The following is a 72,089-nucleotide window of genomic DNA, read 5'->3' on the forward strand; positions in this document are numbered from 1 at the left end:
CAAAAATGGAGGGCAAAAATTCTGAAGCTGTTGGCAGGGTAATACGAAAACTGTCAGCAATATCAATTAGAGTTCCTCTGGCTGATGATGTTAAGGTATAAATTAATAGCTAATTTTCTACTCCTTTTTTTATCAAATATGAAATCCTGGCCTGTTGTTTCCAAATTAGCAGTATACGAAAATTTTGTAGCTTATGCATAAACGGAACCCGGCCTTGGATTTATCGTATATCTAATTGTGTAGGGAGATGTTTTCTTGGTCAATGATGCCATGAGCAAGGCTACTAAAGTCATGGAAAATGTGGAAGAAACATTACTCAAGAAATTTGATTATCAGGTCAATATTGTAATTGTATGTTGAGAATCATAAGCACAGATAGTATGGTTGTAAGAACAGAACTGAATATAAGATAGTCAGTTGTCTAACTTGTGTTACTGGTTTGACTCATCACATCAGGTTGAGAGAACATGTTATCTGTTAACAGAGCTTTTAATCATAGTAAAGCAGCAAAAGGAATATTTGGTGGAACTGGAAAACAGTGTGTCACTGATTGCTTCACTAAAGGTGAGAAATTCTTCCACTCAAATCACCTTGGTACATCTTCTAACCTCACTTTTTACATCCAAACAGGTAGTAGTACATGTTAGTTTCAGGACCTAAACATATGTTTTTTTCCATATATGTGTGTGTTCTGATATTAAAGTCTATTTCTATGTCAAAACCAGGCAGAGGAGAAAAGCTTAAGGATTCAACTCATCCAGTTAAAAGAGCAGTAGAGAAGAGCTAAAGTCCATTCCTATGTTATATACAAGAAATCAAGAACTATGTACTGGATCCATTATCATCTTTTTGTGACTTACCAGAGGATATGATCATCGAATATAAATTCATTTCGACACTAGAAATATCCCTATTATTCACTAGGTTGTCGTGTTATTCAGTTTTCAGGTTTTATACTATTTGAATGTTGGTTCATGGCAGTTCAAAACATGCATTATCAACAAGCAGATATGTTATGTATTTATAGAAGTACTAGTTTTAACAAAATACTAGCTAAATTACATTGACAATGAAAGCAAGAAACTCCTATACCAATGCCCACGACAATGAAAAGATATTCAAAATGGATCAAACATGTTTCAACATTCTGTGACAGACTTCGGTCCATCAAAATCAGCCAGTAATTTGTTGACACCCCCAAAATCTCCATTTCCAGGCACCTTTCTTTTCGGCTTGGCTTCTAATAACATTGATACCACATCTCTCATTGGCGGACGATCAGCAGGATTTCGACTAGTACAAAGCAAGGCAACCTTTAGTACCAACATCATTTCCTCTCTAACAGGTGCACAAGAAGCACCTGCATTCTTATCAAGCACATCTCTCAGTCCTTCTTTTGTTTTGATCTTTGTTCTAATCCAATCCACAATGCTATTCCCATCTCCAAATTCCGCATTTACCGATCTTTTTCCACTTAAAATCTCCATCAAAACCACCCCATAGCTGTATATGTCACTCTTCTCATCAACTTGTAAAGTGTAGGCATATTCTGCAGATGAAGTAAATTGTCAATCAGTTAAAGCTACTTTTGGAACAAGATATATTACTTACTCTAACTTGAAATGTTTGTTACAGAATAACAGGGATAAGATCATAATGGGGACCCAAGAAATGATAAAAAGGCAAATGCAAAGAAAAAGGGCACATCACGCGTAATAGTATTGTGCCATAATAGCTAGAAACTGGAAAAAAAGAAAAAGATGATGAGTTTGGTCCATTCCCTACTCATAATCATAACTAATAAATCGGTCCAATACCATTTTTCCACTCACATTTTTTTTACTGCAACAAAATCTTTCGATTAAATTTAACCATCAAAAGTCACGAAACCACTTGTGATCATAATCGAACTTTCAACATCTTGTTACAAACCCAAAAATACTTGGATTATGAGATAAATTATTTAGAACATGATGCCATAGACTACATACAGAGCTAGAATCAAAAGTTATATATTGATGATCAATATAACGTGACAACTATCACGTTTTGCATCATCCAGGAAAACGGATTAAACGACCAAAGACATCCAAGTAAAAACAAAATAATAATATGATATAATTTGAAAATTGGGCGCCATATGGGAACAACATGAAAGCAAACGCACAGATTTAAACGAAAGATCATACCTGGCGCAATGTAGCCATATGAACCAGCAATCACTGACATAGACTCGTCGCACTGGATCAACTTGGCCACTCCAAAATCCGCTACTCTAGCTTCCATCTGACCGTCCAATAAAATGTTACTAGGCTTGAGGTCGCGATGAACAATTACTGGATCACAGTCATGGTGAAGGTAGCAAATTCCTTGAGCTACACCCATTGCAATCTTGTAGCGGGTTAGCCAATCCGCTACAAGATTATCACCTTTATTATTACTATGTAACAAATCGTCTAAATTTCCATTAGGCATGTACTCATATAACAGCATTGTGCACTCGCTGTTACTACAACATCCTAATAATCTGACAATATTCCTGTGCCTCACGTTTCCTAACACTTCCACCTCAGCTAGAACGCCTCTTCGTCGTCTGATTGTCTCTTTATGCTTTCCCCACAGCTTCTTCACTGCTATGATCTCGCCACCTGGCATTTCAGCCTTGTAAACAGTTCCAGTAGCCCCCATTCCTAGAATCTTATCTGTCATAGACAACGAATCCAAAACATCATCTGCCGTGAAATTTAAACGCTGGAAAGCTGTTAATTTCCAAGGCCCGATTTCCCTGTCACCTGATGCAAATCCGCGGTGATATCTAGCATGGTAGTACCTAATTCCTGCAATTAACGCGAAAAGTGCAATGCCAAATGCTGTTGCCATAATCCACACAATTGCGCCAGCAGTTCTTCTCGGCTGCTTGCGCTGTACATCTACATCTCTTGGAGAAAGATCAGTTGAACGGCAAGGATTCTTCAGTATACCTCCACAAAGACCTTCATTGCCAATAAACGACGACGGATGGAAAACTGAAAGTACGTTACCTGACGATGGTACGGGACCAGTGAGCTGATTATAAGACACATTGAAACTTTCCAGCGTACTACAATTATCAAAATTTGAAGGAATTGTTCCCGCCAGCAAATTATGTGATAAATCAACATCAGTAATCGACGGAAGAGTTGAAATTTCCCAAGGAATGATTCCTGTCAGGGAATTTCGACGTAAATTCAATACAATAAGCTTCTGACAGTGACTAATGTCCCAAGGAATGTTACCACTCAATGCATTTCCTTCTAATTCAATCCTGTACAGTTTTTCACATCCAATAAAGTCGGGTAATTTTCCAATCAAATTTGAGTGACTAGCCGAGAATATCTGCAAGCTTTGAGAGCTCCAAATATTAACTGGTAACTCGGCTTGAAAAAAATTGTTGGATATGTTCAAGTACTCTAGCTTTGGCGCATTGATAAGATCTCCGGGAAATGATCCACTGAAATTATTTTTGCTAACGTCCATATACGTTATATTAGGCGAGTGCCCAAAGCCTAATGGTAATGAGCCATTGAGATTGTTGTCTTGTATCCGAAACCTTGCTAATGATGTGCAATTTACTATTGACAAAGGCAATTGACCAGAGAATTTGTTCGAAAATAGTAGGAGCTTCGCAAGTTTATTGCCATCGCAAACATGTGGAGGTATAGGACCGGATAGCAAATTTGAAGAGGCGTCTAGCTTTTGTAACATTCCGTTTGAGCCGAGCTTTTGAGGCAAGATTCCAGTGAGAGAATTGTTCCATATAGATAGGAATTCTAGGCTAGGAAGATCAGCAATGCCATCGGGTACTTCTCCAGTTAACTCGTTTGTCATTAAATTCAGCGTGTTTAGTTGCTTTAGTAATGAGAGTTCATTTGGAATGATACCGGTAAGCTGATTAAACGACAAATCTAGAAACTTCAGTGATGTTAATTGAGATAGAGTTGAAGGAATGTTGCCTGAAATGCCGTTATTGAAGAGTAACAGAGACTCGAGCTTTGTCAAGTTACCGAGCTCTAGTGGAATTACACCTGAAAGATTTGAAAATGAGATATCGAGGTAGGTTAGATTTGATAACTGAGAAAATTGTGCTGGAATTTCTCCGCTGAAGTGATTGTATCCAATTTCAGTTCTCTGGAGTTGCTTTAGAAGGCCTAATTCAGATGGAATTGGACCAGTGAGTAAGTTTCCAGCGAGGTCTAGGTACTTTAGGACTGGAAAATTTCCGTAACTTGCTGGAATCTCGCCAGAGAAGTAGCTGCCACCAAGGTTGAGGTGCTCGAGAAACTGGAGGCTAGTTAACTCTTTAGGTAAAGAACCATTAAAATCATTGCTGTATGCGTCTAAAATGGACAAGTACTTGAGTTTTGAAATGGCAGAGGGGAACTCAGAACTGAACGCGTTGCGACTAATGTCAAGGCTTATAAGAGAAGGTAACTCGAAAATGGCTGGCGGAAGAGAGCCTTGAAAAGCGTTACTGCTAAGATTTAAGTAACGGAGGTGGCCTAAATGGCGAATATTGGAAGGAAAAGTACCCGAAAGGTTGCGATTGGAGAGGTCAATTGACACAACACGATTGTGTTGGTCACATTTGATCCCGGACCAGTTGCACCAAACAGGATTAGAAGAAGGATCCCAATCGCGTAGATGATGTAAAGGATCGACAAGCGATGATTTAAGCGAGAGCAAGGAGAGGAGTTGGAGTGGCAGAGTTGTGGTGCCTGAAATGCCTCCAAGAAAGAAAAGAAAGAAAAAGAAATGAGGTTGTTTCATGGTTTTGAAATGTTTGAATTGTGTGTGTTGGTTCTGGTGTTAAGAAGAAGCTAGAAGAGTAAATTTAAGGAAGATAAATGCTTTTGTGGAGTGCAGTTTGGTGCAGGGAGGGTGGTGTATTTCTCATGATTGGTTTTCTTTTCTTTGTTTGTTTTGAGTGATGGTGTGGGGAAAAAAGAGAGGGAGATAAATTGAAAGAGAAAAGAGGTTACAAGTAAAGAAACTGCTATTATATAGCTACAGTTTCAATGTTTCATCAGCTGCTACCCCTTTTTTCTGTTTTGTCAACAATTTAGTGAAACTGAACTTTATATTTCTTTCATCAAGAGTATGTTTGTATGTATTGCTTTGTCTGCTCTCAATACCATGCTTGTATGATTTCTTTTTATTCACTTCTACTTTTTCATCATTCCTTTAACTTTGCAAATTAACCATTCTGGCTGTTCAGTAGTGGTTAATGGATTTATCTAATGGTATCTATCACCATCTCAGGATCCAAGAAAGTGATTTCCATTCATCAATTAATTCCCACCATTAATAAGTATTTAATATGTAATTTTGTGTTTGTATCATCTAGTAAAGAAATTGGTCCCTCCTACTTGTTTTCAGAACTAACCTAAATGTGAGTCTGTGACAATTGCTATCTTATGAACATGGACCACAGCCCTCCCTCTCCTCGAAAGAACTTGCAGAATTATTCAAGTAAAGAAGTTGATCTACTTGGTACTCACAATACAATACGTATATTGAGCAGACACTTAACCATCGCAACAATCACGACCCTTCATGATATTAGCAATCTAAAATGTAACTAAAGCATTTCAACCCCAGTGAGGTTCCCGTTGCCTTGGTTAATGTTGTTTAGCTCTTCCTAATGTTTGCAAACCACGTCTCTTTCAATTGTTGATTTGATGATGGTTCGAAGCTCAAAGTCCTCGGATATCCTAATTGTCCCACTGTACTGTTGGACCAGTAGAATCTCTTTTGTCAGTTCCAAAATTCTCAGATCATCAGCTAAATGATGCTTACTCTTTTAAATTCTTTAGCTTAAAGTATTCTTACGATAGAAATATGTTGAAAACTTGAGGTATAAGCCCAGCTTTACCACTCCTATATATCTTTAAAACAATCGAAAATTCGAAATTATAGCGCTCTTCCATGTAACATCGACACTTCTAGTCAAGTACTTGGGGAGGAGCATCAATCAAAACATAATAAGACTAATATATCAGGATGCTCCGTACAATTGATGTTACATCTCTCTTGTACGGCACATCTTACATACATATGCATACTGAACAACTTTGTTGCGTCTTAAGGTATAAACTTCTAAGATAGAATCAGAAAAAGATATGTATTGAAAAATAAATAAAGGATGCGTAACCGCCAAAGTTGTATTCCAGTTGGAAACAAGAACAAACTAGCTTTTAGTGTCGTCACGATATACTTTGCGTTTTGTAGTATATTAAGCAGCACAAACTGAATACATAAATGTGCGAACCAGATTTCCAGAAAGATTAACAAACACTTTTAGTTACTTGGGTGCTAGAACAGTCCCTAATTTCCCGTTGCCAAAAAATTATGTGTCCGTTTGAATCATGAAATTATTACGTGGTTAATATAAACGCTTACAAAATCTCATTAACATTCTCGTTAACCGGTTCGAAGTTTTATGATCCAATGGAGGACATGTATATTTAATTGTGAAGTTGTAAGTTGTAGTTTGTTGTGAATTTTTGTTTTGAAGAACAGTTTTTTTTAACTAAAAAACTGATGGAGCTGAAGTTTATACTACATATCACTAAGGGGAAGTGTTGTTGAACACTGTCGTTCCCTAAAAAAAAGTACTGGTGAAAAAAAGTGATGTCCCGAAAATTTAGATGACTGTTTGATAATTTTTTTTAATTTATGCATATTTTGATATATAATATATAAAAATAATATTTTTGAGAAGGTCTGATGGTAAAATTAATAGCTACTTCCTAAAAAAGCTAAAAAGAATGGGGACATAATTTTTGATAACCGCAGCTTTTAAACCAAAACAGTTTCTCCTCGCCGCAGTTTTTAAAATCTACAGTAAAACCGAAAAAAGGAAGTAACAAAATGGAAAGAGAGAACATTCTGTAATAACTGAACCTTCTTTTACGGCACAACCAAAGTGGGCTGGGTCCACGGGCGGGATAGTGGGGCCGATTATCACCCCCTTCTCATTGCACCTAGCCCATGTACAGTATAAAACATAGTTTCAAATTTGGTATACTTAATTTTTGATTTAGTACTAGGCCCTCGCGCATGCCTCTTTCATCGAACACGCATGAGTCCATTAAACGCCGACTACAATCGCACGCCTGCTGTTCGTGCTTGGATATACAAATTCATATGAATAATTCTAGAGTTCTCAAGTTGGCATTCAAAATCAATTTAGAATGTCATCGTGCCGTGATATGAAAGAATACAAATCAATCAATAGTAATAGATTTCATGTATTTACATAAATTTAATTAATAAACATATTTTAAATTATCAAGTCATCAATATCTTGATAAAAAAATTTGATATTTAATTTAATACATGTAACACAACTCAAAAGTCAAAACAAATAGCAAACAAATACCCTCTTACATTATGCAAGCTGCAAAGTGCCCGTGTTTAATATTAGTGCAAACAATTGATTTTTAACTTTGATACGCAGTGTCCGAGCCGGACAATTATAGATACTATGGCTAAAAGAGAAGAAAAAAATTATAGCTAACATATCTTTTTGAATTTTTTTTATGTACAAAAAAATTTTATTGAACATGAAACATAAGAACACAGTCGGGATGAACCCCAAAACTGACAACTACAACCTGATTGTGAAACAAAAACCGATCTAAACAAATAGCCGTTTTGTTTTCAGATTGCTTAACAGATAGAATATAAATATTCTTGATAATAAAAATGATTACAAAAGTTTCTCCAGCAATCCAATCGACACCACTATCATTGAAAATAGTAGAACCACATTTGACTTGCGTACGTAAAAAACCGGTGATAGACCAGTGTTCATATCCATCAGTTGCACCAACTGAGGTTGGGGGTACAAATGCCCCATATATTGACCAATCCTTTGTTGTGCGAGGTGAGCTCTCACGATAAGTACCACAATTCCAGATTTGAAATGGGTTGCACAGATCTCCCAATACACCGTATCATGACAACGAATCAAAAATGCAACAATACATACACCCAAAAATTGGGGACAATCAACAACCCAAAAAGATGGGTACCGTAACAAGATCACACCCAAAAAGATTTAGATCTCGATTTTATTGAAAACTATTATAATAGAAATTAAAGATTTAGAAATAGAGGAAACGGGATGAGATGATGGATGGGACGGATGTGAATTTGATGGAAGGAGGAGATGGTGAAGGATGTATGATAGTTATGAATGACGGTCGACTCTCATTAGGGTTTTGAGAGAAAAGAAATTGAAGGTTAAACGTTATCTTTTTGAATTTTTTGTTCTAAAGGCGACTAAAAACAATTTTTAACAAATTTTTATATGTTTTTTTTCCTAAATATTGAGTAATTATACTAAAATTTTCTATTTCGGTGAGGTTGTCGATCCCGTTAGCCCTTGCATAACTTTTTTCTTGCCAATTGTTTATTTCAAATATCGAATTCTCGCATTAAATTTCTTGTCGTATAAGCCGAAAATCTTAATATATACACACGTTACTTACGGATAGCCGGACAGGAGAATCTATGTACCTGCAACCTGAAAACAATTTTATTGCAAAAAGTCATTATTCACAATTATATCATACATATTATTTAGAGTTGTTCACAAAACGAGCCGAGCCGAGTTTTGATCGAACCGAGCCGAGCTTTCATTTTTTTTCTGACGAGCCGAGCCGAGTCCAGCTTTCTTAACGAACAAAAACCCGTGTTCGAGCTCGAGCTCGTTAACGAACGAGCCGAACACGGGTTTTTATCGAACAAAATCGAGCTGAGTCGAACCGAGCCGCACACGAGCCGAACACGAGCTTTCTCCATCAAAATGAGCTGAGTCGAGCCGAGCTGTAACGCCCTCCAGACCCGGGGTATAAGTCTGGGGGTTACTAGCTAATCACAAAACCTATAATATCTGATTAACAATTAATAAAGAAATGAAATTAAACCCCTTTAAAACTAACCAGGATCTTTTTAGGTTGAAGTATGATAACAAGAACCACTATCTATTTTATTACAAACCATTTTCAAATTCTCACAAACTCCCTTTATTACAAACCATTGTCTATTTCATTTTAAACTAAGTTCAACTTTTATTCAAACACACACTATCTATCAACACTCCACCTGCTTGGTCAACTCAAAGCTTTCTTCCTGGATTGGGATCAACACCTTGGGTATGAGAGGATCCCGAGGCTTGACCCGCTTCTTTACCACTCGAGCCCTGATGGGTTTCATATTCCTTCTTAACTGAAAACAATAAGGTGAATAACAACAAAAAGGGTGAGCCAAAAATTTGCTCAACAAGTCCACAAAATATAAGCAGTGTTAAAGCATTTTAAATGAATCCGTAATTTCGGGTATATCTGCAAAGATATAACCTCACGAGAATAGAAAGAAGGTCATTACTGGCGAGTACAAATGAACTAAACTGGACAAAAGTTCGCATCTATATTCTGCTGATCAGTCAGAATATAATGCAGATCTATATCTCACTATATAGATCCAGTCGGGTACCCAGGCACTACGGCCCGTGTCGAGGCACCAGTCAAATCCCGGTCCTCAGGATTAAGACACACTCAATCCCAAAAATATCATTATCTAGTCCATCGCTTAGCAACCGGAACAATCGGTATGCTTGATATATTCCAAACACCAGGACATATCAATCTCAATGCATTATCAACGGGATATGAATCAGAAATCCAAAGAAATGGAGAAATCAAGGATCGATATGAAATATGAACAGAGGAATAGCAAGTGTATATCAGTGATTAAGAACAAGAATTAAAAGAGTGCAAATGTAATAAGCATTTGAATAAATATCATTATTCTGAAAGTAGAATAGGGGAAAAACTTGTCTTCTGCGCGACTCACTGCAATTAGATCACTTTCGTCTATCACCTTTGACTAATACCGACTCAACCTGCCTGGCTGGCTTAGCTTCTGTTAGGAAAATAGACTGGTTAAGTCATTTCGTACTTCAATTGCATCTTGAATCGACTTCACACCGTTCCTAAAATCTACCCATGCGCTTATGACTGACTCATGTATTATTTATTAGCAAATAAGACTCAATTAACCACGTACTACACATAAGCACATAATCATTTTTATAGTTAAAATAATTTTTAGAACCAAAATCGACTCGTTGATCGCTCAACTGATCGTTATCTGACTCGTTTCTCATTTTTCCGGAATTTTTCGGACTCATCTTGGCACGCATTGCGACTTATAATCAAACAAGTAACAAAATCAACTAATTTCTAGAAGAAATTAAGCTTTGATATTATTTTTAATGAAAAGAATTCATTTTTCTGAGTCAACAGGCTTTCGTTTCACTCGAATCAGACTAACGGTTGAATTATTATCAATTAAACACTAATAATTCCAATTTTTATTCACTATAAATAATTATTACTGATTTTTAAAACTCAAAAATAATTTTTAAATCATTATTTAAGAAAAATCAGAAGTAAGAATAATTTTTCTATAATTTTTGGAATTAAAATGAATTTATTATGATTTATTGAAAATTATTTGATTAATTATCAAAGTAATTAATCATTTTTAAATAATTAATAAATAGTTAATAAATAATATATACATAATAAATAATTAAGAAAATAATTCAATCTGATTTTTAGAAAATAATTCAGAATTATTTATAATATAAATCAATTAATTAAATAATTAATTAATCAATTTATAAAATAAATAAATCTGATTTTCAAAATAAAAATAAAATTAAAATTAATAATCCAGAAACATATGTCAGAAAACAATCCCTGACAAAATAAGATCAAACCCGGGTTGCAAATCGGGTTGCAACCGGGTCACCAAGAACATCCCGGGTCGGGGATGAACTCACCGGAAAATTTCCAGATTCCGGTGGGTTTCCCGGACTCCGGCGTCCCAATTCCTGGCCAAACAAACACCGTTTGGTACCGTTTTTGATCCCAAAACATTCCAAATTACTCCCCCAATCTGTTTCAGGCCAAAATCGACCAGAAACATCCCTGCAACAATTTCTCCGATCAAAACCGACTTCAATTCCGGCCAAAAACCCATCTTTCGATTTTGTAAATCAAACTCAACGTTCTATAGTGGAAATTAAAGCTATGAACACACACAATCAAAGCCCTAAATTTTCAGGAACCAAAAATTCACAGAAATTATCGAGTTGTGTTTTGAAAATCTGACATAAACCCTAGAAATCGTGAATCACTATACAAACATCGTTCGTTCAATTAAACACCATGAATCATCTGTAAATCATCTAACAAAGCTATATCAATCATCAAATCATCAAAATAACTCTAGAATCAAAAAGTCCTAATTCGAGCATAAACCCTAGAAATCGAAAATCAAAATCAAGGCATTAAAACATGAAATTGATGCAAGAAACAGAAAGAACGGATCAAAACCTTCGATTTGAGTACTTGAATCACACGATTTGATGCAGAAATCAGCTGGAAATCAAGGTTTGATTCTCGACCCGATTCTGGAAATCCCGACCCGGTTTCAAAGAAATTTCTGATTTTAATTATTAATTATGATTAATTAAATAAAAATTAGGCTATTTATAGTAGTAAAATTAATACTCCTAATTAAAATTAAGGCCTTAATTCTACACTTTTTAAAATTAAGAAGCCCCTAATTTTGTAATTTTTGGGTATTAAAATTTAATTTATAAATATTTTATATATACAATATATATGCCAAAATTTTCCAAAAATTGTGAATATTACAAAAATGCAAGGAAATAATATAAATGAAAGTCCTATAATTTTATAAAAATAAAAATGTGATTTTTGTGGGGGTTTTAACACCCAATGGGACCCGAAAAAATCATTTTTCGTAAAACGAGAAAATTTATAAAATATCCAGATGTTCAGAATATTGCGATTGTAAAAGCCGTTTAATGAAAAATAAGGCCCATTATTTTATTTGAAATACTGGCTTTAAAATCATTGTCTGGGTCGTAAAATGTTTGAAATGAAAGCAATGAATGCAAAATAAAACATCTGAAAAATACCTTAAAAATACAGAAATGACACAGAATGCACATAACAAGTAACAATTAGATTTCAACAGATAATCACACGTAAATGACATATTAATACACATATTTTATTATCAATATGATATAATACAACGTAAATTTCCTTGTCGTTACACGAGCCGAGTCGAGCCGAGCCGAGTCGAGCTGAATTAAAAAATTATGGTCAAGACACCGGTTGAATGTTCAAATAACGAACCAAATACTTTTATCCTTTTCTAAAAATTTTGTCATTTCACTAAAATATATTGATTTTAACATCCGTATGGTTGGATCATTCATAAATATTTAAAAAAAAATTGAAACATTAATATGATACTAAACACTAGTTACAAGTACATGTCAAAACACCGGTTGACTGTTAAAATAATAAATTAAATACATTTATTTTTTTCTAAATTTTTTGTCATGTCACTAAAATATATAGATCTTAACATCCGTACGGTTGAATCATTCATTAATATTTTTAAAAAAATTGAAACATTAATATGAGATTAAACACTAGTTACAAGTAGTGTTCAAACAATTGGTTGATTGTCAAAATAACAAACAAAATAAATTTATTTTTTTCTAAATTTTTTATCATATCACTAACATATATAGATATTAACATCCGTACGGTTGGATCATTCATAAATATTTTTTAAAAAATTCAAACATTAATATGAGACTAAACACTAGTTACAAGTAGTGTTCAAACAATTGGTTGATTGTCAAAATAACAAACAAAATAAATTTATTTTTTTCTAAAATTTTTATCATGTCACTAAAATATATAGATATTAACATCCGTACAGTTGGATCATTCATAAATATTTTAAAAAATCGAATCACCAATAAGTAAATAAATACTAGTTACAAGTAGTAGTCAAAGTACTTGTTAATTATTAAAATATCAAATTAAAAAATTTATTTTTAATATCTGAATTTTTTTCAAAATATAATTTGACATTCGTATAATTCAATAATTTAAAAATATTTATAAAAAATCTGAATAAAATTCATAATAATTAAAATATAAAAAAAAAATTATTTTTTTTTTAGCCGAGCCGAGCTCGAGCCGAACATGTCAAAAGTTAGGCTCGAGCTCGTTTTTTAATGAACACATTTTTGTGTGCGAGCTCGAGTTCGAGCCCTTAACAAACCGAGCCTTTAACGAGCCGAGCTCGAACTTGTTCGCGAACAGGTCGTCAACAACTATCAACCATCAAACATTCAAAGTTCAAACTACTATGCATAGCGAAATATGAGTAATTATGTTGCTAGGTTTAGATGCACACTTGCCCAAGTCAACAGCCAAATGTTGTAGAAAAGATGTGGAAGATTAAAACATAATTAGCCATCAACATGTTGAAGTTGATGATTTATGCTATTCACCTTAGCTAACATGACCCATAGCCAATTCGTCCCAAGTTAAATTTGCTTCATTCCGCATCTACGGGAGTTCGAATCCTTGACATTTCATTAAAAGAGACAATATGCAGCACATTTTTCCTAATTAATCATAGCATTATATAAGCATATATAGCATTGTGAGAAGACATGAAAATATTCCAAAATTGATGTCCAAAAAGCAGGAGAGGTACAATCAAGGTTCAGGGTTGTTGAGAATCTGGGCACAAAATCTGAAACGCAAACAAAAAAAAGAAAAGAAAAGAAAATAGGGACATAAAGATAAAGGGAGAGTTGGGCCCAGAAAGGAATGATAGAAGCAGAGAATTAAGAGGCCCAAAAGAATGACAAGAAAGGCTGTCACATGGGCAGCCTCACCTCCACAGTCCACAGTTAATACAAAAACAAATGGAGGCACTCCTTTCATTTGACTTCAATTTGGACTTTTGATTATAACATTTTCTCCTCTCTCTTTTCTCGGTGGAGAACAAAATCATTATATTTTTTAGGTGGGTAGAAAAACTCTATAACCACGCATTTCAAACTATTTCAAATTGCTATTTTTTTGTACAAATTTAAATCTTCCTTCTTTTTTTAATACTTTACTTCACTAACAGATTTTCGGAACATCTAAATTTTTGAAATTTAAATCTTTAATTAATTAGTTAGTTAATTAAGCAAAAAATTAATTTAGTTAAAACAAAATTTGTATAATTTATACTAAACTGTAATAACCGGAATGTGATATAATTTGCTTCAATATTTTGGTTATTAAAAAAATAGTGTTATATACATACGAAACTACTAAATTGCTAAATTATTAAACAGTCTCCTTACGTTCTTAAATTACAACTTATTCTGCTAAACCACAAACATATCTTCTTCTTAATTATATTATTATTTTTATTATAAATCTACAATTATAATATTTCTATATAAATATGTTAAATTTAAAGTTATTATATAATAAATAAATTTTCAAGAAAATAATGCTATGGACAATATGTGACAATTTGTAGAGAAAGAAAATGAGATGGAATCCATTAGCAAGATCTTGATAATAATTACACATTTGAAAGTTTTCTCATCGGTGGGATTTTATGGGTCACAAAACAAAATAATACAACAAAAATGCTTAATGCACATAACACATCCGATAACTTTCTATATTACACGTCACATTATATCATTTACATTTTAGTGCACTTGAGTAACCTTTTGCTTTAAGTCTCTCTCACTCTCAGAGTGAAAAACACACCTTAACTAATATTAAAAGTACATGACAGAATTAACTGACTAGTTAACCAAATGATTTAGACCTAAAAAGTAGATGAAAGCAGGATAAAGACAATTAGAATTTTGCTAATGTTAATTGATATACTATGTAGAAAGGAGAATATATTAGTTGAAGGAGTCGATCAATTACTTCTATTAACTGGCTGTCTTAATTGTCAACCTTCTATAACACTGTAATATTGCCAGTAGAGGGGTTTCTTCTTGTGTTTCACCTTTCAGACTTTCCTTTCTATATTAATTGATATGAAGTTCATGGAATGTACATTTTTTGTTGCCAACGCAGAAGAGCTCAATCGCAAAATCGGAACACTTAGGATAAAACTGTCCCCCTAATCTGCTCAATCGCACAAATTGCTCGCACCGTTCTTTGCGGATAATTGTAAAATGCGAACCGAATACGAATTAAAATTACAGAAATCGTACATTCGTAAATTGACTGCGGATTTGATTTTTAAATAATCACAAAAATCGAACTGTAACCACAAACCGCTATATAATATATATATAACCCCGGATGGTTGTAGTAACCACCGGAGGCCCCGCATTGTTTCATTGCAGCAGACCTCCAGCAATGAGACATTGCGGGAGGTACGTACCATAATGAAACAATGCGGCAAAATTCATGTTTTTATTTAATTTCTAAAATAACAAAAAATCATATTTTAATAAATTATTTTTTTCGATAATAACGGAGTTAGAAAATATATAATTAATTTTAACAACCATTTATTCTATATTTTTTAATTTTATTACTACTTCCCATTTATTATCAATTGTATAATGAGTTCAAAATTTAAAAATAAATTAAATATATAATCGGAAAAATAATTAAAATATTAGTTTTAATAAAAAAAAATAAAAAACCTAAGATAGTAACTGAAATGTATGAATGGAGTACTGCAAGTATGATTGTTTATTGATCGAAAGGTGCCGTCTTCGCTAAAACTTTTTTGAGTAAATTCTAATCAAACCATTTTAATTTAAATTTTAAATATGTCAAAATTATGTATAATAACACATTTGTACTCCTTAACGAAGTTATGATGAATTAAATAATTTTTATAAACAATTTTTAATTTAAAAAAAACAAATGAGTACAAAATAATAATAAAAATCCCTCCCGCAACGCGTCGTTGCGTGAGGTGTTCGACCCACCCCAACATATATAAAATATTGTGGCGGGTGGTTAAAGAACCACCTACAGCAATGTTTCATTGCACTAGCCGCAATCAAATAATGATGTAGGTGGCAGAGGGTGTTTTTTTATTTGTAATAAAAAAATGTTTAGCATTCCGGGGGCTGAGTTGTTTTATATTTTTTTATATGTAACGAAAAATCGATAAAATTTCATTTTTTTTAGTTTTCCACATTTTCAATTTTTAGCATTATATTCATTTACTATAAATTAAAATTGATAAATTAAATTGGACAAGTACAAGAAAAATAAAAAAAACATAAAACTCACAATATTAAAAAAACATAAAACTCACAATATTCCGTTATAATAAAAATTCGAAAATACTATTTCGAACAAATAATTAAAAAATACTTTTTCACTCAAAAAATTCAATATTTAATTTAAATATTTTAGTTTAAAATATTAATTCAAAAATATCAAAATATAAATTCGAAAAAACATTTAAAAATTAATTTTTAACAAAAAAATAAATTAGAAAAAATAAAATGGGCAATAACCGTTACATTTAAAACAGCGTTCTCCAGCAATGTTTCATTGCACTAGCCGCAATGAAACAATGCTGTAGGTGGCAGAAAGTATTTTTTTTATTTGTTACGAAAAAATATTTAGCATTCTGGGGGCTGAGTTGTTTTATATTTTCTATAGATAACGAAAAATCGATAAAATTTCATTTTTTTTAGTTTTCCACATTTTCAATTTTAAGCATTATATTCGTTTACGATAAATTAAAAATTGATAAATTAAATTGGACAAGTATAAGAAAAATTAAAAAAAACATAAAACTCACAATATTAAAAAAAATATAAAACTCACAATATTCCGTTATAATAAAAATTCGAAAACACTATTTCGAACAAATAATTAAAAAATATTTTTTCACTCAAAAATTTAAATTCAATATTTAATTTAAATATTTTAGTTTAAAATATTAATTCTAAAATATCAAAATATAAGTTCGAAAAAATATTGAAAAATTAATTTTAACAAAAAAAATAAATTAGAAAAAATAAAACGGGCAATAACCGTTACATTTAAAACAGCGTAATCGAGCAATGTTTCATTGCAGTAGTCGCAATGAAACAATGTTGTAGGTGGCAGAAAATATTTTTTTTATTTGTTATGAAAAAATATTTAGCATTCGGGGGGCTGAGTTGTTTTATATTTTTTTTATAGGTAACGAAAAATCGATAAAATTTCATTTTTTTTAGTTTTCCACATTTTCAATTTTTAGCATTATATTCGTTTACTATAAATTAAAAATTGATAAATTAAATTGGACAAGTACAAGAAAAATAAAAAAAAACATAAAACTCACAATATTAAAAAAAAATATAAAACTCACAATATTCCGTTATAATAAAAATTCGAAAATACTATTTCGAACAAATAATTAAAAAATACTTTTTCACTCAAAAATTTAAATTCAATATTTAATTTAAATTTTTTAGTTTAAAATATTAATTCAAAAATATCAAAATATAAGTTCGAAAAAATATTGAAAAATTAATTTTAACAAAAAAATAAATTAGAAAAAAAAAACGGGCAATAACCGTTACATTTAAAACATCGTCAACCAGCAATGTTTCATTGCACTAGCCGCAATGAAACAATGCTCTAGGTGGCAGAAAGTATTTTTTTTATTTGTTACGAAATAATATTTAGCATTCCGGGGTTGAGTTGTTTTATATTTTTTTATAGGTAACGAAAAATCGATAAAATTTTATTTTTTTTAGTTTTCCACATTTTCAATTTTTAGCATTATATTCGTTTACTATAAATTAAAAATTGATAAATTAAATTGGACAAGTACAAGGAAAAAAAATAAAACATAAAACTCACAATATTAAAAAAATATAAAACTCACAATATTCCGTTATAATAAAAATTCGAAAATACTATTTCGAATAATTAATTAAAAAATACTTTTTTCACTCAAAAATTTAAATCCAATATTTAATTTAAATATTTTAGTTTAAAATTTTAATTCAAAAATATCAAAATATAAGTTCGAAAAAATATTTAAAATTTCATTTTTAACAAAAAAAATAAATTAGAAAAAATAAAGCGGGTAAGAACCGTTACATTTTAAATATCGTCCTCCAGCAATGTTTCATTGCTCTAACCGCAATGAAACAATGCTGTAGGTGACAGAAAGTATTTTTTTATTTGTTACGAAAAAATATTTAGCATTCCGGGGGCTGAGTTGTTTTATATTTTTTTATTAGGTAACGAAAAATCGATAAAATTTTATTTTTTTAGTTTTCCACATTTTCAATTTTTAGCATTATATTCGTTTACTATAAATTAAAAATTGATAAATTAAATTGGACAAGTACAAGAAAAATAAAAAAAAACATAAAATTCAGAATATTAAAAAAAAACATAAAACTCATAATATTCTGTTATAAAAAAAAATTCAAAAATAATATTTCGAACAAATAATTAAAAAAATTCTTTTTCACTCAAAAATTTAAATTCAATATTTAATTTAAATATTTTAGTTTAAAATATTAATTCAAAAATATCAAAATATAAGTTCGAAAAAATATTTAAAAATTCATTTTTAACAAAAAAAAATAAGTTAAAAAAAATAAAGCAGGCAAAAACCATCACATTTAAAACAGTTTCCTCCAACAATGTTTCATTACACTAGCTGCAATGAAACAATGTTGTAGGGCTGACTCAATACCTCAATGCGGTAGGTATTTGTTAGAACCACCTGGGGCTATGGAAGGGCATCATATATATATATATATATATCATCAAACGCAGAAACAATCATATATAAGAATTAAAAGATAAAGAGTTTTGGGTTTGGGGATGTAATATATATCATCAAATGCGGTAACAGCCATATATAATTTCCAGTAACCATTGTTAGTACATTTTATTTTTACAAATTTCTAATATTTGATAAGTTAATTGTAATGAACTATTTTTATTTATCATTTATCGTACAAGTCGATGGTTGAACCGCAAGTCGATCCGCACCAACCGCAACCGCGCGGTTGAAAAAATCGCGGTTAACCGCAACCGCAAATGCGACCGAGGTTGAAGATTTAAGAAAACCGCTATATGTGATTTGGTGCGATTTTGACCTCCAAACCGCACCAAACCTAACCGCGTACACCCTTACTCAGGGGAACAAATTAGGAGAACGGAAGATCAATAAAACTACGTATATCTTGCCCTCCCATAACTCATTATTAAGTACTCCCTCCGTTCCGTTGAATCGTATACGTTTTGATTTGGACACGGAGGTTAAAAAAAAGTGGAATGTTGTAGGAAAAAGTAAGAAAAATGTGTAAAGTTATGGGGTCAATAAGCTTACTAGTTTACCGGATACGAGAATTCTTGCACTGGGAATTTAATATTAAATGTATAAAGTTAGTGTAGTGGAACTATGGAAGAAAATAGTGGATGTAAGTGCATGTAGTTAATTTTATATTATAAAATTTTTACTATTTTTAATAAATTTTGAAATATAAAGAATTGAATGAGACATTTCAAAAAAGACAGTATACAGAAATGGAATGGGATAGAGGTAACAGTGCAGTAGATAAGCTCTGCTACTTAAATCTCACTTGATAGGCACTGAGAATGCCAGTTTTGAGTGGAACATATAATGGGTATGCTTTGCTTTGTAAGCAAAATAACTCAATAACTTCAATTCTTCACTCATTCAATTTCCAGGAGTGGACTAGTGGTGATTAAAACCCTATATGCCATCCAGCACTTGTAGATTTTAGATTCTCAATTAAAAAACAAGGCAATGCAGGAGATTATAATGCAAAAAATGAAAAATGATCATGCCATATTATGGATTCATCTTTTTATGGTTGGATACCCTTTTTTGTCAACATCTCAATTACATGTTTCATACTTCTTCTATTCTTTTTCCCCCACTTTTTTGTATGAATGAGGAAAGTTTACTTCGATAGCTTATAATTACTAGTTGGTCACTCTTAGAAACATTGGAAGACAACACATTTATAGAGTATAGACCCGTGGAGTTTCTTTTATCATCGTGTTTTTTACATGGTTCATTCTTTTACCATGTCTCTTACTTATTAATCGCTACAGCAATTTACCAAGTCTGTCGCCTTGATATGATATTAGAAAAGAAGGTTACATCACCCAAGAAATTCGAATACGTAAAAAATAATGAAACAGCCCATCTTTGTCCAATGCCTTTCGCTTTACAACTCGCAAATTGGAGCAAGGTCCGAGTCAGCAATACTACTACCCCTGATCCACTTCAGACTTCAGGGTATGACATTTTGAGTATCTTCAGCCCGCACTCTGGGGACATTTTTCAGGTTTCTATCGCTACGAAAAATAAATAAATAAAATTGAACTTCTGTAAGCTGTTCCGTTGAAATGGCAGCAATGCCATATTGATATGGTTCACACCTCATTCTTTTCAAGGAGCATCCCCTAAATTTGAAATCCTGTCCAGTATCCACAGGCCACGGAGAAGATACAAATTTGAAGATAAATTCTTTCAAATTTATCTTCCTAGATTACAGGAAAAAAACTGCAATAAGCTCAGTTTATGTTAGATAAGCCAATAGACAAATAGATGCACAGAACAACCAATTAACAGCAATTTAAAATTCTAACGCTGTGGTGAACTTAAAGTTGTAATTGCTATGCTAGACTTTAAAAAACCTTTGGAAAATTGCTTGTAAATCAACTTGAGAAAAAGGGTAGTAGAGCAGCATGTTTAAAAGATCATTGACAAGTCTAATGTAACATATAACATTGAAACAAACACAAAACTTAGTATCTTGCACTCAGAAATGCTTCAGGATTAGAGTCCTAGCCTTGCAAATAGAAACAGTACACTAGAAATCCAAAAGGATGATGATCTTAGTGACTTATAACACTCTATCTGAGTATTATTAGTGCCACATAAAACTCTATGAGCATTAACGGTAACGTCGAAGAGACAATGTGTTGTTTCTCTTCCAGGTAGCCCTTCTTGAAGGTCGAGCTTTGTGATTGCGGTGACCCTTTCCACGTAGACCCCTGTATTTCTTCCCAGCAGAGGTGAGTCCACGGAGCTCTCTGTGCTTGTGAACAGGGTTACAAATCCAGTTGATCCTTGGGTCATTGCGGATAGTAGTGTGGGCAGCATCAACCAAAATTACCTCAAAGTACTTGTAGGTTGAATCCTGAATAATAAATGTCAATTAGAAATAATCACAGTGTTGTGCAATTCAAACATATCCTTTCAAGAGATGCGTTGTAAGGTACACACAAGTGAAGCAAATTGTACTTAGAGGTGATACTAAAACATAGCATGGAAATCATTTTGCATGTGCATACCTCATTGACCCAGTAAGAATTGAGAACCTTCAAACCAGCAAGCTTCCTCCCTGCACGTTCCTCAGCAACTGATCGTTTGCTACGCTGAAACTTCAGCTGAGTCACACCCTGGTTTGTTGGCTTTCCATAAACAATACCCTTGGAAACAGGTCTCTTACGTCCACCACGTTTCACACGTACACGGTAGACCACATAACCCTGCAGCAGTCATCATACTATAAGCAATCTGCAAGATCACAAAAATCTGTACAAACGGAACAACACAACCCAACTACCTGACTCAACAGTTATCTACATATATTTTTATTAGCTTCATAACTTATCAACAAATGCTTTGATTAGTTAGGACAGCAACCTAATGATTTTATTTTGCATTAAAAAGTATTTAATTCCAACATAATTTACAAACTGAGATACACCTCATAAAATTTAAGGATAAGGTCCCTTGCAACTATTTGCTATGACATTATCAAAAAGACTAGAATATTATATATAATGTATCATGACATAAGTGCCCATTGATGTTCTTGGTTAAACACAATCCACAGACCACCACAGACCACATAAGGGGAAACTGACAGACTGGTGTGCTTTTCAGTATAACTTATCTAATTTAGATATTTATACCGCAAAACTCAAATCAAAGGGAAATAAGGAATTGTACAACTAATATCCTCCCCACACAATTAAACTATAGCTTGGAAAGAAAGTGATATGATTCTAACACCTGTGAAATTGTTAAGTTCAATATCACAGTTAACAGTTCATATAACCTTTGCACCTAGCTTAAAAAGAAAGTGAGATGATTCAAATAACTTTAAAATTGTATACTGCAATATCACAATTAACAGTACATATAACATCTGCAGCCAACAAAAAAATGAAACGGACATCCGGTACATATAACATAAAAATCCTCAAACTATATATCAGGCATAGAAGTGTACACTGAACAGATCAATATACAGTGGTCTCCAAAAGAGCAACTTCTTGAACAAGACAAACTTGTCAAGAGGCAACGCTTCATTAGCTGAAAGGGGACCATGGTTAGAGACAGATTAGGAAAATCTAATGGTGAGGTAAAAAAAGAACTACAAAAACTGCAAGTCAAAATTACAGTAGTAATATCATGTAGATTACATTTAAAAAATCTTTAGAAATTAACCCCTGATAGGGTATTAGAGGTAATAACTAAGCCGTGGGGAAAAGCAACAGAAAGGTGAACTTAGACCTTGTAAATCCATTCATGGCCATAGCTATCATTAAAATAGGTAAATACCATATATATACAAGGACATATTTAGTTAATAAGAAAAATATATGATACATATCACTAATAATTTGTTTGTTTAGACTAACATTTTTTTTCCAAAGAGTTCAAATGTAGTTCTTCAAAAACTAATTCCAACAGGGATTACTCAATTCATTCGATTTTTTTATTGTTTTGTTTATATCATCTACTTTAACAATTTTTGGCTTTTATTTCAGGGTGCAAATTGGACAAAACAAGAAAACCCCATCATCCAAACCAACCTTCATATTCATGAGAAAATTAATTAACATATTACTGCTGAATTACACATCTGAGGATTAATTCAAACCGCCCCTCCCCATCTTCAAATTTACAAATCTCCATCACTTGCCCTTCTCTATGCCATCCAATGACATTTAACAATTTTCATAAAACAAAACAAGACCTTGACTTAAGACAAAGTACAATAAAACCAGAGTTTTGTGTTCTTTTTTTCATTTCCAGGCACATTCCAAGACCACTGTTCTAAATACACAAACCATGGCATACACACAAACAGGCAAACATGCCGATACAAATTTCCATAAACCGAAAACTAATCTTACAATCAGTAGCTACAACCTAATAAAAAACAACCCCAACAATCAATCATAGTTCCGAAGCTGCAACACAATGCAGATCACTTGAATAAACAATCAAATACAATCAATTAAAATGTTGAATAAATGTGAGTAGCATATATACCTGCTTAGCTTTGTAGCCAAGACGACGGGCCTTATCGGGGCGAGTGGGATGAGTGACACGAACAATGGAAGGATGCTGACGATACTCCCAGCACCTAACTCTCTGCACAAACCTCATCACATCTGACTGCTTCTTCCTCCATAGCTCCGATACATAAGTATAAGCTCCTATTCATTTTTATTACAAATCAAACCATAAACACACATTTATAACATAAATAAAACATCATAAACCTGTGTAATAAAACTAATGTATAAGCCCCTATTCATTTTCATTACAAATTAAACCATAAACACACACATAAATATAAACCAAAGATAAAACATCATAAAAACCTGTGTAATAAAACTAACACAGCAGATCTTACAACCTTAAACTAAACGTAACTAACAAATTAGTAACAAAACATATGATCAAATCTAAGATTTATACTTATATTGATATAGATGTAATAAGGAAGATTGAAGTAAAATGCATACCCATTGTTGAAGTGATGAGAATGGCCTCTCTTGGCTTGTCTTAGTTACGGCTGAGGAATGGCTAGAATATATGAGAATGAAAAACCTAATTAGGGTTTTAACTTCTCACTTATAAAAAGGCGACTGGGCTTCTTGGGCTTGGCCCAAGATGATTTAGGTGTTTTGTGGGCTTTAGTAAAAATTGTAGAGGGATTATTGGGTTTACTGGTCCATGAACAAATATTGATTTGTCCGATTACATTACATGGAGGTTTTTTTTTATTACTTTTTAGCGAAATACACGGGGCTAATAATAAGAGGAAGAAATGACAAAATTAGTGCTTGTTTGGTTAGTAAAGGGTATTAACTTCCTAAATAAATTGAACTTCCCATGTAAATAGAGTTTCCGGGAAGTGCTATATTTTTGTTTGGTTGACGGTGGCAAGTTAATCTTACTGGGTATACATTTCCCATTACTTGTTTCGTTAAACTAGTCTACTTCTGATCTAATATATATACAACGACTACCATACCCTTGGGCACATGAAGTACATTGTTTGCTTTTTTTACATTGTGATATCTTTTGTGTCACTGTAGTATCCTCTTGACACTGCATATGACTACTTCAACACTAAAAAATATTCACGGACAAAAATTTGAATATATTCATAATGGTCTCCGAAGAGCCTCTGCACACTATTCATATTCAACAATTTCATATCTTGGAGATTAGCAAGTCAATTAAAATAATAGCACTTAGGTGTATTTATTGTAATGTTCAACATTTTTTCTTGTCCACGGTATTCTATATTGTGTCCAGGAATGAATATATTGACGCTGATACTTCTCTCGATTCTCAAAATGAGACTTAGAGGGGAACTAACAATACAAAGTGTGTGAGATCATATTTGAACCACCCGTCATAAAAGAAGGATAAGCACGATCAAACGCCTGAATACAATTTTACAAAATTTGCATTGTAAGATCAGTCCTTACAAACATACATATCCATATTCTATCACATAACAACTTTTCAGGTCACAATGGTAACACTAATCTCTATACTTTTTTTCCTCTTTAATAAATTCCTCAGACCTGCAGCTAGCCTGTACAAATTCATCTCGAAAATAATCTCATGTATAGCTTTATTCCTCCTGACATTTCAAAAATTTTCAACCTCAAACTTCTTGACTTGTATGGTAACTACATAAATGAACTATTTCAAATGAAAATACTTCTGAACTGAGCTAATTATTCTGAGATTAGGAGGGGGTGACGAAAACAATATTATCTTCACAATAAACGTCCAAACACATCGACACACTTTTTTCGATTATGTGTTAATTTGACATAGCCAAATTGGCTTGGAGTGAAACTGAAATTGTGTTCTCTGCTTCGGTGTATGAAGTAACTATGGGCCTAATAGCGTATTAGGGGGATTAAATTCAAGACAAAAATGTGTGGATTAAAAAAAGAAAGATTTCCAACAATTAGAAGCAGGAGACAACTTCAAAATTAAAAGCAATCATAAAAACTTCAAATAAATAGTGTTTAATTCAAGTATTGGATACTAACACCAAAAGCAGAAGGTTACAACTTCAAAATGAGCAACTTAAATATTCCTACACCCCATCAAGCAGTAGGATAATTATTTATCTTTTTCATCCAGGATTAACAAACCTTGCACATAAGTATATTTGTAATCATCCGGAAGACTGAAAAAGAAGTCAACTTCAAGAGAATTTAGAGCAATTTTTTTCGATACCATCAATACTTGAGGAGCACTTAACCCTTGAATTTTTATTACTTCGGATGTTACCTGCATTCTTCTTTCTGCTGAATCAGACTCATGCTGAAAGCAGCTGGCAAGTCGTCCGATATGTTCACTAGCAGTCTCCATAACGCCACTCATTTTTTCAAGCTTGCTGGAAAAATCTTTCAAAACTTCAGTAGTTTCAGTCCTAGCCTTTTTTGTCTTGACAGAGGATGATGTGCTTGAACCAGGAGTCTCCATTTAACGATTCTGTTTATTAGAAGTATGACTATCCTCTGTAAAATTGGGTACTTGTTCATCTTCTCCATCCCTTATTTCTTCCTCAAGCTCTTCAAGTGCATCCATTGCATTTGCATACTCATTTCCTACAGCCCGGTCTTTCCCAAATATTTTGCTAAGCTCATCAAATAACGGGAAAGGCTTATTCCTCAGACTTGCAGCATTTGGGTGACTCTATAATGCACAATTGACACACTTTTTATATGTTGTAACATTAAAAATATCAAACAAATATAATGTCAGCCATGTTCATTGCAATTTTTCAATAATTACCTTTACCCAATCATCCCAAACAGATTGTGGACATGTGACAAACTTTCCTTCGTCATTCCAGCCAAAACCACTAGCACTTGGACCTAACATCTCTGCAATAGCATCATATTATTTTCTTAATAGCTTAATTCTAGATTCGATATGAGGCTTGGCTTTTTTGTCACAACCAGGTAATTTTTGTTGCATAATAGTCTTCACTTTAGCCCAAGCACCGCTTTTAAATTGACCATTGTCTCCTTTCTGGCCACCCAGTTCCAGTAAATCATTAATTGCATTAACAAGTGCACGATCCTCTGCAGCTGTCCATCTCGAGCATTTTCGAGTACTATTGTTTTCATTTCCTTGTGAGTTTCTCATGATCACTGGAAATTAAGATGAAACTACATAGATAAAAATACGATTTAAGTTTTAAGAAGCTAAGCATAGAAAAGTAACAATGGAAATATGATAACATGAATGACCAGTTATATCAAAATCACTCACATAACTAATTTACCAGTGAGTACTATTATTTTATCGCGAAAATCAACATTTACTATTTAAATTCAGATGACATAAATAAGTATACCGGGGAACGGGGGATGAGAATGACAGTAATAACCTGACTATAAATTATATATTTCCGGAGCTACCTTTGCATCATATAGATCCCTGTAATGGTAACCAAATACATAGAATGTCACAGAATTAATTTCACAGTATTACTAGTACTCTAAAACTAGAGTTCAATTAAGAAAACAAAAGCAAAACATCACAGTTAGGCCAATCAATTTTTTTCTAATAAATAAATTACAAAGCAAAATATTAAGTTCCTAGTCGAAAGAAAGCAACAGAAAATAAAGTTCCTTAAAACTACTAGCTGGTTTTTTTTGCGAAAACTATAATTGCCGGAGATGCGCGTCATACATTTCATGTGCTAAATTATTTCTAAAAGTAGACCATGCATTGCTACTCTCCATATGTCCAATAAAGTTTTCATCCAAATCTTCCATGTTATCTCTAAGCAAATGCTCCAAAGGGCCTGAATTCATGTATGTTCGAATAAAATTATGCATCAGCGCGCATGCCAAAATAATTCTACCCACAGTCTTCCTAGAGTACCAAGTAGTGTTTCTTAAAATCCCCCACCGCATTTTAAGCAAACCAAAACATCTTTCAATTACATTCCTGGCTTGAGAATGCCTCATGTTAAAATATTCTTCTGCCGATGTTGGTTGAGCACCATCCTTCCACACACTCAAATGATATCTTTGCGCTCTATACGGGGTCAAAAATCCGTCACAGTTCATATATCCAGCATCACATAAGTAGTAATATCCTAAAATATAAAGTACAGAAAGTTATTAACTCTTTTAATTAGATAAAATGAATTATATCAATTATTTAAAAAAGATCACTAAATACATTACCTTGGGGAACTTTTAAACAATTCTTTCTAGAAAGTGCATCATAGAGTACTCTATTATCATGTGCTGAACCCTCCCAACCAGGTAAAATATAGGTAAATTGTATATCACGGGAGGACGCTGCTAAGACATTAGTGGTGAGTTCTCCTTTTCTGTTCCTGAATCTAGCTTTGTCTTTATCGCCAATCCGAACTTTTATATGAGTTCCATCCAATGCACCTAAGCAATTCTATGTACTCATAAAGAAAATATTTATATAAATTTACAAATTTGCATAAAAAAATCAAAACTAAAAGTACATTAATATTTCATTTACCTGAAACCACATCCATCTCTCATCTTGGCAATCTTCTGTCACCGGTTGGGGCTTTTTTAGTAAAAGATGATTACATCTAATAATAGCTCGTAGTACAGAATTGAAATATCTGGATACCGTCTCACCACTTCTTCTAAAATGCAACTGAACCCTTCGATTTTTTGTATCATGAGCAAGTACATACAAAAATATTGCAACCACTTCCTCTAAACTCGAATTCTTACTCCCACGCAGCCCTCCAACATCTCTAAGCATCTCACATAACTTATAGAAACATGCTTTATCCATTCTTAAATTATCTAAGCAAGCTACATCGCTATCTTGAATTATTGGTCTAAGATTTAAATGTCTGGCCAATAATCTCTCTTGAGTGCAATTATCAAACACATATGTTATTGGCATGTGAATTTTAATATTTAAAACAACAATTAAATGAACTAACTCAACTATAGTTTCCATGAGCATAACCATAATATGTTTATAAGTCACAACACACGCAGTCAGAATTTCTTTACGATTACTCAAAGGTGGGCGCGCCATTACTGTATAACAAAAATTCACATAAACGATTAAACTGAGATAAGAGGAAAAAATAATCACAAAATAAACTAAATTCCTATCAATATCATCACACGTCTTTTATTGATCTTGTAATCTAATAAAATCAAAAAAATTATATACAACAACACATATAAAATACGTGAATTATATGTTAATAAAACTAGTTGTAAATCGAGCATGAAGAAGGAAATAATAACATACCAATTTTCTTTGGGTAAATGTGAATGTGGAGCAGAGAATTGAGATGCTAATTAAGAAGATGTCTGTGAATATATTATATAAATACACCTATAAACCTAAAAGAACTCGCTCTTTTTTTCTATAAAGTACGCGCCTTTTCTTTTTTTAGGGATAATGATGTCTTTTTATCATCTATCTACACAGGAAGTTTGAATACCCGTGAGGAGTGTGGGTTAGCCACTTCCTTAGTTGGTGGGTAATAGAACTTACCAAGTAATTTGAACTTCCTTTATTTTTAATAACCAAACAACTCTATTATTTGCACTTCCAGGGAATTTCAAATACCTGGGTAAAATAATGTTAACCAAACAAGCTCTTATTGTTTTTGATAGCATCCACATTTAGCTAACCCTTGTTATTCGAAATTGGATAAAAAGCTAAATGTAAAAAAATCAGAATTTTTAATATCTCGGCACTTGAGATTTATTTAAAAAAAGAATTTGATATATCTAAATACGTAGGTGAGTACAATTTTTTTTAATGTTAATATACGAGAAATACATTTGTAATTATATAACTATTGAAATTTTACTAATTTAATTATCATTAAAATATACTAAATACTCATGTGACTCCTCTAATTATATACATACTTAGGACACTTTTCTCAAAAAAACAAACACCACTTCTATTAACTAATAACCTATGCTCCCAAAACGAACAGACCAAAATTCTTTGATAAAAATTAAAAATTACAAAAATTCGAATAGTTGATAAAGAAATTACGAATGGTTGTGCATTGATTTGTCACATAGTCAAACATTTTAATAGGAGGGCTAACTTTTAGATGTAGAATTGTTATCATGTAAATTAATTATATGTCCCCTTTCACTTGCTATAATTATAACTTGAATCTGTAAATGAAAATTGCACCGAAAATTCTATCTTTCCTACTCTTTCTCCTCCTCATCTTCCTCTCTTTGCGATCAAATATAGTAGTTCTTTTAGTAGCTTTTTTTATTGTTACTATAGCTGTTATTTTATAACACGTTATCAGCACGAAACCCTGCCGAAACTGAGAAGGTATAATTTTATTTAAATATACATATATATAAGTAGACGTGGTTATACCCTCAAGATATAATTTAAATATATATATGACCGGAGTATATGTGGTTACACCATATACTAATAATTTAAATATATATGGCCGGAGCACCGCCTATTAAAATTATTTTACGGTACCATTTAATTTTGGGTAATACTGATATAGTGGGAACCTTAATTTATATATTGTATACTTATCGGATAATAACTTTTGTGCTCTACTTAACTTATCAAGATTTTTTTCTTAAATTTATTATTTGTCGAATATAACCTGAATACGCAGACGTTTGTATGGCGGGTGAAAATCCATTTGTTATTCTATATATAGATCTGTTCATAATATCAATGATAATAATGATATATACATCGATTATTGTGTATTTATTAACGCACCCGATTAACTAGGATTTTATGCAATATACTCATTAAACTTTAATAATTTTCGTGTTAATTCAGATTTAGTATGATAAATATTAATTACAAGCTTGTCGTTCGTTGCCTTGGACATTTCTGGCTATAATTATCATAGGTACAAGATGTAAAGTTGCACTTGGGTTCAAAGAAATTTAGTGATACAATAAAGGCAGAAAATAAATCCACGGTTGAAGAAAACTTTACCTCTATAATTTTCTACGACACCACATGCATGAAGATTTAAAATCTGAGAACTTAGAAGCCGAGGATCCCTTTATTTTATGGGAAAATCTAAAGAATAGGTTCGATCACCATAAACTAATTTATCTACTTGCAGCTGAAAATGATTGGGCTAATTTTAGACTTCAGGATTTTAAGAGTGTCCGAGCATATAACTCTGCTTTGTTCAAGATAAGTTATAGGCTTATTATCTGTGGTGAGAAAGTTATAGAGAAAAGAAAAATCGATAAAACACTATCAACTTTTCACCCCAACAATATCAACTTAGCAGAGATGTACATGGAGCGCAAATTTACTAAGTTCGGGGATCTTCTATCAACTCTCCTCGTTGCTGAACAAAATCATGAATTGGTGATTAAGAATTATCAATCTCGTCCAATAGGATCTGCCCCATTACCTGAAGTAAATAGCATGTCATTCTAGCAGAATGTACGTGAAAAGGGTATAGAGGTGGACGGGGCCAAGGTTGGTACCGTGGACGATGTCGTAGCCATGGGCATTTCCGTCCATATAACAACTCTGGTCACCGGAAGTGGCAATCTGAATCACAGAGTAAAAGAAAGGCACCACGATGAGGAAAAACTAAAAATGTTTGCTATAGGTGCGGCATGAATGGGCACTGGATACATAATTGTCATGCCCCAAATCATCTTGCTAATATATACTAATCTTCTCAAAAGTCAAAAAGAGAAAATGGTAGAAACAAATTTTGCCAACAATAACATAGATGATTTCCCGAGAATCATAACCGGAGGAATAAGCATTAATGGTATGTGTTAGATATTGAGTACAACACAGAAGGGGGGGAGGTGAATATGTTTCTTTGGATTTTTAGCTTTTTAAAACTTGTTTGGATATGGTAGGTGAACAAAGCAGTTTGATTGTAGAGAAATTGTGTTAGCAGAATTAAAACAACAAGCACAACAAACACAATATTTCAAAACTCACTTAATTTTTATTAATTAAGTTTGTCTTGCTACAAATTCTATGTTCTTAAAAATATAAGAACTCAGCTTCTTCCTTGAGAGGATACAAAAAAATATAAATCTGTTTGTTACTTCTAAACTAAGAACCGGTGTATGCTTTATACACTAGCATCACAGGTTTACAAAACTTGCACTAAAATGTACTAAACTCTTTTCTAAAATAACCTTTTTCTATTTTCATTTCTAGCTTAACAAATCTGTGCGGAATCTTGCAGGTCTGGACTATCCCTTGTCTAGTTAATCTTGGCTCTTGATCTTTTATTCTCCTCAACTACTTTGTAGACTTTTCAATCTAGTTGATAGATCGTTTGTTGACTAATAATCTTGGATCTTGAATTTGTTTGCATTATGTATTTGAGAGGCATATCGAGATCTTCAGTTTATTTTATAGAGAAGTGACATCTCGATAAGTATAATGACTTATCGAGAACTCTGAGTTCTCTCTAGGTATATTTGACTTGTCGAGGCCTCTTGATCTTTGCATGTTAAATGACTTGTCGATATGTCTGAGATCTCTACATGTAGAATTGACTTGTCCATATCTCAGAGATCTATAATGAGAAATTGACTTGTAGATATCTCCAATCTTGACATCTTCATTTTGACTTATCGGTATCTCTGAGTTCTCTATATGTAGAAATGACTTGTCGATATCTCCAATCTTCACATCTTCATTTGACTTGTCGATATCTCTGAGACTTCTCTATAAGCCATTTTGGACTTCTCGATAAGTCATTCTAGAGTTCTCGAATGACTTCTCTATATTACTTGATCTGTGATTTGTCGATATCTTAACTTAGAACATTTTTCCTAAAACAATTTTATTCAACTCCAAGCTTCTTCGCTATTGTTGTGTATATGTTGTGTACTTGATGACTTCATGAACAGAACACCTTGTAGATTTTACTCAGTAAAAATGTAGCACTCGACGGATAAGGATTATAGTCCTGACGGATAACTCATTTTAGTCCCGACGGATGATGACTTATTATCCATCGAGTGAGTAGCTTATTTAACAATAAGTCTGTAGTACATTTTTGCATACACATTGTTTAGAATCTGTAGTAGTACTTAAGTCATGTTGACTGTAACTAGATATGCAGAATAGGTTGATTAATTGTACATAGATGATGTCTTGTAATTCTACATAAATGAAATGAAGTCAAGTGCCTGATTGCTACCCGACGGATGAACAACAATGGATTCGACGGATGATCAACAATCCGACGGATGATCATTAACTCGACGAATGATCATAAACCCAACGGATAAAGAATTCAAATATCTGTTGACAGTGACAAAGTCACATGCGTCGAGTGTATGTAAATGGAATGTGGTAGCCTATTCAACTGGGTTTTCGAGAACAAAGAAGCATTGCCATTTCCACACTATTATGAAGATATTCAAATATACTGAAATAGAGTAATGAAGTAGCATTGTATTAGACTTCATAGTTTTTGTTTTATTATCATGTCTTATTACTTTGTAATCTTGGTGATATATAAACCAAGAAGCAGCAAATAGAATAGTAACTAAGGAACTAAGCAACCAAGAGAGAAACATTTGTAAGCTGCATTCTTAACATTTCTCTCATTCTTAGTTGTTATCATTTTGTAAGAAGCTGTGAACTTTTTGCACACAGAGTTCTCTCGATATATATTATATATCTCTGGTGGAATCATTCAAATCCACCAGAAAGTTTTTAAAGACTCTTGTTTTTAATTACTTGTGTTTTGATTCATTTCAAGTAACTATTCCGCATTCTGCTAATCAATTCACACTTATATATATATATTTGAGTTCGAACATTTTTATTCAAGAAAAAGTTTCAAGAATTCTATTCAACCCCCCTTCTGTAATTCTTGTTATATTGTTAAGGGACTAACAATTGGTATCAGAGCAAGCTCTTGAAGAACAAAAAGTTTAAAGATCAAAATAATACATCAAGATGAACAAGAAGGATGTTGGAGTCAAGATTCCTTTTCTGGATAAAGATAATTACCATCATTGGAAAGTAAAGATCCATCTTCATTTGCTTTCTCAAGATGAGGCCTATGTGGACTGCATAGAAAGAGGCCCTCATGTTCCACTGAGAGCTGCAACTGGAAATGAGCCATCTATCCCCAAGCCAATGCATGAATGGTCTGATCCTGATATTGAACAAGTCATGAAGGATAAAAAGGCCATGAATATCCTGTTTAATGGAGTTGATGGTGATATGTTTGACAACATTATCAACTGCAAAACTACCAAGGATGTTTGGGATACAATACAGATCATCTGTGATGGCACTGAGCAAGTTAGAGAAAACAAGATGCAACTACTGATTCAGCAATATGAGCATTTTCATAATGAAGAAAGTGAGTCTCTCACTGAAATTTTTGGGAGGTTTCAAAAACTGCTAAATGCTTTAAAGTTGCATGGAAGGGTCTATCAGACTAAAGACTCCAACCTGAAATTCCTTAGATCTCTTCCAAAGGAATGGAAACCAATGACAGTCTCATTGAGAAACTCACAAGATTATAAGGAGTTTACTTTGGAGAGACTGTATGGCATCCTGAAAACTTATGAGCTTGAAATAGAGCAAGATGAGAGGATGGAGAGAGGAAGGAAGAAAGGGGGGTCCATTGCACTAGTTGCTGAGTTAGCGAAAGAGAAGGAGATGAAGATGGAAGCTTTTGAGTCAACTTCAAGGGTCTGTGAAAGCAAGGGCAAGGGGCTTGCAGTAGAAAGTGAAGATTCTTTGAGCCAAGATGACATGGAAGACATTGATGAACATTTAGCATTTCTTTCCAGAAGATTTTCCAAGCTCAAGTTCAAAAAGAACTTTGGAGCAGCCAAGCCAAATAGAAACATGGTGGATAAATCAAAATTCAAATGTTTCAAATGTGGCTTGGCAGGGCATTTTGCCAGTGAGTGTAGAAAGTCAGATTCCAGTAAGAAAAAGTTTGAGCCTGTGGATTATAAGCAAAAATAATTTGAGCTGCTCAAACAAAAGGAAAGATCTTTTATTACACAAGAAAACTACTGGGCAGCAAATGGTCTGGATGAAGATGAAGATGTCAGCTATGTCAATCTAGCCCTAATGGCTAAGTCTGATGAAACAGAAACAAGTTCTTCAAGTAATCAGTTAATTACTACAAACCTTGCACATTTATCTAAAGGTGAGTGTAATGATGCTATAAATGATATGTCTATAGAGTTATATCATTTGCGTGTTACACTTAAGTCTCTTACTAAAGAAAATGCTAAAATCAAAGAAAACAATTTGTTTTTGAGTGAGAGAAATAATGCGCTAGAGTCTCAGTTCATTGATTTTGAAAAATTAAGAATTGAATGTAAGATCGCCAAGGAGGAATTAACTGAGTCCTTGAAGAAAGAAGAAATTTTGAAGAAGCAACTCGAGCGTGAACATGAGGTGATTAAGGCATGGAAAACATCTAGAGATGTCCATGCTCAAATCACCAAAGTTCAAGGAATCGAGTCCTTCTGTGATGCAGCCTGGAAAAAGAACAAGGAGAAACTAGAACCAAATTTGGTGGATGGAGTGCTAACAGATGTAGACTCGACGGATGATGAGGATCATCCGTCGGATAACAAAAAGGATTATCCGTCGACTGATGAAAATCCTCATCCGTCGGCTGTAAGCAAGCCTATCAGTAAAGCCAAACTTGTTAAGTTAAATGAAAAGTATGGATCTGTTTCCAAGAACTTTGTTTCAGGAGAATCGAGTCAAGTTAAGAAAGGGAAAAAGGATAATGTTGGTCACATGACTGTCAAATAGTTAAGTGACAGACTTGAAAAGATTGAGGTGAAAACAAAGGCTAAAAAGAAAAATAATAGAAATGGTAAAGTAGAGATTAACAAACACAATAACTACACACCTGATAAATATGCTCCTAGAAAAATATGTGTCAAGTGTGGTAGTGTAAATCATTTGTCTGTTAATTGCAAATCTGCCATGCCTACTTCCATGTCTGTGCCACCTCACTTTCCTAACATGAATGCCATGCCTCCCATGCCTATGAATGCTATGTCTACACATAATATGAATGCACAATTTGCTAATATGCCATTTGCACCTAATCCTTATTATGCTGCATTTAGTATGCCACAAATGTCATTTAACATGCCTTACTGGAATAACATGTTCACTAATAGCATGCCATTCCCTGTTGATTATAATATGCATAATAATTCTGTTGCAATGAATGGTTTCAAAGGCCCAACTCAAATGACTAAGGATGAATCTGATATCCCCAAGTCAAATGAGGTAAAGCCCAAGAAACAGAAAAAGAAAGCTAACAAGACAGGACCCAAGGAAACTTGGGTACCAAAATCAACTTGATTTGATTTTGATGTGTGCAGGGAAACAGAAAGAATCTTTGATACTTGGATAGTGGTTGTTCAAGACACATGACTGGTGATTCTACCCTGCTCACAGAGTTCAAGGAGAGAGCTGGCCCAAGTATTACTTTTGGAGATGACAACAAGGGTTATACTGTGGGATATGGCTTGATTTCAAAGGACAATGTCATCATTGAGGAGGTTGCCTTAGTGGATGGTCTCAAACACAACTTGTTGAGTATCAGCCAGCTTTGTGATAAAGGCAACTCAGTAACCTTCAACTCAGAAGCCTGTGTTGTGACTAACAAAAGAAGCAACAAAGTGGTTCTCACTGGTGTGAGAAAAGGAAATGTGTACCTAGCTGATTTCAAATCATCTAATGTAGAATCTGTTACTTGTCTTCTCAGTAAAGTAAGTCAGGATGAAAGTTGGCTATGGCACAAGAAGCTATCCCATTTAAACTTCAAGATCATGAATGAGCTAGTAAAGAAAGAACTGGTTAGAGGCATTCCTTTAGTGGAGTTTTCAAAGGATGGATTGAGTGATGCCTGCCGAAAAGGGAAGCAGATTAAAGCATCATTTAGGGAGAAACTTGATTCAACAATTGAAGAACCTTTGCAACTGCTACACATGGATTTGTTTGGACCAGTCAATGTGTTGTCCATCTCAAGGAAAAGATTTTTTCCTAGTAATTGTAGATGATTTATCAAATTTCTCTTGGACATATTTTCTAAAGTCTAAAGATGAGGCTAGTGAAATCATCACCAATCACATAAGACAAGTCAATAATCATCCTGATTTTAAGGTTAGAAGAATCAGGAGTGACAATGGAACTAAGTTCAAGAATTCTGTCATGAGAGCATTTTATGAGGAAAATGGGATTCTGCATGAGTTTTCAGCAGCAAGAACTCCACAACAGAATGGAGTAGTGGAAAGAAAGAACAGATGACTTATTGAAGCTGCCAGGACAATGCTTGAAGAATCTAAACTGCCAACCTATTACTGGGCTGAAGCTGTAAATACTGCATGCTACACTCAGAATATTTCTCTGGTTAATCAAGCAAGATGCATGACTCCCTATCAATTGTTCAAGAACAAGAAGCCAACTCTAAATTTTCTTCATGTCTTTGGCTGCAAATGCTATATTCTGAGAAATCAAACTGATCAAAATGGGAAGTTTGATGCTAAAGCAGATGAAGGAATTTTTGTTGGATATGCTGTTGGTAAAGCATATAGAGTCTACAATCTAAGAACCAATATTGTTGTGGAATCAATACATGTTGTGTTTGATGATAAAAAGATTGAAGGGCTTCAAGATGAAGATTACCATGAGAGCCTCAAATTCGACAATGTGGTGATGGTTAGTGATGTCAGTGATGATGAAAGTGATCAAGAAATAGTATCAAAGGATAATGTAGAAAAATCTACTACAAATGAAACATAAAATTCAACATCTGTCGAATTGCAAAATACTTCATCCGTCGGGAGACAATCTGCCTTATCCGTCGGAAGGCAAACCCACTTCATCCATCGGTACTCAAAATTCACCATCCGTCGGGTTATCAAGAGGAGCAGGAAGTCAAGATAGATCACCTATAGAAAGTTCCCCTTTCTCAAATCAAAGATCCACAACCTCAGGGGGAGTTTCTAACAATCAAAACTCAATCACACATCAGGACAACAATGAGGCCTCTTCATCTAGAGCTAATCTACCTCAACAAAGAAAATGGACAAAAGATCACCTCTTTAAGCTTATAATTGGTGATGTTTCTTCTAGAGTTCAAACCAGGAGAACAACTCAAGAAGAATTTCTATACAACAGCTTTCTTTCCAAGGAAGAACCAAAGAAGTTAGAAGAAGCTTTGTTGGATCCTGATTGGATTTTAGCTATGCAGGAGGAGCTAAACCAATTTGAAAGGAATAATGTATGGAAGCTGGTGCCCAAGTCTAAAGAAAAGAATCCAGTAGACACCAAATGGGTATTCTGAAACAAGATGGATGAAAATGGCATAATAGTCAGGAACAAAGCTAGATTGGTTGCTAAGGGCTATTGTCAACAAGAAGGAATAGATTTTGATGAAACATTTACTCCTGTTGCAAGACTTGAAGCCATCAGAATCTTCTTAGCCTATGCAGCACATGCCAATTTCAAGGTCTATCAAATGGATGTCAAAAGTGCCTTTATGAATGGAGATTTGGAGGAGGAAGTCTATGTCAGTCAACCTCCTGGTTTTGAAGATCCAAATTTTCCAGAACATGTCTATTATCTTTTGAAAGCACTCTATGGATTGAAGTAAGCACCTAGAGCCTGGTATGACACTTCATCAAAGTTTCTTTTGGAAAATCATTTCACAAGAGGTACTGTAGATAAAACTTTATTCTTTAGAAATGTTAATGGCTCTAGTATACTTGTTCAAATTTATGTAGATGATATTATTTTTGGCTCTACATATGAGAAACTTTGCAAAAAGTTTGCCAAATTGATACAAAGTAAGTATGAAATGAGTATGGTGGGAATTCTAACTTACTTTCTTGGTTTGCAAGTTAAGCAAGTTAATGATGGAATATTCATTAGTCAAACTAAATATATTTTTGATCTTTTAAAGAAGTTTGATCGAATGGATTTCACATCTGCAAAAACTCCCATGGCCACTGCAACTAAGCTTGAATTAAACACTACTGAAAAGTCTGTGGATATTTCAAGTTATAGGGGCATGGTTGGCTCACTTCTGTACTTAACAGCTAGTAGGCCAGATATAATGTTTGCTACATGTTTATGTGCTAGATTTCAGGCTGATCCTAGAGAATCTCACTTAATAGCTATTAAAAGAATTTTCAGATATCTCAAGGGAACACCAAAACTTGGCATTTGGTACCCTAGAGATTCTGGTTTTGATCTAACTGGTTATTCAGATGCAGATTATGCAGGTTGTAGAATTGATAGAAAAAGTACAACAGGGACATGTCAATTTCTAGGAAACAAGCTTGTGTCCTGGTTCAGTAAAAAGCAAAATTCAGTTTCTACTTCTACAGCTGAAGCTGAATATATTGCTGCTGGCAGTTGCTGTGCACAGATTTTATGGATGAAAAATCAATTGCTAGACTATGGTTTGCAAGTTGAGAGGATTCCTATTTTCTGTGATAACACAAGTGCAATTGCCATCACTGAAAATCTAGTATAACATTCAAGGACAAAGCACATAGATATCAAGTACCACTTTATAAGGGAACATTTAATGAATGGTATTGTGGAACTACATTTTGTTCCAAGTGAGAAGCAGCTTGCAAGTATCTTTACCAAGCCACTGGATGAATCCACCTTTTCAAGGTTGGTAAGTGAGTTAGGTATGCTTAATTATTCTTAAATATATATAAGATAATTTGCAAGTTGAAATGCAGCCAGAAATTTAATTGACTTTTCAGTCTTGGATGAAATTTTGGCTAAGTCAAAATTTGCATCTCGACGGATGATCTTTATCCATCGAGTTTGATCATCCGTCGATATATTATTTACTAATAAAAATCAATTATTTTTCTGGAATACTTTATGACTCGACGGATAATAGTTTATCCTCATCCGTCGAATTGTCTTAATCTCAGCCGTTAATTCCCAGTCACTATTAGGATTAGTGGTTGTACAGTCACTATTAGGATTAAGAGAGAAAAGTATTATGAGTGAGAGTCTGGGTTGCTCCCAGGAAAAAGGAGAGGAAATGAGTGAAATTATGCAATCCACTTCTTCAGGATTGGCAAAAGAAAGTGAGAGGAGTCCCACCTTAGAAGGTGAAGGTGAGGGTGGGGAGCCAGGGTGAGATCCTGATGCAACAAAAGAGAGAAAACGAGAGAAATGCAGGTACTGGAGCTATAAGGATGGATGTCATTGTTAGTGAGTCAATGAATGTCCAGGATGCAGACATGGAGGGACTATCTCAGCAACCTAAAGCTGTTATAGATTCCACCTCCCTTGATGCTGAGGCATTTAATCACCCGGTTCCGGCTTATCAACTTCTAGCTGAACAAGGCAATGACAATACAGAAAGGATGCTCAATCTGGTGCATAACACACAGTCTAGATAAGAGCTAAGGATGCCATCACAGCTTTGCCCTCTACAGCTGGTGATGTGGATTATGAGACTGGTGGCTCAGCTGATTTCTTTGGTGATGAAAGTGGGGATAGTGAAGATGAAACACTGGACATAAGGGGAGAAGTAGGTTCCAGTTCAAGATCAGGTATGCCATCATGGGCATTTTCAAAGCACTGTGATGAACACTACTTCAAGACAACCCTGATCCAACTAATCAATCAGACTAATACTGCTCTTCAAACCACTACAAATTCCAGCACCAAGAAGCTCCTTCAGGCACATCTAGCCTCTCTACAACTTTAACAAATTCAAGGCTTCTAACATGCTAGGGATATAAACACCATTAAGGGTGATATTGAGGAGATGAAGAAGGCTATTTCAGACAAGATGGATTCTAAACTTCCAGAAGCTACAATGCTTGACATCAAGAGGCAATTAAGGAAAAATTCTGATCTTGCAACCAAGATAGATGCCTTGGATACAAGAATGTCAGCCATGGAAGCATCTTTAACAACCATTCATCTTCATCAAGCCCAACATACAGATTTGCTTCAAAAATTGGTGGCTGCTCAAACCCCCTCCTCTACTCAACTTGATGATAACAAAAAGGGGGAGAAAGGACCAAGTGAGGGGGAGAAGCTTCAAATTCAAATCAGTAAGGTAATTATGCCTTCAATTACTATTTCAAAACCACCAGTTACAGACAGTATAGATCTGATAAATGCAGCAGCAGCCAACTTTAGAGCAGCTGAAAAGAAGAAGTTGAGTCCACTCAACTGGGAGAAGATTGATAAGGATATACAAAAGAAGTTTGAACTAGTCAAGGAGCCTGTAAAGTCAGCCATCCATCACTCTCAAGTCAAGCAAATTTCTGTGAATGAGATGAGCATGAACTATCTGGAAAGGGGACAGTCATCCTGCATCAAATCTTCAAAGGCTAAAATGATTCTGAAACCAAGGGTGAGCTATCCAAAATCATCATTGAAGAACCCTTTGGATACTGTGTATGAGACACCTAAGCCTGATGAAAAGAAGTTTCTGTCAAGGTCAATTGCTTTCTATAAAGATCCAACTGATTCAGCTTTGAAAAAGAGAATTGCTAAAGTTTTCAGGAAAGGGAAAGAAATTTGTGTGGTGGCTGGAGACCCTCAATTTGCTGAAGCAAAGAGAGAAGAAAAGGCCAGATTAAAGCATGAAAAGAAGCAAGCTGCTCTAGATGCTAAAAAGGCTAAACAAAAGAAAGAGCAAATCGCTATCTTGGACAAGCTACATGCTGTAAATTCATCACAACAAATTCCTACTCAGCCATCTGAAATCATTGAATCTCAAGATCCAAAGAAGCAAGTTGAACAACAGAAAAAGTCTCCAAGAATCAAGGAATTGGCTAAAAGAACCAAAAGGAAACTGGACATTGTTGATAAGGAATTGGAGAATCAGTTTCCCAAGGAATCCACTCCAATTACAACTCAAACACCAAAACCCTCTGTGGTATTTGAAGATATCAAGGTGGTGGATCCTTACAGGAACATTCATGGTGAACCTATTATGCCTAAGGATGAGCCAATAGAATGGGAGAACATACCAATTCTTGACTTCAATCTGCAAATCCTTAACAAGCCAAAGAGAACAAAGTCAAGAGCAGACAAGAAAGTGAAGTTGTCACCTCTCAAATCCAAATCTCTAGTCAAAACTCAATCTAAAGTCAACAAGGGAGATTACATGTACTTGTGTGACATCAAGGAGTTTTCTGATCTAAATCTCTATCTAGATGAACTAAATGAAGTGAGAGGAATTGATGCATACAGAAACCTACCTGAAAGATTAGTGTTCAAGTACAAGAGAGGAAAGGAGATTCAGTGGCCACTTCACAGGATCCTTCAAGAAAGCCAAGCTGTACTGATTAAGGTTTATTCATCTTTCAAGAAGAATTTTGGGTTCAATGTTACTGCAAGAAGATTGGTACTGAAGAAGATTGAAGAACTAAGGAGTGTTAGAGCTAAAAATGCACTCCCAAAGACTCTAATCATCCCTTACACAGGGAGAAGAGTGCATCTAAGGCCCTACTGGCTGATGGAGTTCATGGATGACAAAGGTGTGAGAAGATTTTTCAGATTAGAAGACCAATTGAGCATCTCTAGCAATTAGACTCTCTTGGAAATGCAAGAAAAGCTAAATCTCTCAGAATCTGATGAACTGGAATTCCACAGGCAGCTCCAAAATCAGATTGAAGAAAACAACAGAAAGCTTGGAAATAGATCCAGACCTTCAAGGAACTAGATAAATCTGCTCAGGCTAGAGGAGCATCTTGAAAATGACTGTGAGCAAAACTTTGTACATTTTGTTATTTGAAGCACTTTTCAGTATTATCTACTTTCTTTTAAAGTTGTATTTTTAAGGTGTTTTATTATCATCAAGTATCTCTTAATTTATGGCTACAATTCCAGTAGACATAAATTGGGGGAGATTGTTGTGTATATGTTGTGTACTTGATGACTTCATGAACAAAACACCTTGGTAGATTCTACTTAGTAAAAATGTAGCACTCGACGGATAAGGATTATAGTCCCAACGGATAACTTATTTTAGTCCCGACGGATGATGACTTATTATCCATCGAGTGAGTAGCTTATTTAACAATAAGTCTGTAGCACATTTCTGCATACACATTGTTTAGAATCTGTAGTAGTACTTAAGTCATGTTGACTGTAACTAGATATGCAGAATAAGTTGATTAATTGTACATAGATGATATCTTGTAATTCTGCATAAATGAAATGAAGTCAAGTGCCTGATTGCTACCCGACGGATGAACAACAATGGATTCGACAGATGATCAACAATTCGACGGATGATCATTAACTCGACGGATGATCATAAACCCAACGGATAAAGAATTCAAATATCTGTTGACAGTGACAACACAATCACATGCGTCTTGTGTATGCAAATGGAATATGGTAGCCTATTCAACTGGGTTTTCGAGAACAAAGAAGCATTGCCATTTCCATGCTATTATGAAGATATTCAAAGATGCTGAAATAGAGTAATGAAGTAGCATTATATTAGACTTGATAGTTTTTGTTTTATTATCCTGTCTTATTACTTTGTAATCTTGGTGATATATAAACCAAGAAGCAATAAATATAATAGTAACTAAGGAATTAAGCAACCAAGAGAGAAACATTTGTAAGCTGCATTCTTAGCATTTCTCTCATTCTTAGTTGTTATCATTTTGTAAGCAGCTGTGAGCTTTTTGCACACAGAGTTCTCTTGATATATATTATATATCTCTGGTGGAATCATTCAAATCCACCAGAAAGTTTTTAAAGACTCTTGTTTTTAATTACTTGTGTTTTGATTCATTTCAAGTAACTATTCCGCATTCTGCTAATCAATTCACACTTATATATATATTTGAGTTAGAACATTTTTATTCAAGAAAAAGTCTCAAGAATTCCATTCAACCCCCCTTCTGTAATTCTTGTTATATTGTTAAGGGACTAACAACTATTCTCTGAGGCATGATCATGGCTTGATCTTCTTCCAGAATTTATTTCTTAGCTTGAATCTGTTTATAAAAAATACTCCAGTCTAATCTTTTAACCTTTTTACAGACTCAAGTAATACAATACAAACTACAAAGTTGATTATCAAACAACTAAATCTTAGGGTTGTCAATGTGACTTAGTCTTATTATTATATAGGCATGTCTTGCACAACAATCTCCCCCAATTTGTGAGAATATTGCGTAACACAAATCCATGCCTGATAACAAGACTAACCCTAAGCTACAAATAATTACATAAAAATGACAGATTAACAAATACAACTTTTATACATTGAGTGATTACATAAATTCAATAATTACAGCCATCACATGAATTTCTCATGGCCTGGTTGTTTTCTAATGAGGTCCTAAGATTTATAAGCACTTGGAGTTCCTCTATAACTTCAGTCCCTCTTAGAGCTTCTACAAGCTTGAGCCAATCATCCAATGAGTAACCATTTAATTAACCAACTCTGAATCTTGAAAATCTGCCAACTTGTATGTTCAGAAAGTGTCCATCCTTTGATATTCTACTCAACCCCCTTGCCTTGAGTTCATTAGATCTCTGATCAAACAAATCTATCTCTTTTGCATATTTTGTTGTTCCTTTCCTCCTTTTCAGCCTTCAATCTTGCATGCCTTTCATTCCTTTCCCTCAACCTTTCAGACATCACACCCTTCCACATTCTTGTACTTGTGTCCTTATCCTTCATCAAGCTGATCACCCACTTCAGTTCTGTAGTTGAAAAGGTTTCCATTAATGTCCTGCTAAGCAAAATAAAGGAGCCATCTTAGTAGTAGATTCTGACTTCTATTAGTGATATAACCCAAATTTTGACAATTTTTCCAGCTAATTGTTGGAAAAAGTCATCATATATGAGACATATGTTTAGAGGCAGAAAGTCAGTTTGATTGAAACAATTCCAGATGACCCCAACACCATCTTGCATTTGTTTGGTTTTCTTCCAACAGACTTGAAGTGAGTTATGGTTGGAGGCTTGAATGAAGGTAGGTATGTGATTTTCTTTAATTTGACATCGCTGGATCTGATTGGTATTTTGAGTAGGGTATTTACAGTTTGTTTGTACAAGTATTTTGGATTTTGAAGTAGGTTTGGTTGAGATAACGTTTGGCTAGGCTTGGTAGTTTGAGTTTGTGAAATTTGGATTTGTTAGACATTTTTCTTGACACCTTCTTCTTCACCCTTTTTCCTCTTTCTGCTTTCATCTCCATTTTTCTATCATCCCTCTTCTTTTCTTCCCGCTTCTTCTCTTCTACTTTGCTGTCAATTGCTTTAGAATATTGACTTGGATTTGAGCGAGAAGGTTTTTGCTCATCATTCTTCTGCTCATCATCATCCTTGTCATCTTTTATTTTGAATTGAGTAGATGGTAACATGGTCTCAACATTCTGTAGGTATCTTCCCAGCATACTGATCATCTCCTTATCTTCTGTTGTTTTGTTCTTCTTGGTCTTGGAATCAGTCTCTAATGTCATAATCAATCTTATATTTTCCCTTACATAGTTTTTGGGAACTATGAAGTATCTGCACTTTTTGGTTTGTGGACAGATGTAGGCCACCCCTTGCTTAGATGGAGATAGGCTTCAGGAAAAGCAGCTATCTGAGCTTTCTTGAGTTTATTTAGCAATTGGGTGTCCTCAGGAATGACTGGATTAACTCTATCAATTATTACATCCACCTCAGATGCTCTCATGGTTTGAAGATTTGAGAGAGACACGTGTAGACACATGTCCAAACCACAGTCATTGACATTGGCCACTATCCTCTTCTCCAGAAAGTTTCCAATCTTCATTATCACCACTTGTGATATCCCGTAATTTTAGGAATTAATATTATTAATATCTTGATGATTTTATGCGATTGTTTAAAATTAGGAGAGAATAAAGTTGTGAATATTTTATTCCTCTCTGATAAATTCGTGTTTTTAAATGATTAATGTGTTAATTGATAATTGTAGTATCGATCTCTGTCATTATTGTGAGAGTATTTAATTACTTATACTATTTAAAAAAAAACATATTCGGTTTTATCTAGATTCTTCCTCGTAGCGGGTGAATTGTGAAAATATTCAAAAGTAGTATATAATGACTATTTTGGTACATGTTAAGTGAAGAATATTATATGAGTTATTTGAATTTTATGATATTTATGTGAATTAGTGAGTAAATATTTAAAAATAAATTATTCCGGTTTGGAGAGTCAGTATAAGGTTTGAAGTGTGATTAGTGATTATACAAAAGAAATTGTAAATAAAGGATTAAATATAAAATTGGTGAGTATGAGATTTTATTATTTGAGAGATGTGATTATGTGTTATTTGATTCATAAATGAATGATTTTGTGGTCAAAATATTTTTTTATATATATTTTAATGATTTATTTTGTAAAAAATGGGGTTTAATGGATTTTTAAATATTTTTATTAAATCATCGGTATATGATTGAATCATGAAACTTATTTTATTACCTCTAAAATACCCTTAGAGACATTTTAAAAATGATAGTTAAATTTATTTTGAGGTGGGAGTATTTTAAAATGATTTAATGAGCTTTATTTCTATTTTGTGCATTATCTTGTAAAATTCGTATAAAATGAACCGTACGCTCAAAAATTATTTTAAAAATATGGGAAGAAAGGTAATTTTATATTCTATATTTTAAAAATAAAATTTGAACAATTATGAAATATTTCGGAGCAATTTTATATTTTTCAAGTTCATTTTTAGGATTTTCAACATTTAAATTATATAAGTAAATATTCAGTTTTTAATTGCCAAAGGACAAAAATGCCTCTGTGCTTTATAATCAAAAACCAGCAGGCCCTGTTCTTTTTTATTTTCATGATCAATCTCTCTGATCCTCCTTGTCTCTATCGGGTTCTCTCTCTTCTCTCTCTTGCGCTAACCATCGAATCTTGCTACTTTCTTCGATTTTAGGTTCGATTTATGTCTCTCTCTTCTCCCCGAGGCGTGTTCTCTGTTTGATTACATATATATATGTGTGTTTTCATCTGCTGCGTGTATATATATATATGTGTATACTGGTTTGTATATATGTGCACATGGTTGATATTTGAATTTGTTTTACAATTACTACGTTTACTTGTAGTATAATTAGATGAGTTGTGTACTTGTATTAACAAGAGTATATGATCGGATATTAAATCTTTTGAATTAAGAATATGTGTACGAGTGTGATGATTGTGTATATATTTTTAGAATGGTATTTTAAGAGTGAAAGTAGCAGATTAAATATTTATAATTATACAAAATCAAGCTAAAATTTCAGATTACTGCTGGTCTGTTTTTGTAGCATAGTTCTGGGCTCATTGAGTCAAATTATATGATTAATATTTCTGTAATAATGTGCTCCTTGAACTCTAGATCAAGTACGAAAAAGAATTTCAAAGTTTCATTTAACGAGCTAAAAGATATATATGTTTTAGTGCAAGATGCACATAAAATTCTGGGCAGGTTTTGCCGTATTAGAGGCCCTGTTTTGCTACCTTAAACTCGAGCTTTGCTTCTGATATTTTTACCGGAGTTAGATGTTAGGATCTGGAATATGTCATTAAAATTTTATACAAACAGACCAATTTTTCTATTTATTAAAAATCTTAGCGTGGGGCTGGTTCTACGGGACATATTCAGATTCCTGACTTGCAGACCATGTTTTACTGCCTTAAACATGGAATTTGCTTTTAAAATTTTTATAGTAGATTTGAATAATGTTTAGGAGTGTCTCATAAAAGTTTCATATATAAACAAAATAAAAATTCATTTTATTAAAAATCATGGAGTGAGGATTGTTTGAACTATTTGTTCTGGCTTTCTTTCGTTATTAGTGCATAATATGAGTTTATATTTGGTTGATTGTATATAATTTATAGATAATGATTAAACTAGGATTGAGAAAATTTAAGTTTTGGTTATATTAGATATAGACATATAATTTGACTTTTTGAATATTTTCTATCCATATTTATTGAAAATTTCTATTCGTTATGAATATAAAGATGCAATATGATTTAGTGAAATATAATGGTGTTTTAATTGATGTTGGATTAGTATTTGCTGAGTACTGAGTTTGGATTAAGGATTTAGAAATGGCAGTCATGTTTATGTATGCTTGGGTTTTCAATAAAGTCATAAGTGCTAAATGTCTGCTAGTTGAACTACTACGTAAGCCAATGTGTTTTGCTTTAATATTATACAGTGACTTACTTTGGTATTGCTTTTAGAATGTGGCAAGTGGTCGTAAAGTTTATATAGTAGTATTATACTACTATAATTTAGTATTGTGATAGCAACGATGTGTTTTATGGAAATACATGTTAGTATATGCCTATTTGAGATTGAGTTTCGTTGCTAATTATTAGAGTGTGATTTGAATATGTGTATAGTTACTAGTCTATGTGATATATGTGCAAGGTGATTTATTTAAGTGTTTACTCAAGTTGAATTGGTGATGCTAAATTATATAACTGTAAATTCAAATATTATAAATTATTAAGTATACTTAATTGTTTAGGTGCCACAAGTCTGGGCGGGTAATTTTCCTTAATTGTTTAGGTGCCGCAAGTTTGGGCGGGTAATTTTCCTTAATTGTTTAGGTGCCGCAAGTTTGGGCGGGTACTTTTCTTACTTGTTTACTTTTATGTTGCTGCAAGTTGAGGCAACTTTATTTTTGTATGGTTATAAGATTAAATTGTGGAATTGAAAAACATGTTAATAGTCCTAATTACGAATACTTCATGCCAAAATTTTCTAAAATTCCCCTGTATCTAAATCTATTTGACTGATTTGATTTCAATGATTTGAAAGCATGTTATGATTGTTAGCTGTAACACGTATATGATATGCCTGGGTAAGAACATTGAAATGACTTATGGGTTGTATTTGTGGTGTGGTTATTCAGGGTATTGTCCATATTACGAATAGGTCATGCCGAATTTTTCGTAGAAATATTATCATAAGTTACGCGTTCTCGTGTTAAATAATATTCTGAGTTGGTAGTATGTTTTAAACTATAATGTGTGCTACTTGTTATGTGCTATATAATGTGCCATATATATATATATATATATATATATATATATATATATATATATATATATATATATATATATATATATCGCGGAAGGTTAGAAATAAGATAATCGATTCAGAAGGATACTAAAGTAGTATCTTTTTGCTTATGATAGGATCGGGCATTAAGGGCGTGAGACCAAGCAAAAGAAAAGAAAAAGAAAAAGGGAGAGTTGCATAGTGGTTCAGTAGTTACGGATGGTTCGAGACGAACATAACCAGACGTTGGGGATCAAGACTGAAGTTGGATAAGATTTCATATCATACCGCAATAACCGCATTATCGACATATCAAAGAATTAAAAATAGGAAATGGTGACATTTTGAGAAAGCATCATGAGATATTTGTGTTATTGCGAGTGTGTATGATTGCTAAGGACCAAAGGCAAGTATCCCTATCATCACTTATTGTTCAAGTGATATTTATTTTGAATCCTATTATGCAAATATTGTTTTCCATATTCACAGTTCAGAATAGATAAATGTTTTACATATTGCTGAATTAAATGATTCTGTTTATGCAAGTACCCTCTGCTATTCTATGTTCAGAATAGTTAAATGTTTTACTTATCAAATTACTGGATTTATAAATATTTTGGATTTTGAGAAAGATGATTTTGTTGCGAGAATTTCTGCCCAAGTGAATGGGGGAATAAAAATTATTTAGGATGTCGATTGATTCGGCTCCTTTTTTAATAAAAAGATTTTTAAGATTGGAATGGTTACTGGTTACTGGTTACAGCGTAGGTGATCGAGATATCGGTCCCGCTGTAATATCTTTCAAGGTGAGTATATGCCTTTTCTGGCGCCCTATAGGTATCATATGGCTGCGGGATACGTGTAGTACCTATATTTACGGTATGGCTGCGGGATACCGGTGTTGTTTCATGACTGATCATCAGGAACAACATGAAATATAATTGGTTCCAATCTAAACTGTTATTTCTAAATTGTTTTTGATATTCATAGAATAAATGATTTATCAACTATTTCTATTTTGGACTAATGGTGAAAAGCAGTTTTGATTCAGTTTTTTTGATTCATACTGAAACTTATTTTGTTATTAAATATCAAAGGTGGTATTAGTATAGATGATTGATGTTGACTTCAGTATGGGATGCTGTGAGCATCAAAGTTCGTATTAATATCTAATTTGATATGACAACAAAATGAGTATTAATTTCCAATGTTCGGTTTTGAATGAAGTTTATGATTCATTCCATAATCATTGTTTCATGTTATTGTGGTTTACGATATTTCCGTAAACACTGTTTTACAAGTTTTATTCTCGTCAAGATTCAAAGTATTGCTGAAGCATTTTGCTCAAAAATATCAAAATGGTTTTGAATACAATTAAGGAATCAATTATGGGGTTCCTCAAATAAAATTTTATGATTCAGCGATTATGATTTTAAATGTTCTGCGCTATTGCAGACGCAGGTTTTATATCAAAACGACCCTATATATATTACAATGATCTTGCTGAGCATTTCTTTCGCTCATACTTGCCTGTTTTCAAATTTAACCTCCAGTGAGGATTAGCTTGCGCTGTTTAGCTGCGTAATTCGAGGAAGTAAAGAAGAAGCTTTTGGAAGGTGGTTGGTCCAGGGTTTGTGAATTAATGTAAGTTCTTTTATGTAAAGTTGTTTATATTATATTATATTATAGTTGTATATTTTATTTGGGCCTAGTATACTTTATTTCGAAGTTATACTAGTGGGTTTAGTTTTGAATTGGAATTTGTTAAAAAGAGTTTTAAAAGAAAGTGAAAAATTTATTGGTGGAATTTGGATATCTTGTTTCTAGAACTGTAACCTTAAAAGATCTTGGATTAGTTTGGGGTCATAAATGATAAATATCTTCCGCTGACATTTAATTATTGATTAAACAAATTAATTTGGATTGAGGTTTTATAGTGACGACCAAATCCTCTGACCCCGGATTTGGGGGCGTTACAGGTTGGTATCAGAGCTGAGGTTATAGTAAACTAGAAATGAGAGTGTGTAGGAGTGTATAGCTATGTGAGGACGTTTGAGCTCATATCGAGTTCCTGTTGGACTATTGGATATAGTACCAACGAATAAGTTAATATAGGCGCATTCGTTTGAGATGGTTGTGTTTAGCTGGATAAAACTCCGGGCGCTTGCAAACTTCTATTATGGAATCTTCCGAGGCTACTACAATTCGACGACGATGAAGATTATCGATATCCATGGAACATGAAGAAGTGTCTAGAATCAGATGGCGAGTCCTTTATCAAAAGACTCCAACTTATTGCAAGACCGTTGTTGTTGAAAGAAAAATTACCTACATCTATTTTGGGTCACACAATACTTCATACTGCTAATATTATTAGGATTATACCAACTTCCTACAACAATCATTCTCCGCTATAATTGGTACTTGGTCAAGTTCCTAATATTTCTCACTTCAAAATTTTCGAAAGTGCTATATATGTACCGATTGCTCCACCACAAAGATTAAAGATGGGAGCTCAAAGAAGAGTAGGTACCTATATTGGTTTTGATTCCACATCTATAATTAGATATCTGGAGCCTCTAAGTGGAGATTTATTTACCACAAGATATGCAAATTTTTATTTTGACGAGTCTATGTTTCCTCCCTTAGGGGGAGATAAACATTCGAATAAAGTTAATCCTGATATAACATGGAATACACCAGGATTATATTTTCTAGATCCACGTACCGGTCTATACGAACTTAAAGTTAAAAGAATTATTCATATGCAAAATATCTAAAACCAAATGCCTGATGCATTTAATGATTCTAGAAATATAACTAAATCTCATATACCTGCAGTAAACACTCCATCTAGAATAGATATTCGAATTCAAAAATCAAATACAAAAGAATTGGTTACAGAATCAAAGCCACGTCTGAAGCATGGTAAATCGGTCGGTGTAAAAAATGTTGCACCACGAATAAGAAAAATAAAGAAAATTGCCCCTAAAGTGGTACATGCTCCAAAAGAAGTAAATACCCCTGAAGTGGTATTATCTCCTGAAGAGATTCCAGTACCCGAAGATACAGTGTTAAATAATCATGAAATTTCAATAAAACTATGTACATGATATGAAATTATGGGATCGAAGTAAAGCCATAATCGATGATGTATTTGTGTATTCTGCGGCATTGGATGTCGACATAAGTTGTGATCCTGAACCACAAAGTGTAGATGAATGTCATCGAAGAAAAGACTGACTAAAATTGAAAGACACGGTCCAAAAATAATTAAATTCATTACGTAAAAGAGAAGTATTTGGACCTGTTGTCCAAACACCAATCGGTGTGAACCCTGTTGGGAATAAATGGGTATTCATAAGAAAACGAATCGAAAAGAATAAAATAATGAGATATAAAGCCCGACTTGTAGCACAAGGGTTTTCTCAAAGTCCTGACATTGATTATCAAGAGACATACTCGCCGGTGATGGATAAAATTACCTTTCATTTTATATTAGGTATGACATCTAAAGAAAATTTGGAAACACGTCTTATGGATGTCGTTACTGCATACCTATATGGTTCACTTGATAGTGAAATTTTTATGAAAATCCCAGAAGGGTTAAAAATGGATGAATTCAAGAAACCTCATCATATATACTTCATTAAACTTTAATGATCATTGTATGGACTGAAACAATCTGGTCGTATGTGGTATAACAGACTTAGTCGTTATTTATAAAAGAATGGGTATATTAGTAATCAAACTTCTCCATGTGTTTTTATCAAAAATCACAGTCTGATTTTGTGATTATTGTTGTATATGTGGATGATTTAAACCTTGTAGGAACAACTACAGAGGTTGAAGAAGTTGTAATATATCTAAAGACATAGTTTGAAATGAAAGATCTTGGAAGGACAAAATATTGCCTTGGTATACAAGTCGAGCACTTGTCATCGGGAATTTTCCTCCACCAATCTACATATACAGAAAAGGTTTTGAACATATTTTACATGGATAAATCTCATCCATCAACTACTTCAATGGTGGTTAGATCTTTAGAGCCTGATAAAGATCCATTTCGACCACGAGAAGATGATGACGAGGTTCGTGGTCCTTAAATCCCATATCTAGGTGCAATTGGTGCACTTATGTATCTTGAAAATAATACAAGGCCAGATATTACATTTGCTGTGAATTTATTGGTTAGATTTAGCTCTGCTCCGATGGACAGACATTGGAATGGGATCAAACATGTATTCTGTTATCTTTGTGGAACAACAGACTTTGAATTATTCTTCCCGAAAAATGCGACATCTCAGTTTATTGCATATGAAGACGCTGGATATTTGTCAAATCCTCATTTTGGTAAATTATAAATTGGATCTGTGTTTACATATTACGGTACAACCATTTCCTGGAAATCTACTAATCAAACTACAGTGGCAACCTCAACAAATCACTCAGAACTCATTACAATTCATGAAGCTAGTAGAGAATGTGTTTGGTTGCGGTCTATCATCAAGAATATTTGGGAATCATGTGGATTACCAGACATCACTAGAAATCCTACCATTATGTTTGAGGATAATACTGCATGCATTGATCAATTCAAGGAATGATATGTTAGGTAATGAATTACACACAAGGGGGGTGAATGTGTTTTTGTATTTTAATGCTTTTCTTGAACTATTTTGGTTGTGAGCAAAGTAAATCAAATCTTGTAGTGAAATATGTTTATGCAGAAATTAAATATGCAATAATAAAGAACACAGGTTTTTAAAAACTCACTTAATTTTATATTAAAATTAAGAATGTTTTGCTATAAAATTTCTAGGCTCTTTGTTGATAAAGAGCTTAGCTTCTTTCTTGAGAGAATACAAGAGTTCCTGATCTAAATTGTTACTTCTAATAAAGGACCAGTGTTAACTTTATATTCTAGTCAACTGCTGGTTTACACAGTGTACAATAAGAGATGCTATTCACTTTAGTAAACTGTCACTAATCATTTCCATTTTAGGAAAAGTATATCTTCCATTTCTGGCTTAGCATATCTTTGCATATTGTGTTAACTTTAATCTTCCTTTGTCAGTTAATCTTCACCCTTGATCTTGCACACTCTTCAAGCTATTTTTTGTAGACTTATCAATCCAACTGGTTGGATTATTTGTTGATTGTTAATCTTGGATATTGAACTGATCTACAATTTGTACTTTGAGATTTTACCTCGAGATCTCCAGTCTGGCATATAGAGATATTGACATCTCGATAAGTATATTGGCTTATCGAGATCTCTAATACTCCATAGTTGATTTGACTTGTAGAGGTCTCTGAGTTCTATATAAGAGAATTTGGCTTATCGAGATCTCTAATCTTCATATCTTCACTTTGACTTATCGATATCTCTGAGCTCTCTAGTGACTTATTGACTTGTCGATAACTCAGAGTTCTCTAGTCAAATTTGACTTGTCGATAACTCAGAGTTCTCTAGTCAAATTTGACTTGTTGATAACTCAGAGTTCTCTAGTGAATTTTGGCTTGTCGATATCTCTGAGTTCTCTAGTGAAATTTGACTTATCGATAACTCGGAGTTTTTTAGTGAATTTTGACTTGTCGATAACTCTGAGTTCTCTAGTGAAGAAATGCGACGACTGCGAATTTTTCAACGTAATTAAGTCAATAAAGTATGTTTTATGTGATGTGATTATAATTATGTGATTAAGTGTTGATTAATTGTCTTTGCTGTATATTAGAATATAGGAGCGTAAGTAAAAACGTTCCAATTTAAAGAGTCAGCTTAGGAGTTAAGCTGTGGTGTCGGGCCGTCAGGTAGAACGAAACCCGTCCTAATAAGGATATAAAGAATATAAAATGGGAATTGTGTGTGATTGAGTGAAATGAATGTTTAAATAAAGTATTTCATCCTAAGTGACGTGTCGGTCGATAATGATAATGAGAAGCGTAATCGAAACGCTGAGCGTCGGGCCGTCAGGCTGAACGTGACCCGGTACGCGTAAAAAGGGATAAAGAATTAAAGAAGGATAAATTCTATAATCAGACCTGAGTCGTTATGTGATCGTATATATGTGATTGCTTGTCTGTGTGCATGACTATGTGCTCTGTGATATTTTTATGAATTCAAAGGAATTATTTGATTTAGATAAAGGTTTATTTAACCGTCGCACATTTTTATATTATTATCTGAGTAAGATAAAAATATGGGATTTGTTTTGTTATCTTCATAATAGTCCTAGGGACTTTCTAAAAATAATGAATGGATTTATTTGCTAGACATTGCATTTTAAATTGATTTTTATGTGGAAAAATGTTATTATTGGCACGAACTTGCGAAAATCATATAAAATCAACCGTTCGCTCAAAAATCTATTATGAGTAATGGTTGAAAAGCTAATTTCGAGATCTACGTAATAAAATTGTCAATTGCAATAATTTTCGACTTTCTGAGAAAGATATATTTTATATTTAATTTTTATCTTAATTAAGTAAAAAGAAAAGGGTTAATCAAACAAAGGAGGGAATTAGTTAATTACTAAAATACCCCTGCCCTCTAAGCTTATATAAACTCCTTTCCTCCTCCTTCCTCTCTTTTCCACCCGGCCACACTCTCATTCTCTCTTTTTCTCTCATCTCTCTCACTCTCAAAGCTCTCTCTTCTCTCTTTCTCTATTCCACTCGGTATATCACTCTTCTACACTTGATTTTTTATGGATTCTTCCATGGAAATTCATTCTTGTTCCATATATGAGCTTTAATCCTATTGCATGCATAGTTTGATACTTGCATGTGGGTTGTGTGTGTGTGTGTAGGTTCGGCTATGCCTAATTATTGCTTTATAAGATCAAGATGAAGTGAACTTGTGGTGATCATGTCTTGTATGTGTTTGTTTTTGTAATTTTAGAAATAATCGAAAGTTTTATGGTTGGATACCCTCAAATGAGGGCACCACCGTTAGGCCACCGCCACCGGTGATGAACTCCGGTGAACCGGTGGTGAGTAATGATGTAACCACTGAACTCTACTACATCAAACTTGTTCTTTTGATTATTGCATGTGTTGATTTTGAAAACGCGAATGGTCTTGGTTTTTAGAAGTTATTGATTTGATTTTGATTATGGGTTGATTATGGGTTGATATTAGGATGATTTGTGATTTAAGGATTAAGAAAATCATTTGCATGTGTTGTTTTTTTTGAAAAACCCGAATGGGATCTTGGATTTTTAGAAGATCAAAAATGATTTTTAGTAATGATCATGACTTGTTGATGTTCATTCTTGGAAATTAGTGATTAATTAGAAAGTTTGGATGATAAAATTACTTAATGTTTGCATGCATGTACCAAAAAGGGTTATGTTCTTTTGTGATTTAAGTATGTTAATTGATAACAATGATTTTATGATAATTGGACTTGTATATTTGATTGGATGCAAAATTTGGGAATGCATGGTGAAGGTTTTGGTTCGACCTTGTGCTAATAAAAAGGAGAATTGATTTTTATGACTTGATTTTGGTATAATTAAGGTTTAACTAGAAAGTAATGAGATTGCATGTTGATTTAAAAGAGGAATTGTTAATGCATGTTTTGGTTTGATTGTGATTGTGGTTAAGGCCGAATGATCTATAGTACTTAAATGGGTCAATTCTAATTTAGATGCTTGTTTTGATCATAGAGATTAATTAAGGATTGTATGTGAGATTTTTGCTCAATTGGCTATATTTGGTTCGAATTAAAGTATAAAGAAATGAGAAGATTTATTTGTATTATCTGTGGTTGTCGTGTCGGTTTAAAGATGACTTTAGGATCGATACTGCAAGTTTTGCCGTTTGTTTATTCGTATAAGAATTTCTAGTAAAAAGAGCTATGTGTACTAATATTAAGTATGATTTGTCTTCGAATGAGATAAGGATGTTTATAAGACTGTGATCGAGTCTATAAAGGTGTAAAAGGTTAAGAGTAAAGTTATATGTCGTGTGATGTGCTATGTGCTTATGTGTATAAGCTATATTCGTATACTCGGGTCAAGAATATAATCGAGTTATCGTATTGAGTGATCGTTCCGGGAACGAGAGTTGAGAACTGATTAAGATTTTGGTTTTTATTGTAGATTCGGAGCGTGAGGGCATTTAGGCTAGGAAAGGAAAGGGTATACTAGGTGGCAGTAGTTCAACCTTCAGGAAAGCAAATTCAGGCAAGTAACTCTCATTACTTGTGAAAATGGTTATAGAGAGGTTATTGTTCATACCATATAGAGTATGTAATTGTTACTTAATGAACCCCTGTTAATGACTTGAGATACCCTGTGTTCGATCTTGATAAACTGTTATTGATAACTTACTGATTCAACCCTTCGATAGCCTGTCCTTTCTGTTCAAGTTACTTATTAAGCCATGAATTGTATTGAACCCTATAATTATCCTTGCGAACCCTATTTAATGATACCTTATTTCCTGATCACCCTATTGATCCCTAAACAGATGTTGATCCTTCAAACTAAAGTACCTTGTTATCCTTGTTACAGAATCCTTAAGAATTGTTCCTTGCTTATCTTTGAATCACTCCCTGAACTCTGTTTTCTTAAAATTTGACTTAAGAATGAGTTTCGACTCAAAAGAGTCTGAATGATTTCATATTCTTGGTAATGATAAAATGGATTTTAGAAAACCTATTTGTTTTTTTTCCAACTCAAGGTTTTCCAACGAATTCCTGATGGATTGGATTGGGACGTAAGAGGCTAGTGGGACTAGTCTAGTCATGGTAAGAGGCTAGTGGGGCTAGTCCAACTTAAGGCTGAAATTATGCCGATTGGTACCTTAAAGACCGGATGGAGGTCGGTACGGGCTGATCACCCGTATTATAATGAAATGGAAAGAGAAAAGTGATCCAATCAAGGGTTCTAATTGATTATTTAAAAGGGAACTGAAACTTTTTGTTCAGTAAATTGATTCTTTAAAATGAAAATGGATTATATTGTTTTGAAAAGAGTTGATTGTGTTGATGTGAAGCTTAAAGCTCGAGAACCCTGATTTTAATCTGTTGATCATAAAATTTGATTCCATATAAGTGAAATACTATTGCTTTCCTCTTTCTGAAAGATCTATTCTGATCCTTTAATGATTTGTGATGAATGTCGGCTTTCGTTCTGCATTGAGCCTTGTTCCTTGAATGCTCCACATTATCCTTCATAACCTTTCCTTGACCCTAAAGCTGGAAATCTGCCACCTAGAACAAATAAAGTAGAATGCCCTGAGTTTAGTAAAGTATATTGTGAATTTGATATTGTAGAACTGCTTTATAGTTACTTGCTGAGTTTTATACTCATATGTTTTATTTTAATCTAACCATGACAGTTAAGCAAGAAGATGGCCAGGCTTAGGCGCACTGCTCGTAAGAGCGTACCTGGTGGTCCCTATCGTGTTGAGGGCTTCCGGTTGCCAGAGCAGGTAGTGGTATTTTTGAGTGAGCACACACCTAGAAGGAAATCTGTAAAGATACAATGGGTTATCTGTTGGTTCCCAGCCGGAATCGATATTTTCTATTTAATAATATTTTGGGGTTGTAAGTTATATTTTATGATTGGTAGTTGTAATCTTGTCTCATACTTTATCCTGTTTGATCCTGTTAGTATTTAATCGGGGTTTATGTATATTTAATTATTAGAAATTAAGGTGTGGGTCCTCATTTTCTAACCCCGAGATTGAGGGCGTCACAAGAAATGACTTGTCGATATCTTCAATCTTCATGTCTTCAGTTTGGCTTGTCGATATCTCTGAGTTCTCTAGTAGCTTTCCTGAGTTCTCTATAAGTCATTCTGGAGTTCCCGAATGACTTTTCTATAACACTAAATTTGTGACTTGTAGAGATCTTGACTTAGAACATTTTTCCCAAAACAGATTTATTCAACTCCAAGCTTCTTCATAATTCTTCTGAGGCATGATCTCCTTGATCTTCTTTCAGATAGAATTCTTAGACTTGATACTGTTTAAAGAAAAAGACTCCAATCTGCTCCTTTGACATTTTTACAGACTTTAAATGTTACAAGTATAAAATGCAAACTAAGATTACAGTACAACTGACTTAGAGTTGTCAATTTGACTTAGTCTTGTTAAAGTACAGGCATGTCTTGCACAACAATCTCCCCCAATTTGTGAGAAGATTGCTTAACACAAATTCATGCTTGTTAACAAGACTAACCCCAAATTAAGATGGAAAATAAATTAATTACATGAAAATTGACACAATTACAACTTTAATACATTTGAAGATTTACAAAGTTTAAGTAGTTACAAGCATCATGTAAAAACTGTTTTTGCTTCTGTTTCTTCTCTAAGAATGTCCTTCAACTGAACAAGAATTTCAAGTTCTTCTACAATAGGTGTCCCACTTAGAGCTTCTACTAGTTTGATCATGTCTGCCTTTGGATAACCACTGTCTAGTAAAACAATTATAAATCTTGAGAATTTGCCAGCTTTGTGTCTATAAACTTTCCATATTTTAAAATTCTGCTCATTCCTTTAGCCTTGAGTTTTTCTGATCTTTTCATGAACATTTCAGTCTCTTCATCGTACTTTTTTTTTCTTTCCTCATATTCAGTCTCATTCCTTTTTCTTCTTTCTTCCCTTTCAATCAACCACTCAGCCAACACTGATCTCCATGCTTATGTAGCAGTATCCTTGTCTTTTAGCAAACTTATTACTCTCTTGATTTCTGTGAGGGAGAGAGAATCCATTAAAGCACAACCAAGGAAAGTGAAGGACCCATCTGTATAATAAATTCTGACTTCCTTTAAAGATACAACCCAGACTCTAACTATTTCCTCAGCTAGTTTTTGAAAATAATCTTCATCTGAGATGCACCAATTCAAGGGTAGAAAGTCATTTTGCTTGAAACAATTCCAGAGAGCCCTTTCAGCGACTTCTACTTTTTCTGTAGGCTTGACTTTTTTAGTTTTCTTCCCAACAGACTTGAAATTGATTTTGAGTGAAGGCTTGCCTAAAGGTAAGGTAGTGATTTTCTTGAGACAGATTTGGTTTGAGGTGATTGGTGTTTTAAGAAAGGTGTTTGCAGTTTGTTTGTATAGAAACTTTGGCTTAGAGGTTAGAGAAGGTTTGATGATTGAGGTTGTTGACTTTGAAGGTTGAGCTAGAGTTGTTTGGAATTTTAGGGATTGTTGTGGTTCTGAGCCATCATGATTCTTCTTGCTTCTCCTCTCACCCTCTGCTCTTCTTCTCATCATTCTTCTTTTCTCCACCCTTGCTTCCAGCTGCCCTACTGGATTGACTTGGATTTGAGCTAGAAGGTTTTTGATCATCTTTCTTCTGCTCATCATCATCCAAATTATCCTTGTTAATTTGAGTTTTGGGGAAGTTGGCTTCAATATTTCTAAGATATCTCCCCAACAGCTTAATCATCTCTTCATCTTCAAAAGTCTTGTTCCTTTTTGTTTTCAACTTAGTCTCCAGAGTCATGATAAGCTTATTGTTGGCCATGACACACTGCTTAGGAACTTGGAAGTGTTTAAAGTGTTTGGTGCTAGGACAGATGTATGCCACTCCCTTGCTAGGCTGTAGATAAGCTTCTGGAAAAGCAGCCACTTGTGCATTCTTTAATTCTGTTAGCAAGAGAGTGTCTTCATGAATTACCATTCCGACTTTGCTTATTAGAATGTCTAACTCAGAGCCCTCCTAAAAATAAGATAGTTGAGGGACACCTGCATACACCTGTCTACCCCTGAGTCATTTATGTTGAGCACTATCCTTCTTTCTTGAAAGTTGTCTTTTGTTACCAAGATCACCCCTAGTGAGTTTATTGTCTTGTCCAAAGCTTTCTCGTAGGTGAAGAAATTGTCATTGAGAGAAGCCCTGAGCGCCTTAAGCAATTCATCAAACTCCCTGCTTAGACTGGGTCCCTTAGTTGCTTTAATAAGCCTCTCCATTCCAATATCAACTTCTTGACTTAAGCTCTTTTCAGCACCTTGGACATGTTGAGCAGATGATCTTGATTGTGCTAGCCTAGCCTATATCTCCCCCTTAGTCTTGTTGGCAGGTATGAGAAGGGGAGTAGGTATTTCAGGCCTCACAGCTTCAGGTAGTGCATGCAATGGAATATTGAGCTTACCCATGATGGCCCCCAAAGCAACTGAATTTTGAATTTGTAGGTGTTTGTGGGAGTCCACCAAGGATTGGATGTCTGCCTGTTGACTCTGCACCAGTGTGGTGAGAGCATGCACTTGAGCTGTGAGCTGATCATTTAATATTTGCAGTGTGGAGACTTGTTGTTGAAGTGCTTGAATTTGAAGATTTATTGAAGTAGATGCAGGTGGATGAGAGCTTGATGTAGAGATAACAGTAAATGGTACAAATGTAGCTTGCGGAAATTTCTGAATTTCATCAATGACCAAAGGTGAAGGAGTGTATCTTGCAGTGTGCAATTGATCCAACTTTAACCTTGTGTCATTGGATTTAGTGATGTGATCTTGAACTACTTTGTGCAAGGCTACAAATGATTCTTTGAGCTGATTTACACTTTTATCAATCCCACTGAGATCATACCTTGACAATTGTTTTGAGAAGGATTTGAATTGGTTTTGATCTCAGTTTGAGAGGGGATGATTTGGTCCATCTTTTCCCTGACCATTTTGATTATCTTGTCCTGATGTCCATTTAATGTGATTTGACGTGCTTTTCCAAAGTTACGAAAAGCTTTCATCTGAGCTTTGTAGACCTCATTGATGGCATCATACACCTCTTGTGGAGTGAGGGATCTGGCATTGCTTCCCAAAATTATAATGTATTCATCCCTGAATTTAGCTAGCACAACATCCATCTCAATTATGAATTCCTTGTCCATCCAAGCATTACAGTTAGCATCCTGACCAGCTTTATCAACAATTTTTGCTTGATTATCTTCAACATCAGCCTGGTAGGAGAGCATGATAGCTTGGTAGTCCTGATTTGACATGTTGGATATGAGTAGCTGTTGTGAGATTTGAGCAAGGCCTCCAAGTTGATCAACTATAAGATCTTCAATTGTAGAAGGTTATTTTTCAGTGTCTTGGAGCCATTGGGAGATGAGGTGTGATTGAGATGTGGAAGGTTGTGAATCATAACGACACAGTTTTACTCACATATTGCTATGTGGTTTTGACAAGTTATTGTTCCTCACATAAAGTGGGAACCTCCAATTGAATTGGAGTAGATTTGACTGGGTTACTATCATGTGCACCAGTCTCAAACCCTTGTGCTTCTTACAAAGCACTGCACTTGAATGTGATAAACCTGCCTCCCCCATAGCAGGATCATTGGCAATTATACTCATAACATCAACTTAATGCAATTTCTGCTAGGGTTGTGAGGGGAGTTGTTCCTACATGAGGAACCTCCAATTGAATTGGAGAGGATTTAGATAGCTCCCCCTCAGGAGTACTACCCTCAAACCTAACAGCCTGTGGAGGCTGATTTGCACATGAAGGTGCATTTGAGACATCCATGGGGTCTTTAGTAAAAACTGATAAATCCCCCATGTTTTTGATGGTGTCATCAAGGTCTACCCCAGCTAGTAGCCTCTCACCATCTGAATGTAGTGCCTGGGTGGTGAACAAGGTTTCTTGAACCAAGTCACTTGATTTAGCTTGCACTTGAGAATTGGATTCAAGTGCTGTAGGTAGAGAAGAAATTTGAGAGATTAGAGATTGTTGCTTAGATGTGAGTGTTGGTAGCTCCCCCTGAATGGATGAGGGAGCTTCAAAAGATGTGCCATCACTGTGTGTGCCATCCTTATTTCTCCTACCATACACTTGAATTGCTTCAGGTGCAGGCTGTGCAGACTCTATACAAGGTGCATTGGGGTGAATACTCTTTTCAATTGACACACTCTGTTGATAGGATGTATCTAGAGTCTGTTTAGTCCCCATTATTACAATTGTATCCTTTTGGGAGGATATAGAGGTGGTTTGAGTGGTCAGCTCAGATTTCGTACTCTTCGTTGGTCTCTTGACCAAGGGTGACTCAGTTTCTGTTTGATCCTCACCACTCTCAGTTAAAACATTCAAGGTTACCTCCTTTCTCTTCCTTTTACTCACCTCATCCTTTTGAGAAGATGAGGTGGTTGGTTTCCTAGCTACTAAGGGTTTTGAAGAAATGGTTTCAGCTTAGGAAGGTCCCTGTGGGTGTTCCTGTGTTTGTACTTCCACAGGTTCAGGGACCATAGCTGTGCTAGATTGTAAATTGGATCTCATGTCAAGCATTGGGTAAGGGTAAGTCCTAAACCTCTCCAACATGAATGGAGTGAGTTTCAAACTTACATTTACCTTGTTCTTTGTAGTAAGTGGACCAAATATTATTTTGGGCACTTGCTTACAATTGCTTATTCTAGTGCTATCTACACCATTTAACAAATGTATGTCTGCTACTTTATGATTTAAAGTGGACATAATAAATCTAGGAAAGAAAATTTCCTTACCTCTAGCAGACAGGGGCATGGTCAGCCTGGTTGTAAGTTCTTCCAGGATCAATAGACCAACATTCAACTGTCTGTTATGGGCTATTGAGTGCACCAGCTTCTGCACCACACTTGAAATGTTGTCATACCCTATCTTCCTGCATGTGAAGGCCCTTACTACAGAATCAAACACAAAGGACCATTCCTTCCTTAAGTTTTTCCTGTTTAAGCTTGACAAGTTGATTCTCCCACCATCATTGATGAAGTCTGTTAGGTCACACACACTGTAGAAGGGGGTTGAATACAGTGTTTATCACAATCAAATCGAATTAAAGAACTCGAGTAATAGAAAACAGATTTTATTCAACAAAATAAACTCTGTTACAATATGGAACTGTCCTCTCTTAGTGATGAACAACTTATCACGAGAGCTGCTAGGGTTACAATAAATAATAACTTCGATTATGATAACACATATAGTGTAAACCCTATGTCTGTGTTTATATACTACACAGTTACAAGATAATCGCTAATTGATATTGAATATGATTCTGTATCCTAAAATATATCAATTATATATCTTCTTTTCCAAGTCTTCTATCTTCCATAGAAATCTTCTCTATGCATATCTCTTCTTTATTTAGTCTTGATCTTCTTTCCTTTCAATCAGCCTTTCCTTAACTGTTCGTCCTCCCGTACTTAAGTTCTGATATCCATCTTCTGATAATTATCTCCTGATAATTTAAGTACTGATATCCTTAAGTTCTGACTTCCAGTAAGTGCTGATTTCAGCAAGTACTGATATTTCCTGTTTGTTAAGATCTGAAAAACTAAACATGAAACACATTAGACATGACATCTCAAATATATCTAACAATCTCCCCCAACTTGTAAATTAGCATAATGTACAAGTTCAATATATATTTGATGATGTCAAAAACATTAAGTACAAATGCACATGAGAATTTGACTAAGAAACTATAACTTACAGTACTTGTAGCTTTTACCATTCTTAAAGTCTAATATCAGCTTTAGCCTGTATGTTCTTCAGAATTCAGCAGTTGCAGTCCCTGACTTGGCTTCATTATGTGATCTGTTTAATATCAGGAGTTGTCCTGAGATAATTCTTCAAAAGACATCTCTCAGCATATGCAAGTTCATTCAACATCCTCCTTTTGGCTTCTTTTAGCTCAGCTGTATCTTCACTTGTCTAAAAGATAGCAGCTCTGAGATCATTGATCTTTGCCTTTCTTATATCCTCATTAAGTCTGATATAATAGGCTTTGTCTGATTCTATGTTGAATTCAATAGCCCTATAACCCAGAAAGGTAGTAACAATCTTTGCAGTGTTAGGCTTCATTTCAACAATTTTTCCATCATGAGCTCTATACTTAGGATAATATGAGCTGTCAGACTGTATCCTGTAAAGTTTCTTCTGTCTCTCAATATTAGACCTTAAGAATTTGGCAGCATTATCTATAGACTTGTTCTTTACTTGAAGCAAATATAACACATGTTCCAATTTTTCATAGTACTTTAAGTTAATAGCATCCTGCCTAATCTGGAATACCCTCCCATCTGTCATGAAATATAACATAACATGTTCTTTCAGAGCAGAGTGGTAAACCATCTGTACAGACTCCAATTGATCCAATCTTTCAGGAGTTGTGCCTATTCCTGGTTCAGACAGAGATGTAGGATCTAGAGTTGTGTTGCTTACTCTTCTTTCATCAGCATTTCCTAAACCAGTTTTATCTCTTGCCTCCTTTCCTAGAAGCAATCTACTCTGAAAACCTCTTGATGTACTCTTCAGAGTTTGAGCAGATTGTTTAGCTTGGGTGAATCCTGGTATAGTAGTTGAAGGTTTAACATGAGCAGTGTCAGACGTTATTCCCTTATCTCCTGATGTCAAGCTAACTTGAGCTTAGTCAGAGGTTGCTTGCTTCCTTGTAGCATCTGAATTTACTAACTCCTGACTTTGAACAACTTGAGCTCTATCAGAGGTTGTTTGAGAATCTTTCTTGTTCTTCAAAATCAGATCAGTAGCTTCATCAGCATCTATTTGTTCATCCATAGTTGGTATGTAAACCCTTACAGGTTCATCAACTTTACCTTTGCCCTTAAACTTTGGATCATACTCCACTTGTGATTTGGCTTTAGATGCCTCATCACTTGTTCTTTCTTTAATCACAATGCCTTTAGCCTGTGGAGGTTTCTTTGCTGTTGCAGAAACTTTAGACTTAGATTGTGACTTATCAATTGCAGCTTTTAGCCTAGCTTCTTCTTCTTCCAGCATTTCAAGATCCATCCCTGGATTTTCTTTAAGAAACAGCTTCTTTGAGATCTCTTCATCAAGATCTTCAGGATTGACTAGAACTTATTTACCTGAGCTTGATTTCTCGCCAGCATCAGAACTTAGCCTTTGACTTGTAGTTCTGTCTTTCCGTAATGAAGAGCCTTTGCTTTGTCTTTGACCTCCACCCGTTTCAGAGTTTCCCTGATCTTTATTTTCATCATCTTTTTCTTTCTGTGATGTAGTAGACTTGCATTTGGACTTAATTACTTTCTCCCCCTTTTTGGCATCATCAGGAAGAAGCAGGGAGACAAGCAATTCCACAGAATTTTGAAGTTCATTAAGCTGAACTTGTTGAACAGCTTGATTTTGTAAAATTTGAGAAATCTAAGCTTGCTGCTTGTCTTGAGACTTTTCAATATTTGCTAAACGGTCAAAGTTAGGCTTGAAAAACCTCTGCTTCTCTACTTTGATCTTCTCTGCATCCTCTAGCAATGTATTTCAAATTTTGTCCAGCTGGGCATGAGTTGCTGAGTGTTGACCTTGAAGGTGCCTTGTAATCAGTGCTATAACTCTAAGATGTGTCTTGAAATAATCATTGACAAACATCTCACCAGCCTTTGTCAGATGCTCAGAAAGAACAGCTGCATTTGGGACAAATTCAACATTATTCCAGTCTTGGATCCACTCTTGCCCTCTTTTAGTCTCACTCCAAGGAACTGGAGGAGCCCTTTCTACAAACTTCTTGATAAAAGCAGCCTTAGAAGTTGGTGGTAGAGGAGCATATCCAGAAGGACCAGCTGCATCAACATCTACATTAACATCAGCTTCATCAGAGTTTGCAGCAAGCAATGCAACAGAAGTGGCAGAATCTTCACTATCATCATCTTCTGATAAAATGACTGTATGAGAAGCAATTTGAGATTCATCTCCAAGATCATTAGAATTTAGCACTGGAGTGGCTGGAGGAGTGTGCTGAGAAAGTTGTGTAGTTGGTGGAGCTTCCAGATACAAAACCTGAGGCACTTGCAAGTTATGGATGTCAATTTCATCACTTGGCCCCCGGTTATCAGCATGTACTGGAGATACTGGAGGTGTGGGAATATGAGTTGTTTCTGGCTCATGAAGTGGAGAGTGATGAGGTGCATGAAGGTCTGGATCAGCACTTGGAGAATTGTGAGCTTCAACAGGGTCTTGTGAGATCAGAGATTCCTGACCCCCTTCCTTAGCTGCTGCTTCCATTCCTTTACCAGAATCTGCAGGCCTTTTTGCTAATGTTTTAAATCTTTTTACTTTTGAAGAGACTATAGGAGCTGCATCATCAGAATTAATTATTCTAGGCCTTTTCAGGGACCTAGAACTCCCAGTCTCTGTAGCTTTCTAAGAAGAGACTTTCTCAGCTGCAGAAATAACAGGTTCTGTAGGTTGAACCTGTGCCTCATCATCTGATTCATCTCTCAAGATGATCCTCCTTCTTTTCTGCTGTGAAACTTTCTTAGATCTTGATGCTGTTGCTCTAGCAGAAGAAGGCTGCACTGGATGTGCTGAAGGTTGAGTTGACTGTGATGGTTTGAAATATGTCCTGATTGAGGGTTGAGCAGGTTGAGGTTGAGAAGTTTGAGGTGTTTGTGTAGATGTGGTATGTTCTGATGGCTTTTGTTGTGGCTGGGATGTGTTGGTGGGTTGAACATCAGGGTAAACAAATGTGTAGGTTTGAGGATCAGCATTTACCAGTATCTGTTTCACTAAACGAGGTATCTGTAAGGGTCTAACCACTTGTTTCTTTATGTCAGCATTTAGCAAGTCATTAAAAGCCCTTTTTGTAAGCTTAAAGGGTGGAATTAAATCATTGGTAGGTTGGGGCTCATCAGCACAATAAAAAGAATATATAAGCTGACAGAATCTAGCAAAGTATACTACATTCCTATCCTCTGTCATCCTATCCCCTATGAAACCTAACACAACACTTGCAAAATCAAAGTGAGTTTGATGAATAAGAGGATACCCGATTTGTTGACTCATGATTGGAATGGCATTAAAGTTGGAGCACTTATTGGCGAATGCGTTAGTGATATAATCGAAGAAAAAGCTCCATTCCTTCCTGATATTTGCTCTTTTCAATTGTCCAAGCTTTTCCAAACTTGTCTCATATCCCAAACTGGCCATGAGCTGCTATAGAACAGGGTCCTCCACTATTGAGAATATATAGCCTTCTGGTAAGTGAAGAGCTTTACAAACGACTCCAGGAGTGACCACATGCTCAACATTATTTACTTCAAATACGATGCTTGGAGTACCAGTAGCACCACCATCATCAAAAATCCCAGTTCGCCAAAACGCCAGTATTTGTTGGCTTGAAATGGTTTGAAGTTGGATCAAAGCATACCCAATCTCACTATTTGCTAGGAAATCTTGCACAAAGTGCAAATCTGATGGAGCTTCAGCCTTGTTCAAGATTGCAGCATAGTTATTTGGTACAAACTTGGCTCCATTAACAATTAAATCCTTGGGCGCCATCAGAAATAAGTGAAAAATTTAAGTGTCTGAAAGGTGTTCGAGAAAATGCCTGTGTGATAAATCGTCAAAAAATAGTGAGAGTATAAGAGTAAAAGGAGAGAGATAGAGTATAAAAGTGAATAAAAGATTTTACAATCTTTTATCTCTTTTACGTATACATGGTAAAAGATAACCGTTGAGACGAATATGAAAGGTCTGTGGACACATATCAGGCATGCAGCAGTAAAATTTAATTAATGGGCATGGGTATTCAGTAATCATTACTTATCACATGCAGTTTTTCAAGGAGAAAAACCATCCCACTAACCAAGTAATCCCATTAATCAAGTAATCCCATTTAAACAATTATTCTGATAAAATAATCCCATTTAAGAATAACCAAAAATAAACCAAGCAAATAAACACTACCACGTGAGCAACACAACTAGATTATTATCAGAGTGTAAAGGGTCATCAGAATATGAAATGACTTAGAGACAAAATCTTGCAATAAAGTAAAATTTCTTTAATATATCAAATGAATACATTTCATGAAACTTAAATTACATGCAGAAAATTACAAGATTGCCCTAGTCTAGAATCCCTAACATTGACAGCCTTATTCCTAGTCTAAAAGACTGACACAGCTGACAGTGAAGAGAAACAGGAGGATAGTAATTAATTCTTCTTCCTATCTTCAATAAAAAGAATAGAAAGATGAATGATTCTCTCCTGCTGACGAAGGGAACGGAGATGAAGATCTCTTTGAACAGTCAACAGATCATTTTTAATGATTTCTGGAAATTGAATCCAGAGATTAGAAGGAATGTTATTGATAGGATAATGAGTTGGAACTCCATTGTTCCAAATAGTCACCTTGTCTAAGCCATAGCAGTAAAACCAACCAAACTGAGGCATTGTGTGAGAGAAGAAAGAATTGATTTTTACTGAAGGATTATCAGTTATATAGACAAGGGAAGACCAGAGGATGCAGGGAGTGTGAAATGAAAAGAAGTAAAACCTCGTCTCCCTAGACCGATGAGTAATTATGACAGCCATTAGAAGCTTAAAACAGGAGTTAATGAGCACACGAAACAAGTAAAAATTACTGTGCATATACAAGTACCACTAACCCAAATTATTTTGACTGTTTATATCTCACCCAAACATATTCTGATTTTAAATATGACTGTTTCAGATTTAACCACAAATAAGTCAAGTAAAGAATCATGATTAAATACCAGAACTTAGACTTATATCAGAACTTAACAGTCATCAGAACATGGCTCCTTCACTCGAAACGTGAATGTTTTATTCCTGTATTTCTTCACACAAGTACTGATATGGTTTCATCAGAACATAAACATTAGAACTTCCATCAGAACTTGTCCTCAGAATTTATGCAACTGACACTTAAACTGTTCATCTAAAATAACATTTATCACCACAGTAATTGTCATCATTCATATGGAGTGTATTTGTGTGCAGTAAGCTAAATATCAGATAAAGATTAAAGTCTGATTTACTTCAGTACATCTTAGAAATAAGGCATAACTAAAAACTTTGCTCAAAATCTGTCATTATTCTGAAGTCTACTATAGAATGAGTTCATGCATGAGTCCACCTCAACTGTTTTGTGCTCATTTTATGCATCTTTTGAAATTCCATTTTACTGCGGCTTCTCAGTGTAAGTGTGTCACGACTGCTTATCAGAATTTATGCTATTGTCAGAGTATTTCTCCAGTAATCAGAGAATGTGAAAAGTCACCAAGAAAATTTTATTTTGCTTTTTTAATGCATATAACTTAATACCAGCAATGCACTTGGGTCTTCCCTTCCACATTTTTACTCTAGATCTCAAAGGAGTACCTGATTTTTTCTTTTCTTTTCTTTTCTTTTGATTAGTGAGGCTTATCAGCACTTACTACATCAATCAGATTTACCAACTTCAGAACTTAACAGATAAGAAGCACTATTCTAGTTTTTGACTTAGTAACAAGATACACAAAGTAAACTTTAACTAAGCTCAATATCAGAATTTGCTTGTGTTAAAAGATTTCCACATAAACAATTACTTCATACATGGGATCTTTTAGTTTATTAAAGACTACTAGGTCAGCATCTAGCACAGTTATCCTCATTGGATTGAATAGTCACAGAAACAGTCATATCACTATCAGAGTTTAGGAATTCACATCAGACAACAATCAGCACTTATAAAATTTCTAATTAAGCACAGAATACACAAAGATAGTAATATCTGTAAATACTGATCATAAAGTCTGATGTATCAGAACATAAACTAAGCAGATTTAGAGAAAGAACCTGAAACCATTCCAAGTTCATTTACCAATCTTGTAAAGGTAGCTTCACACAGTGGTTTTGTGAAGATATCTGCTAAGTTTTGATCTGTTGAAACAAAATGCAATTCCACTGTACCTTCATCCACATGTTCCCTTATGAAGTGGTACCTAATGCTGATGTGCTTTGTCATTGAGTGTTGAACTAGATTACCTGTCATAGCAATAACACTTTGATTATCACAGTAAATAGGAATTTTAGAAAATTCTAACCCATAATACAGTAACTGATTCTTCATCCAAAGAATCTGTGCACAACAGCTTCCTGTAACAATGTATTCTGCTTCTGCAGTTGATGTGGAAATTGACTTCTGTTTCTTGCTAAACCCAGAAACTAATCTGCCTCCAAGAAATTGGCAGCTTCCACTTGTGCTTTTCCTGTCAATTTTGCATCCTGCAAAATCTGCATCTGAGTAACCTATTAGCTTAAAGTCTGATTCTCTAGGATACCACAATCCCAGGTCAGCTGTACCCTTAAGGTACTTGAAAATTCTTTTCACAGCTGTTAAGTGAGGTTCTCTTGGATCTGCTTGAAATCTTGCACATAGACAGGTAGCATACATGATATCAGGTCTACTTGCAGTAAGATAGAGTAGTGAGCCAATCATACCTCTGTAATCAGTAATATTTACTGATATACCAGTATCCTTATCTAATTTTGTTGCAGTGGCCATGGGAGTGGATGCACTTGAACAATCTCGTATTCCAAATTTCTTCAGCAAATTTCTGATGTACTTGGATTGACAAATAAAAGTGCCTTCTTCATTCTGTTTGACTTGAAGGCCCAGAAAATAGCTAAGTTCCCCCATCATACTCATTTGATATGTTGACTGTATCAGCTTGGCAAACTTTTTACAAAGTCTGTCATTTGTAGAACCAAAAATGATATCATCAACATATATCTGCACCAAAAGTAAGTCCTTTCCATGGTTGAGATAAAACAATGTTTTGTCAATAGTCCCTCTGTTAAATCCACTTTCCAGAAGAAACTGAGCTAGTGTCTCATACCATGCTCTTGGAGCTTGCTTAAGGCCATAAAGTGCTTTGTCTAGTCTGTAGACATGATTAGGAAATTTTGAATCTACAAAACCTGGAGGTTGTTCAACATATACTTCCTCTTCTAATTCTCCATTGAGAAAAGCACTTTTTACATCCATTTGAAAGACTGTAAACTTTTTGTGAGCAGCATAAGCCAAAAATATCCGTATGGCTTCCAATCGAGCAACTGGTGCAAATGTTTCATCATAATAAATTCCCTCCTGTTGAGAATATCCTTTTGCAACCAGCCTTGCTTTATTCCTTGTAATTATGCCATCACTATCAGTTTTGTTTCTGAACACCCACTTTGTACTAACAACAGATCTGTTCTTTGGTCTTGGCACTAGGGTCCAGGCTTTGTTTCTTTCAAATTCATTTAACTCTTCCTGCATTGCTTGCACCCAATCAGCATCTTAAAGAGCTTTTTCCACTTTCTTTGGTTCAGTCTGAGAGAGAAAAGAGTGATAAAGACATTCATTTGATGTAGCTGTTCTAGTTCTGACACCTGTATCAGGATTTCCAATAATTAAGTCAGGTGTATGTGCTTTAGTCCACTTCCTCGCAGATGGAAGATTTTCTCTAGAACTGGATGCTCCCCCATGATCCATGCTGTCTTCATCAACATTTTATGATGCTCCCCCGGAAATTATGCTCTCTGAGTTTCCATAAATATCAACACTTGAGTTTCCAGAATTATCAGAACTTGGCCCATCAGAACTTGATGAATCAGAACTTGAAGATCCTGTTGTAGGTTCTAATGCTTCTTAAAATGTGGTTGTATCTTCAGTATGCTCCCCCTGCACAGGTGCATCTTCCTTTGGCACAGTCACCACAGTTTCAATAACATCAGAGTTTAATCTATCAGAGTATGCAGTATCAGGATTTAGACTGTCAGGATTTACAGTATCTGTTAGGTCCCAATGTGTTTGTAGAAGGGGGGGTTGAATACAAACATTACCAAATAATCGAATAAATGCGGAATAAAAAATGTGAAACAAAATTCAAGTTAAATAAAAATATTATTAAACTTGAAAGGTGTTACAACAACTGTATCGATTACAAGGTATTAATCTCAAATCAATTATCACAAATCTAGAATAAATT

General features: G+C 34.3%; 3 protein-coding genes across 3 annotated transcripts; 1 reads left to right on the plus strand and 2 right to left on the minus strand.

The window, feature by feature from the left end:
- Positions 1-994: 994 nt before the first annotated feature.
- Positions 995-5,058, minus strand: LOC141708148 (uncharacterized). Its single transcript, XM_074511627.1, has 2 exons — positions 2,190-5,058; positions 995-1,549 (listed from the first exon to the last, which is right to left on the minus strand). Exons 1-2 carry the CDS (start codon positions 4,804-4,806, stop codon positions 1,140-1,142), a joined length of 3,027 nt encoding a protein of 1,008 aa, XP_074367728.1. The 5' UTR covers positions 4,807-5,058; the 3' UTR covers positions 995-1,139.
- Positions 5,059-20,668: 15,610 nt separating this feature from the next.
- LOC141708149 (large ribosomal subunit protein eL15) lies at positions 20,669-23,924 on the minus strand. Its single transcript, XM_074511628.1, has 4 exons — positions 23,778-23,924; positions 23,299-23,465; positions 21,303-21,500; positions 20,669-21,148 (listed from the first exon to the last, which is right to left on the minus strand). The coding sequence occupies exons 1-4, from the start codon at positions 23,779-23,781 to the stop codon at positions 20,903-20,905; spliced, it is 615 nt and encodes a 204-aa protein (XP_074367729.1). The 5' UTR covers positions 23,782-23,924; the 3' UTR covers positions 20,669-20,902.
- A 6,370-nt stretch (positions 23,925-30,294) lies between these two features.
- On the plus strand, positions 30,295-30,918 carry LOC141697316 (uncharacterized). The gene is made up of 2 exons (XM_074501618.1): positions 30,295-30,657; positions 30,733-30,918. The coding sequence occupies exons 1-2, from the start codon at positions 30,295-30,297 to the stop codon at positions 30,916-30,918; spliced, it is 549 nt and encodes a 182-aa protein (XP_074357719.1).
- Positions 30,919-72,089: the final 41,171 nt, after the last annotated feature.

This window comes from Apium graveolens, chromosome 2 (assembly GCF_009905375.1).
Source record: "Apium graveolens cultivar Ventura chromosome 2, ASM990537v1, whole genome shotgun sequence".
NCBI lineage: Eukaryota > Viridiplantae > Streptophyta > Magnoliopsida > Apiales > Apiaceae > Apium > Apium graveolens.

Bases quoted from the DNA above. Each gene is read 5' to 3' on its own strand.
- LOC141697316 (XM_074501618.1), top strand. From the start codon at position 30,295: ATGCATGAAGATTTAAAATCTGAGAACTTAGAAGCCGAGGATCCCTTT. The intron at 30,658-30,732 runs GTGATTAAGAAT...TCATTCTAGCAG, and splicing joins CTGAACAAAATCATGAATTG to AATGTACGTGAAAAGGGTAT.
- LOC141708148 (XM_074511627.1), bottom strand. From the start codon at position 4,806: ATGAAACAACCTCATTTCTTTTTCTTTCTTTTCTTTCTTGGAGGCATT. The intron at 1,550-2,189 runs GTATGATCTTTC...CTTCATCTGCAG, and splicing joins ATATGGCTACATTGCGCCAG to AATATGCCTACACTTTACAA.
- LOC141708149 (XM_074511628.1), bottom strand. The intron at 21,501-23,298 runs GTATATATGCTA...TGACTGCTGCAG, and splicing joins TTGGCTACAAAGCTAAGCAG to GGTTATGTGGTCTACCGTGT. The intron at 21,149-21,302 runs GTATGCACATGC...TTTATTATTCAG, and splicing joins ATTCTTACTGGGTCAATGAG to GATTCAACCTACAAGTACTT.